The sequence below is a fragment of the Gopherus flavomarginatus genome, chromosome 18 (genome assembly GCF_025201925.1).
Source record: "Gopherus flavomarginatus isolate rGopFla2 chromosome 18, rGopFla2.mat.asm, whole genome shotgun sequence".
NCBI lineage: Eukaryota > Metazoa > Chordata > Testudines > Testudinidae > Gopherus > Gopherus flavomarginatus.
Genome location: NC_066634.1, coordinates 7,835,230 through 7,906,014, shown reverse-complemented (window position 1 = coordinate 7,906,014; position 70,785 = coordinate 7,835,230). Strand labels below are relative to the sequence as shown.

Here is a 70,785-nt window from a genome sequence, read left to right as displayed (position 1 = left end):
AATTTATGATTAATTCCTACCCTTTGTTCCCTGTCTTTTAACCAGTTCTCAATCCATTAAAGGACCTTCCCTTTTATCCCATGACAGCTTAATTTACATAAGAACCTGCGGTGAGGGACCTTGTCAATGGCTTTCTGGAAATCTAAGTACACTATATCTACTGGATTCCCCTTGTCCAAATGTTTGTTGACCTCTTCAAAGAACACTAATAGATTAGTAAGACACGATTTCCCTTTACAGAAACCATGTTGACTATTGCTCAACAGTTTATGTTTTAATATGTGTCTGACAATTTTATTCTTAACTATTGTTTCGACTAACTTGCCCAGTACCGACATTAGACTTACCAGTCTGTAATTGCTGGGATCACCTCTAGAGCCCTTTTTAAATAAGTAACCCACCCTTAAAGTAACCCACCCTTAGGCCTCCACCCAGACACCCAAGTCAAATATGATGAGGGCTATTGACAAATTTTATTAATCTTATAAAAAGTTCTACCAATCCCAAAGGATCGGATGCATTACCTCCCAGGTTAATGAATATTCCAGATCTTACCCAAATACATGCTTACAGCCCATTCTTATTAGCTAAACTAAAATTTAGTAAAAAAAGAAAAGAGAGAGAGAATTGGTTAAAATATCAGTCTTCATACAGACATGAGTACAGTTCTTGAGATTCAGATTCATAGCAGAGATGGTGAGCGCTGTAATTGCAAAGAGTTCGTTCAGAATTAGTTCATAGTCCAGTGTTCATATTCAGGGTGAATCCAGGTTAGGACTGAAGATTTCAGCTTTGTGGCTTAAGCTTCCCCTGCATGAAGCATCAAGAAAGTTTGAGATGACTGGATCAGAACCCTAGACATTCTTATACAATTCCAGACATTTCTTAACAGCTCAGAGTCCTTATGCAAACAATAGATAACCATGGATACTTTGAAATAGACCTATTTCCTAAGCATGACCAGTAATTAATTAGCTATATGGATTAACATAAGGCAATTGCCCCTTTCCCACCATTCTCAGGGGGTTTGCTATACATTTCCAAAAGAGATGAATACCGTGATATTACTATATTTAAAGTTCATTTAAATATTAATATTTCCTTTTGATCTCTGAATCAATAGCTATAGTGACAGATAGGAACTATCTGTTTACATGATTAACATCTGACAAGATATAAGCACCCACATACAATTAGCATCACCTCAAATTCTCTAACAATACAGGTTTGCACTTCAAAGTTCTAACCTATCTACCATGGATTGGCCTTAATTTCCATTCATATAGTTTTGTAACATGTCTCTACAGATTGATTCTGGGTCATTTAGCCTGCAGAATGCTTAACCGTTTCTGGCCATGCATCACACTTTGTATATGATTTGTTGCAATTATGTAGGGGACCCCGGAAGATATTGTTACGGTTTAGCTAGGGCTTGCGCTTTCTCAAGAAGAGGTTATTAGCGGACAGAAGTTGCTAGCAGCCGCTGCTTCTAACCGGTTAAAACTGCCTTGTGTGGGAAGCCCCGGTGTTTTGGGGAACTGCAGAAAGTCCCTGGCCTGAGGCCAGGGGAGGCGGCCATTGCTGCTGGAAAGTCCCCCATTGCATATGTAAAGGCTGTCAAGTATCAGAGGGTAGCCGTGTTAGTCTGGATCTGTAAAAGCAGCAAAGAATCCTGTGGCACCTTATAGACTAACAGAGGTTTTGGAGCATGAGCTTTCGTGGGTGAATCTGAGGAAGTGGGTATTCACCCACGAAAGCTCATGCTCCAAAACCTCTGTTAGTCTATAAAGTGCCACAGGATTCTTTGCTGCTTATGTAAAGGCTGCTTTGCATAATATTAGCATGATGCTATAATTGCTAAGGGCTGGAGCTTGCGCTTTGGACTTCGCACCTGACTGAGCTGTTCGGACTTTGGACTCCCCAAGCCAGTGGCAGCAACGCGTGGAGTCCCCATTGCGGGTGTGTCACTTAACCTTTATGAAAGCCAATTAACTCACCTGTGTGTGTGGGCCTCGTCCCTGCAGAGCATCCAGGCACGTAACAAATTATATAACAATGGTAGCAACAATGATTTGCATGGTTATACTCTAATCAGATGTCAGATTCCTCTAGCAGAAATATCCAATCACAGATATAGTCCACATTTGTATATTATCATTTCTTCTATAACAGGATTTCCAAGAGTACCAATTTTAGGTCAATGCATGGCATATAAAAAGCACTTTAAAAAGGCATTGTTAAATTTGTGTGTGAACCTGAAACTGACGAATTTTAATTTGATGATAAAAAATGTGGCATGGCAAAAATGGATAAAAAATGATAGCGAGAGAGAGACCCAGGACCCAGATCTCTAAGATGACAAACCCCATTCCGATCATTTACTGCACCAATCACCTTTCAAAGTGACTAACACAGGCTTGGTTCTCATATTTCGGTTCAACATAAGCTACACCCCTCTCCCAGAGCTCGAGTAAAAGCCACATTTCTTGATAAACCATATTCTACAGCTGACAAGCGAGCACTTGTGTAACCTGTTTGCCCCGTCCTCCAGGAGCTGGTCTAAAATGAAGCTTCATGTCGTTCAGATACCAAGGACCTGAGCTGTGTGTCTGACACTTATGGGTTCAAGTCATGTTGCTGATCTATGTCGGGGTGACTGTCTTCATGTTCTGGGTTTGTACAGCGCCTGACACAATGGGGTCCTAGTCTGTGACTAAAGTCCTAGGCGCTGCTACAATGCAAATAATAATAGTGGTCTGGCTTTGTGGGATTCACACAATGAGGAGCCCACTTCAGCACAAGCTTTGTAGTTAAAAATTATGATGATCTGTAATTATGATATAAATCACCAAAATACTGCACCTGAATTACTTTGCTGGCTGGATTTGTGTATGGGGCACATTCACAGACAGCCACTAAAAAGTGTTGCTGCTTCCTGAGAGAACGGCCCTCTCTACCAAGAAAGTAACCCTGAGAGGACGGGCAGAGGAGAGGGTGCCCCCTCTCCTACCTGGGAAAAGTGAAAGTATTTTTGGAGTCAGTGGCACCAACAGCAGGAGGAGAACTGCCTCCTTCCCCTCGTCCAGCAAGAGAAACCCTGGCATCAGCTGCTAGCAGGGAAGGAAAATGGCAGATGACAGCCGGGAAGAGGGAGACATGCAGCAGGGACCCCCCAGCATTGGGAAGACTCAGACTAAAATGCCCAGTTTTTATGCCTGAACCATTTCCAGGGGCTGAGGGTGATTGGGGCACCTGGATAGAGCTAAATCCAATTAAGTCCACTTAAATTCTGAGTAAGAGTAGCCACACAGGGGTTTAATGTGATTTAATTAATCCACTTTAAAAGTTCATTGGGATTACCTTTCCTGAGTGTCCCCATGTATAACAGCAGTAGGTTCATATTTTCTAGCTTATTTTTGTAGACCTAAGGGTGAGGAAATTGCTTTTATTTCAAAATGAAAGCTGAGATTCTCATTTAATCGATTCCATGACTCCAGGAGCTGGGGATTTAAGAAAAAAAACATAAAATATTGCAAATCTCATGATAAAATTCCACATATTGGCAACACTGTATAATCCTGATGCTGTGTGTTATAAACCTGCTGCTATGTGCTCCTACCTATTCAGGGTTATTGTGAATAAGGGTCTGGAACCATTATTGTTAGCTTTTGGGGCCCAGCTGGACAATTTGTACCTTTGGGGGTCTCAAAACTATAAAGGGAAGGGTAAGAACCCTCCTGTGTACAATACTATAAAATCCCTCCTGGCCAGAGGCACCAAAATCCTTTTACTCGTAAAGAGTTAAGAAGCTCAGGTAACCTGGCTGGCACCTGACCCAAAGGACCAATAAGGGGACAAGATACTTTCAAATCTTGGATGGAGGGGTAGGCTTTTGTTTGTGCTGTTTGTTTTGGTGGTGTTCACTCTTGGGACTAAGAGGGACCAGATATCAATCCAGGCTCTGCAAATCTTTCTGAACAAGTCTCTCATATTTCAAACTTGTAAGTAACAGCATGTTAGGTTTATCTTTGTTTTCTGAACTTGCGAATTTTTCCTTTGCTAGAGGGATGTTTATCCCTTTTTTGTTGTAACTTTGAACTAAGGCTAGAGGGGTTTCCTCTGGGCTCTTTTAATCGAATTACCCTGTAAAGTTATTTTCCATCCTGATTTTACAGAGATGATTTTACCTTTTCTTTTTAATAAACTCCTTCTTTTAAGAACCAGACTGATTTTTCCATTGTCCAAAGACCCAGGGATTTGGGTCTTTGATCACTTTGTAACCAATTGGTGAGGATATTATTCTCAAGCCTCCCCAGGAAAAGGGGTGTAAGAGCTTGGGGGGATACTTGGGAGAAAGAGGAACTCCAAGTGGTCCTTTCCCTGTTTCTTGTTAAATCACTTGGTGGTGGCAGTGTACCAGGTTTTAACCTAAGCTGGTAGAAATAAGCTTAGGGGGCTTCATGCGGGTCCCCACATCTGTACCCTAGAGTTCAGAGTGGGGAAGGAACCCTGACAGGGGTTTTATTTCCAATTTAGCATGTTTAATATGTTGTATCAGTGCCCAAAAGGGGAAAGGCCCCATGTCTCATTCCCAGCTCCATTGGGCCAGCCAGTTCCCCCAGCATGGGGTTGGATTGGAGCCTGAATCCCGTATAGGGAAAAAGCTCCATATCCCAGTGCCCTGAGCCTCCCAGCCCACACTGAAGTTTCATTTCTGGCTGATGCTGGAGGGTTGAAGCCCTGGCTCTCTGGTGTCTGTTTTTAGCTGATGCTGGTGTGAGATTCCCTGCTGGGTGACGGCTGTCAGGGTGCTGTTGGGACTTAGGGGAACAGAATCAGTGAGAGGAAGAGCGAAATGTTCCTCTTGAGAAACCAGCCATTTCCTAATGCTGAATTTCAGGAGAAGCTGTTGTGTGGGTGGCCACAGGGATGTTATGTAGGTGCTAATGGCAGGGGAGGTGTCTGCTCGACAGTGTCTGGTGCAATCAGCTCAGCTCAGCTCCATGGGATGGAGAAGTTCATGAAACCTTGGTGCAGAGTAAAAAAAAACAAACTTGCACAGTTGCAATTATAGCTTTGGTCAGTAGATGGCAGCATTAATGTGTATCCGGAAAAAATAGGCAGGGTGAGTGAGATAATATCTTTTATTGAACCAATTTCTGTGCAGAGAGAAGCTTATGAGTTTACATAGAATTTTTCAGGTCTGGGAAGGGAAATACATGGAAAAAATAGCGAAAGTGGAGTAAGAGAACATGCAGAGCCAAAATTTAGATTTTTGAGGATTTTCAGCAAAGATTTATATATGGTTAGTCTTTTACAACTAAGCTACAAAGAATGAATGGAATTAAGTTAATGTTTTAGGAATTAATTGTATAAATGTTTATAATTATAATAATAGCAGCTTAATTTTTACTAAATAGCAAGACTATAATTTACATAATATTTTAGCTACATATAAATATAAATCAAAATAACAGAAAAAAATAAACAGGTTCGTTTTCACAAACTGTGAGAAGTAATGTAGAGTTCTAAAAGCTTAGATTGCTTTTGCCTGTGTTTTAATTAGTCTTTGTTTATTAATTTTATATAGTTTGCTCAGTGAAAAGCGCTACAAAAATATTTTTTTCTCTTTTTTTACAGAGGTTTTTAGCTGGAATTCATGCAGACTTTTTGTCCTCTGCAGGACTGTGGAATTACTTAGTTACCTAATTCACTAATTCAGTAGTATTAAGTATATAAGTGAAAAAAACCCTCTAAGAACAGCAAAATATAGATTATTTTTCTTTAATATTACATTTGAATAAGATGAGAGTTGGTGAACCAGACTTGTTAAGAGAATTTGACTAAAATTAAGTTACATTTAAGGTATACAATTAAAATGAAAGAAGTTAGTTTTCTCTCCCTCCCCCTCTTTTTAATCAGGGCATTGGAGCTTTGCTCTGGCTCCGCTCCAGCTCCAGGCAAAAACCTGCAGCTCCACTGCTCCAGAGCTGCTCCGCACTTCAGATTCAGACTCTGCTCCAAAGCCCTGTGTTTAATAATTAACACTGCTTGTGTTTCTCTGTTGGAAAATCAACAATACCACTAATCTGCTGCAAAATAATTTAGAGCTAAATAACTTGCGTTTTGCTCCTGTGACTGAGCGTCTCCCAGCCCATGCAGGTCACATGGTTTTCTGTAAAGCAGCTGCCCTGGCTACTTGCTTAAATGGAGATTGTGTCCAGCTACTGCGAGTCTACTGAGCATGCCCCAAATTGCTACATCCAATTTCATAACTTGTGGGTGTGCAATGCTAACTGCACATCTGCCTAGCAATAATGCCTCAGACACAATTTATTCCTCTTCCCCCTTCTCTGTAAATCTTTTACAGAGATCTCTCTGTTAGGCACATGGGTTACACTCCCAGTCTGACATCTGAATCCCAAGGCTCCACTGAGAGAGAATACCCAGCTAGGGTACGGAATATCAAAGCAGAAACAGAGACCTCGTTCCTTGCTTCCTTGTCCCGCACTGGGCCACTGAGCCCTGACTGCATTTTGTCATTATTATTTATATAACAGGACCCTCCAGAGACCCCAGCCAAGGTCAGGGCCCCTTTGTGCTGGGTGCTGTGCAGACACTAAGGGTTGGTCTGCAGGGGGGAAAATGGCCAACAGAACTATACTGGTCTAACTAACCTACTACAGCTATCCCGGGATAACTCCCCATGGAGACACTCTTATTCCAGTGTATGAAGGGCTTTGTCCAGTTTAGCTTATTGTAACAGGGCCCCCAGGGTGCAACTTGGACTGTGGGACTGCTGAGCCTTCTAAACCCACCAACATGGGCTGTCCCTCACACTGTGATGCTCCTGTCAAGTTACAAGGGTCCGGCAGGCACTGCACTTACACAGCCATCCACAGGCAGTGACACACCCAGCTGAGTTACATGAATGATCTCCCAGCCACTCATGAACCATCAGTAGGGAGGCTTCAGCCAGCTCCCACCAGCTCCCAGCCCTACACCCCAGCAATATATCATCTTACATCGCTCAAGGTTCTGTTGGACAGTGTAAACTATTAACAAGTTGTCCACTTCTTTACCGGAAAGTGGACATACACCAACCTTTGTAATCTGAGCTGAGATTTCCCAAGCACTTCAACCAAAACCACACTGGTTTAGGGAAAATATAAAACAGATTTATTAACTCCAGAAAGATAGATTTTAAGTGATTCTAAGTAGTAGGCATAGAGATCAAAGTTGGTTACCTAAGACACAAAAATAAATTCACAGTCTAAATTCTGACTTAAATAGACTAAGCAGGATTTGAATCAAACGGACTCTCACCCTACCAGATGGTACAAGCAGATTACAGTTCATCAATAACACATTGGACCCCGCTCCAGCCCAGGACCAATCATCCCCAGTTCAAAGTCTTTGTCTCCCAGATGTTCTTCCAGGTATTGAGGTGGGGGTGAGACAGAAGACAAGTAATGATGTCACTCTCCCTCCTTTATACTTTCTTCCAGCTGCTAGAAAGATCCTTGCTGTGACCTGGGTTAGTTCGCCCCCTTGGTGTACGCGCCTTCTCCGAGAAGTCTCTGGGATAGTGGACTGAGTCTTGATGAGCCATTAATTCCTGTCTGGCCATTTGTGGCTGCTCCTTTGTTTCTACTGACAGGCTCCTGGCTTTGGGCATCTCCCAACCTCATAACATAGTTCAGTAGCACATAGAGCAATACCTCATCACTTCACATACAGCGATAGCATTTACAATCCAACAGGATATTAATGTTCAACAAATCAAGCCTTTTAAAATGATACCTCACAAGGCAGACTTTGTACAAAACATACAATAATTATATGACAGTGATGGATACGGGGGTTCTAGGGTGCCGCTTTGAGGTACAGAGTGTCACATTTATGTGACTTTGAAAGTGGTGTAAACTAACCCTGCCAAGGCTCTCTGATTCTGAAATAAGCATGTCCTTGTGGGGAATTATCCCAGGATGACTGTAGTGGTTTAATTACACCAGTATAGTCCTGCTGCAGACAAGCCCTTAGTGAGAGACAGTGGCCGCCCAGAAGAGATCCCAATCTAAGTGGGGGGGAGGGGGCTATCAGAAGTACCTGAGGGATTTAGGAGCACAAGGCAGTGGGCACAGAGCAAAGTCACACACTTGTGCTCCTAAATCTCTTAGAGGCTTTGAAAATTCTCCTCTTAGACAAGATAGAATTATTATCCCCATTTCACAGATGAGGAGCTGAGGTCTGGAAAAATTAAATGACAGACCCAAGGAATTGGTGACAGTGCTGGGACTTGAACCTTAGTCTCCCAAAAGTCCCAGCCTCATGGCTTAACCAGGAGCCCATCCATTACCCCTAAATTTGCAGATGTTTTGAAGATGAGATTATTTGTACAGAAGGAAGGTGCTGGGCTGGGCTGTCTGACTGGAACAGTTCATGGCAGGTCTAAGCTCTGACAGAGCTCAGTGTGGCCCTGGCCTGGCTGGGAGTGAGCAGAGGGCTGCAAGGCAGAGTGACTGACAGAGATCCTGACAGGGGAAGGGAAGAAGGGACTGAAGGAGGATGTAGAAGTTACCTGGGCAAAGACTGTAACCGCAGGAGACTATTGTGCAGCACTGACCTGTGGTGTCTCCCCAACACCCTTCTCAGAACTTGGCACTTGTCTTCCCTGCTCACAGCTGGTCAGTGGGGTTCCCAGCCCCTCTCTACTGCATGATGCTGCTGGTGTCCTTAGGAGTCCCCTCCAGCCCCGTGGGATTGGGCAGGCCCCATTTCTCTAGCATTAAGGTGATGATGGGTGCAGACACCAGCAGGAACAGTACCAGGGTGCAGCGGGTGGCCCAGATGATGAGGGACATGGCTGGCCCTGCAACATGGAAAGGTACGCGGTGACAGCCATCTGCAAAGCAGCATGTGGGACTGCAGTGCCAGCACTAGTCACAGAGCAGCTGCTTTGTAGCAGGAATTCCATGTGAACTTCCAGAGGCCTAGATCTAAGGTGGGATCATGCTGCAGAGGGAAACATTCCCCCCGATGGGAGACCTAAGTGATTGAGGTTCCTGTCTTTGCCCCAACACAGCCCTGAAGGGTCGGAGGAGCAGGTATCGGTCCAGGTTTACTCAGGCTGCACCAGGACTCTGTGCAAAGGCCTCACAAGAGCCAGCAACAGATGCAGCAGCCTAGACCCAGTTGCCCCTCTCCAGTGTGGCTGGCAGTTCGCCGTGGGGGTGACCCCACCCAGGGCAGAGGGCAGCACAAGGCCTTGGCACCAGTTGTGTGCTCAGGAGAGGGTGGACGTGGGACATAAATGATACCAGGAGCTGTGCTGCCCCTCTGCCCTGGAGGAATCGCACCAGCAGAGCTGGGGGTGACTGTGCTGCAGGCTGAGGAGTTACCTGCCCCAGGGTGAATTCGACCCAGACTTTGTGCCCTGAGGTCAGAGCTGGAGGTACAGAGCCGGGCTCTGATAATGAGGGTGTGACAGAGCAATAGCCCATTACCTGTGCGGGTCGGCTCCTCCTCTCCTTCTCTACTGCTCATGCTGCCTGTGGGACAAGAGCAAAGAGAATCGCACCGTGTGGGAGAGACGCCTGTAGCCTCCGCAGGGACGCACCTCCCAGCGACAGACAGAGCGGTTCTACCAGCCACTGGGGCCAGATCCCCAGTGGGTGTAAATCAGCATCACTCTACTGGAGTCACTGGGTCAGATCCCTAGCAGGTGTAAATTGGCATCCCTCCGTTGGGGTCTAGAGGGCTCTGCCAGGTTACACCAGCTGAAGAGCTGGTCCCTGGACTCTCTCTCTTGCTCTGAGTTTCACACTGAGTTTCCCCACTGCAGAGTCAGTGAAGACGTCACTGTCCTTTTAACAAACTAACATGTCATTGATCCCTGGCACCTGGCACTGAGATGGAAGCTCCATGGGGGTGAAAATGCCCCAGGAAGCCCTGAGCCAGAATTTCCCTGCCCCGCAATGAGATGCTCTTGTCTGTGGAGCACCCTTGAGGACCTGAATGTGCGGGAGACCTCTGCTCCCTTCATACAGCCCATGGCTCGCCTGGTGGGCAGAGTGGGTTGTGTGATAGGCTGTGTGCATGGGTGACATTCCCCAGCTGCCCTGTGCCTGGGGCAGCACCAGGCTTCGGCCCTGCTCACGCCCAGTGCTGAGGGTTCAGGGGAGTTAAGTGCTGCCTGGCCCTGGCCCTGGCCCCTCAGCACAGGCCGGGTTTCACTGCAGAGAGCTGGGTCTCACCTGGGGTAAGTGCTGCAGGCAGAGGAGTTACCCCAGGAGTGAGTTTGGCTCAAAGTCTCTATGCAGAGAGGAGAGAGCTGGGGGGACAGAGCCGGGCTTGGATCCCCCGGGGTCTGGCCCAAGAGTGTTTCTGTGAGCTGTGGGTCTGACTCCTCTCCACTGCTGCTCGCCTGGCCTGTGCAATGGGGACAAGGAGAATCTGAGCCTGTCAGTGCCTCCAGGTGACACTGAGTGTGAGAAACGCAGCTGCAATGGCTGAGCCCAGCCCCCTACACCAGTCAAATGAGACATGACTGTTCTTCGAATGGAAACCCCCCCAAAGGGGCTTATCTTGGCTCCATCAGACCTGCGAAGTGTCAGGCACATTATGGGTATTTGCAGCCCTGTCCCAGTGGCATCATAGTTGTATGTGGGCATGGACTCTCCACACGGCATTCTGAAGCCTGAGAGTGACTCTCAGCTACAAGCTGGGAGACCCTGTGATCTAGGCCCAGCTCTTCCACTGAGTGTTAGTACCTTCTCTGTGCTCTTCACAGCCCCAGGTACTAGCAAGAGCTCATGCCCCTAGGGTATAGGTGACACTGTCATTCACCCCTTGTATGGACAACAGAGGGTTGCGCAAGTTTACCTGAGACAGAGCCCCAGCTGAAGGCACAGTTGGGTCAGAGTGAAAGGTCACTAGGTGATTGGGGGCCTGGGATGTTGGATGATCCTGAACCTTTTGCCTCCACCCTGGTATCCAGTCCCTGATGAGAAGGACCCAGCTCCCCCAGGGGGTAATTCACCTTCTGGGCATAAAAGAGACATAATTGGGGTCTGGACCTTGTGTGGGATCTTCTGCAGAGAGGTGAATTCCTCCCCACCCCCAAAGGACACCTACCACAGGACTTCCCCCTCCTGCTTAGTCTCTTCCACCCTGTCCTCCACACCCAGCTTCAGCCACTTCTTCCCCGACTGCTCCCGCTCCCCATTCTGGGCTCCTGAGGGGTCTGCTGTCCCTGCTGAGAGGTCCACTGACGGATTGTGACGAACACAAGGCAGTTGGGAAAGAGCATCCAGAAATGACCTCTAAGCAGGTGGGGAGCTGGAATCAATGTGGCTAAGCAATGGGGGAATCAGGGCAAAAGGCCAAAGAAACGTGGGGCAGAAAGAAAGTCTTGTGAATAGATATTAACATATGTCTGCAAGCAGCTGAGGTCCACAAGGGAAATCTGTCAGGAGTACAAAGCAGAATAGTTTTGGAGATCAACTTTGCAGGGTATAATTGATGTAGAAGTGGATTGTCCTGGGATGGTGGCTGGGCACATTTCATCACTGGAATGGACTCAGCTTTGTAGACCAGCTAGACGGAGATATTTGGAGGAGCTCAGATGCTCCCCCTGTCTCCGCAGGTAACCGAACACCTGCCCTGGGTCCTGGCCAGATCATACCTCTGCCAGGTTAATGTGTTGGTTGCAGTGTTTGAATGCTCAGAAACTCGTCTCTTTCATCAACGACTTTGGTCCAATAAAAGATATTGCCTCGCCCTGGTTAATGTTTAACAGGTGCCCTGGTGCTTTCACTTTCCCCTGCTCAGAGTTCACACACAACTCCGGGATCCATTTCCCCCTCTGCCCCAACACGTCAGTTCAGTTCCATGGGCATTTTGTGTGGGGCTGGGACCCCTGGCTCACTGCATGGTATCACCTGGGACATGCTGAATCCTTAAGGTAGGTCCTTCCCGGTTATTACCCCCTTTCCTTCACTCTTAGGGCTGCTCATACTCCTGCCCCAGGGATCATGTCCCCTCTGCCATGGCCTGTTTCCACCTCCCAGCGCTAGACAAACCCCGATGGTGGGTGTGAGTCATCGCTCAGCCCATTATCCCCTCACTGCTTCGTGTGGTCATCTGGGGTTCCTTGTGGCCTTTCCCTGGAGGGTGTGATGAGGCGCAGGGGTGGTTTGGTGCCTCTTCAAAAGGGCCTGCTCAAAGTAGGGGCTGCCAACCCAGAACTGTGTGTGTGGAGGGGAGGGGGGCGGTCATTTGGCTCAGAGATCTAAATGGAAGGTGCCTCCCTGGTTATTGTTGCTATGTATAGTTCAGTAGTACCTAGAGGCCCCAGCTGAGATTGCTGCCCCATTGCGCTGAGTGCTGCGCAGATCACAAAATGAGGTCAGAGCCCCACTGCCCTGTCTGAGATAAGAGCCCCATTGTGTTGGTTGCTGCACATACAGACTGTGAGAGACCATTCCTGGCCCCAAATTGCTCTCAGTCTGGCAATCAGGTGTAGCTGAGTCTAGCTGGGTTCAGACCCTTTCAAGCCTTGTCTCCATGGGACATTACACTGTTAGAATGTGTTAACCCAGCACAGGATGCTGAATGCAGGGGCCTGGTCTGTGCTGGAGGGATGTGTGGTGTTAGATAACGTATTAACTATCAGACCTAGTAGTTCATCAAGCCATCAGCTCACATTCTGCCAATAATAAGAGCAGGGCCGGCACGTCCATTGAGGCGAACTAGGCAATCGCCTAGGGTGCCAGGATTTTCTGGGGGTGGCATTTTGCTGGGGGGGTCCAGAGGCGGCTCCGGTGGACCTGTCGCAGTTGTGCCTGTGGACGGTCCGCTGGTCCCGCGCGGCTCCGGTGGACCTCCCGCAGGCACGGCTGCGGCAGCTCCACCGGAGCCACGGACCAACGAACCCTCCACAGAAATGGCTGCTGCAGCTTCACCAGAGCTGCGGGAGCGGCGCGCGGGGTGGCGAAATGGCCATGCGCCTAGGGCGCAAAAACCTCTAGCGCCTGTCCTGAATAAGAGCCTTAAAGAGCCTGTCTCTGTCCCCTTGAGCACCTCTGCGCTTTCTCCCACACTGCCGGCCGCCATGCACAAGAACAGCCCCCCATCAGTGTTCACAAAGCCACCACCTTCCCCTTCTCAAAATCCCCCCTCAGAGCTACCTCTGCCATGGGGGCCTATTCAGCACTGCCCTCTGGCACTGGCTAGGCTAGCAGCCAGAGGCAGGGACTCCGCTTCCCTGCTACGCTTCCTCTTCTATCTCTAGGGTTCAAGGCTGGGGAGCTGGAGGGAATTGGCTGGTACCTCTCTCTCTGTGATTTGTGAGTGGCTCTGGGAGCATTCATGTAACCTAGCTCGGTGTGTGGGGCTCCACATGCTGTTGGGCTGGGTGCTAACAGCACCTGGTGCACTGTCTATACTGGCACATTACAGTGCTGAAACTTGCAGCACTTGGGGTGTTTTTTCACACCCCTGAGTGAGAAAGTTGCAGCGCTGTAAAGTGCCAGTGTAGACAAGCCCTTAGAGAGGCTCCCCCATAAGTGACAGTATTATGAATATAGGAATTTTGAGCCAGGCCCTGGAAGCAGACATGGAGATCATAGTGTAGCTGTGAACAGCAGTTCACCACTCATGCTCTCTAACTCATTTTATTAAAAGTTTTATCCCTTTCTTGTTCACTCACTGAGTTGTTCTGTGAACCCCAAGATCATTCCATGGTGCCAGAAGTGCCGAGTGACAGAGAGTCTGCAGCAGACATTTTGAGGTTAACTCCTGTGTTTGAAACTGAAAGCAGAGGAAAAGGGAGCAGGTGGAGCAGCAACCAGAGAACAAACAAGAGCTTTTGTATGTATTTTATGAGCATAGTATAGTTTAGCTAGCTGAAGAAGGGAAGAAAGCCAAATATGGATGGTGTTGCAAGCTCCATCCAGTCTGCGATTGTCAGGCAATGCTGCACAGAACTGGAAAAAGTTCTGACAGCTGTTTGAATTGTATTTAGCAGCTACAAGGACAAAGGAGAAAAAATGATAAAGTGAAATCATTAATGTTTTGGCATGTTTTGGGGGAGGAAGGATTGGATATTTATAATAACTTTAAGTTTGAAGAAGGTGAAACATGAAGCTAAGTATTCTGACAATCTGAGGAACATTGCATGTCAAAAACAAAATAAGACCTTTGAGAAACACAACTTTTTTACATGCATGTAAAAAACTTATGACATCACAGAACATTTGATTAAGAAGACTCAGTTAAACCTGTGACTTTGTTGAGCTGACAGAGTCTCTGGTCAGATATAGAAATAATTTGTGGCATTAAAGACAATATGTTGAGAGAGAGAGAGAGAGAGAGAGAGAGACTGTTCTGTGAAGATTTTGCTTCAGAAAAAGCTCTCCCGATCTGCAAGGCAGCATCAACTATGAAAGCACAAGGCAAAGACCTGAATTCACCAGAAGGGGTTTCCATGTACTAAAGTACAAAAGAATTTAGCCAGATAAGCTCAAATCAAAAAGTGGAACCTCTCGCTATGGAAACTTCTGATATTGAAGACACAGAATGCAGACATTTATGTGGAAGGTGTGGTTCACGACATGGGCCAAAAAGTGTTTTGACTTGGAAAACTCTGACAAAAATGTGGGAAAATAATCATTTTGAAAAACGCTGCAGATCCCAAATGCAGAAAAGTCAAGTGTCCTCAGTTGAAGACAACCTGGTTGAGGAGTTTTACACAGACATGCTGGGATCAAGCAAACCTGATGAGAGTGATTGGAGACTCCCTCTGAAAGTGAATGAAATAATTATTCCACTCAAATTGGACACAGGAGCTGAGGTTAATGTTCTGTCTGAACAAGATTATGAGACACGGAAAATAAGATCCAAACTGGAACCAACAAAAATAAAAGTAACTGTTTTTTTCTAGAAGAAATATACCAGTGAAGGAGAAGTGCATTGCTAGCACCAACTATAAAAACACCTGTGCAGGCTCCCATTCATTATGGTGCCAAAGGAGGTTACACCAATTTTTGGCCTGCTCACCTGTGAAAAACTCAACCTGGTAAAACAGTTATTTTCAGTCCAAGACCATACTGAACCTGGCTATGAAGCAATCATTTGGGAATATCATGAACTGTTTCAAGGGTTGGGTTGCTTACAGGGTGAACATACAATCCAGATAAACAAGCAGGTCCCTCCAGTTATCCATTCATATAGAAAGGTGCCATTTGCACTCCATGATAAACTGAAGGCTGAGCTCCATAAGAATGGAAGCAATGCAAGTAATACAAAAAATTGAAGAGCCAGTGGAATTGGTGAGTTCCCTAGTTGTTGTAGAGAAAAATAATGGCCAGTTACGCATATACTTAGATCCAGTGTCCTCAACAAGGCTGTATAAGGAAAACATTTTAAACTGCCAACCCAGGGCCGTCCAGAGGATTCAGGGGGCCTGAGGTCCTCGGCGGTAGGGGGGTGCCCCACTTTGGTGGCAATTTGGCAGTGAGGGGTCCTTCCGCTCTAGGACCCACTGCCGAAGTGCCCCGAAGACCCGCGGCAAGGGGCCCCCACCGCCGAATTGTCACCGAAGACCCAGCTCCCGGGGTGGAAGGACCCCCCACCAGGGGTCTTCAGGGCACTTCGGCAGTGGATCTCGGAGCGGAAGGCCCTCCTGCCACTGAATTGCCACCGAAGACCCAGAGCAGAACCTCCGGGGGCCTGGGCCCCATGAGAGTTTTCCGGGGCCCCCAGAGAGAGTGAAGGACCCCTCTCCAGGGCACCCGAAAAACTCTCGTGTGGGCCCCGTGGGGCCTGGAGCAAACTGCCCACTTACCCCCCCCCCGGATGGCCATGTGCCAACCAGAGATTATGACTCAATTTGTGAATGCACAATATTTCAGTATATTGGATGCATCTTCAGGTTTTTGATAGCTAAAAATCTTAGAATCACAGAATACTAGGGTTGGAAAGGACCTCAGGAGGTCATCTAGTCCAACCTCCTGCTCAAAGCAGGACTAATCCCCAACTTTTAAAAAAAATATTGAAGAAACCCCAAAACTGTCACATTTAATTCCCCATTTGGAAGATATAGATTTTTACACTCACCCTTCGGCATAGCTTCAGCACCAGAAGTGTACCACAAAACCATAATATGATCCATGAACATATTAACGGTGTCGACGCCTCAATGGATGACATCACCATCTGGAACCCAACTAAAGAGGAGCATGATTGTAGACTTTGGGAAGACTTGGTTGCAATTAGATCTGCAAATGTGAAGCTAAATAGGGAGAGATGTGTTTTAGGGTTTACAGAACTGACTTTTGGTGGAGATATTATTTTGAAGGAAGGTGTGAAACTTGATGAGAGGAAGGTTTCAGCCATTGAAATGATGCCACATCCCCAGTCAAAGAAAGAGTCTAAGAGTTCCTGGGAAAGGTTAATTATCTTGGAAAATTCATACCAAATCTATCTACAAAAGCAGAGGCTTTGAGGCAACTGCTAGAGAATAAAAATGAATGGTACTTGAGGAGAGAACAGGAGGAATCATGGGACAGTTGGAAACAACAACTGATACAAGAGTTAGTGTTGAAGTTCTGTGCACCAGGCAGACCTATTAAAATTTCAGCAGGTGTTTCACAGTCTGGATTAGGTGCAGTGATTGTACAGAAACATGAGGATTGTTGGCAACTAGTGGGGTACGCATCCCAGTCACTGACTGATGCAGTAACCAGATACGTGCAGATTGAGAAGGCACTTTTAGGAATATTGTTTGCATGTGAGAGATTCAATCAATATATTTATGGCCAGACAGTAATGTAATGAATGGCTGATGATGCCCTGAATCATGCCCTGGGTTTAATGGTCCCAGCAACTCCTGCCTGAGTCTGCAGAGAGCCAAGGGCCAGAGCTCTGAGAGGAGAACTGCCCCATGCAGCTCAGAGGGAGGTTTATTGCCACCCCACTGCTCTGGAGGCCCTCCAACCCCACCCACCAGGGACTGTGTGTTTGACAGGGGGGGAGAACTCTGAAATCAGAAATCAGAGGGGAAGATTAAACAACCCAAAAGACTCAGAGACTTGCTAACCTACCTGGAGAAGGGGTAATTGAGGAACATGAGTGGTAAAGACTCACTCCAGAGGGATGTGCTGGCAACCTCTCCTCTCTAGGTAATTGACATATTGGGTTTATGGAAATATACTAGATGGGTGGAGAATTTAAGGTATGTGTCATTAGATAGCTGTTAGGTGTTTATATATGGGTATATAAGAGATAATGTTTTTTTAGGAGGGAAGATGTAGAGATATGTTTGTGGAAGATTATAATTTAGAGACAGTCCCTCATAAGTGTCAGTATTATAAATATAGGAATTTTGAGCTGTGCCTGGAAGTAGGGTGCGCAGTGCACAGCATGTCACTAAAAGCTCCCTAGTTAGGAATAAAACTTTGTTAAAAACTTTCTCATTCACTGGTTTGTTGTTTAATGAACCCCAAGATCATTACAGCAGTGCTTAGTGGGGGGCTGGGTCCTCAGAGTTCTTCTCCCGGATCGAACACACAGTCCCTGGTGGGTGGGGTTGGCAGGGCCTCCAGAGCAGTGGGGTGGCAATAAACCTCCCTCTGAGCTGCATGGGGCAGTTCTCCTCTCAGAGCTCTGGCCCCTGGCTCTCTGCAGACTCAGGCAGGAGTTGCTGGGACCATTAAACCCAGGGCATAATTCTGAGCTTTTCTCCTCACACATGAAACCAGGAAACTTACATTTTCTTTTAAGCACAAGACATGAATCTGCTGGGCCCCTCTGATGCCTGGGCCTTAACCATTCCCTCCGACAGTTCATGATGTTCCCAAGTGACTTGGATGGGCTGAGAAGGGAGATGCACACAGAGGAGTTAGATATAAACACAGATTCTCTGACTGGAAGGCTGTAGCGTAACACGGCTTTTATTCTTAGAATCCAGAACGATAACACACAAGGACCCAAATGAGAGAGAGACAAAGCAGAGAGGCCCAGGTCACCCCGTTTTTCTCTAGGCTGCTGTTTACATCTGTCTGCTGCTGGACCCGGATCACACATTTCCCTACCATAGACCCCTGCCTGCCAACAGGACCAGGAAACCTCCCGTTTACAGAGATATCTTACTATTCCAATAGTTTTTCAAAGCCGGTGCTAGCGCACTGGGGGCCCTAAGCAGGAATACTGCCCCCCATACTAAAACAGGCAGGTTCTTATAATAAAAAGCAAATAGGGTGCTCCCTTGAGCTACTTGGGTCCCTAAGCAATTGTTTAGCTACTTGAGTCCCTAGCACTGGCTCTGCAGCTTTCAAATGCATGATGGATGGGCTTGGAGGGAGCTGGAAGTGAAACAGAAATAGAGTGACATGTTAAGGGCAGAAGAGCCCATTGCGTCCATCCAGTGTAACCCTGTGTACACAGGCTGATGAATTAGGGGAATAATATCTGAGGCTCTGAGCACAGCTGAGACAGCCCCTGCTGACCCCCACAGTGTATCTTCTTGTAATGTCTGCTGATGTGATGGTCTCCCGTTGATGTCAGGGGAGGGGGACCAGGTATCTGATAGCGCCCCTTGGTGTCTGTCACAGCCACTGGCAGCCCCGTCCCTGTCACTTGGCAGTGTCACTTACAGAGGTTGGTGGTTTCCGGGCAGGCTGATCTATAGAAAGGTGCCCAGGTGTCACCACTGACCCAGGTGTGAGACGAGCCTCTCTGGGGCTGGTCCACATAGCATGTGAGTCTGTCACAGCCCCAACTGCACAGCCTGGTTATTTAGCTCACGCTGTAGAACCCCATGCAGTGAGCTGTGGAGAGCCCCACGTCACGCATTGGCTGTGTTGTCCCAGCTGGAGGTAGGTACAGCCAAGCCCCTTCTGCAGGGGAGATAGTGATGTGGGTACCACTGGGGTTAGCTCAGAAGTGGCCCTGCTCTGCTGCAGGCTTCTTCTGCACTGGAATTGAGTGGACACCTGCACCAATGGATGGTCAGAGAACTGATCAGGGAAGAAATGGCGGTGAACACACGGCACTGCCAGGGGGTGGAAATTCCTAGTGCCAAGCCTAGCAGGCGGCCGGGCAGCATGGGTGGGGTGAAATCCTCTCCTGTCCCTGGGGAGATGCTCTGGCTGGGAACAGAGTAGGTCAGGTCAGATGATGGATGGGGCATGTTCCCTGCACTGCAGTCTGGGGAGGTGTTAACCATCCCTGCTCTCTCCTTACAGGTGCCTGCCTAGGGTGTCCCCATGGCGACGCGGTGGTGGCTCTGTGTGTGCAGCCTGGGGATCCTCCTCCTGATGCCGTGTTCTCTTTCTGGTAAAAACATTTGAATCCCAGTTATTTCCCTCCCTCTCCCCCATGTACGCTGCCCCCTGTTAGGCTGGGTTGGGGCATCAGAGTCCCAGTGACTCCTCCCTTGGTTCTTATTTTCCTTGCTTTTTGAGCCTTCAATCACATCTGGGTCACATTTTCAAGCTTTTCTCTGCAACCACTAGAGCTAGAAACTGACTTTTGTTTTACATGAAAGCTGAGATTCTCACAGAATCACATGCCTCCAGGAGCTGGGGTTTATGAAACACACATAGTAGCCCAAGAGCTGGCAACACTTAGGATGAAAACCTCCTTGGTACCTTTCAAAATGTCACCCTTTTCCCTTCCCCTGTAGCCACACAGTGAGTGTCAGGTGCTGCAGCTTGGCAGCAATTGCTCTACAATGGACCCATGATGGGACAGATGAGTGTGGAGACCCTTCAGACCAGTCATTCCGAAACTGTGGGGCATGGTCCCCTGGGGGGGTGTGGAGGAACATTCAGGGGGGCAGTGGGGCTCAGGCGGCCCCATGGGGGATGGGGAGGAAGCGCCACCCAGTCCTGCTCTGCCCACAGAAAACCTCTAACCTCAGCCACAGCTCAACATACCCTCTGCCCCAGCCCCAGCTACAGTTCCACTATGCTCCCTGCTCTGCTCCCAGCCCAGTTCTGATACCAGCTTCAGCTCCACTCCACCTCCAGCCCATCTCCGCCCCCAGCTGCACCTCTGGGCCCCAGCACTAAGCCAGCTCCAGGCCCAGCTGCAGCTCCACTCCATCCCCAGCCTGACTCCACCTCCAGACCAGCACCACCTCCAGCTGCAGCTCTGGGCCCCAGCCCTAGGCCAGCTCCAGGCCCAGCTGCAGATCCACTTTGTCCCCTGTTCTGGCCCCAACCCAGCTCTGCCATCATTCCCTCTCTACCCTCAGGCCAGCTTCACTTCTAGCCACAGCTCCATCCCCACCCCCAGTTCTGCCCCCAGCTGCCCCATCAGCCCAAGCTGAGAAAGTCTTGGCAGTGCAGTAATGGAGGGCAGTGTGAAGAGATTCCATTACTGGTAGGGGCAGCACAACAGGAGAATTTTGGACACCACTGCTTCAGACACAGCTATTGTATAGACATCACATAAATCACCTTCAGGTGCTTAATTTCCCCCAGACACCAATCTCCAGAAGGGTGACTCCCCATTTAAGCCAGTTTCTGTTTGGGGTATTGAATCCATGGAAGGGATGTGCGATGGTCCAAAGGGTCATCAAAGACCTGATACCCTCAAGCCAGTCAGAAGCCCTCTGAGGTGGCCTCTCAGCAGCCATTGTGGGGCTACGTGGATCTTAAACTGGTCCATCAAAGAAGTTGTTCACACTGGAAAGAGCTTGTAACTAGGTGCCATGGGGCTGTGCAGGGTGCTATGAACTGGCAGGTGGCTTCTAGATGGGGCCATCCCCTACCAATAGAGTGTAGGTAGATTGCAAGACAGGCACCTTTGGAGGAGTTTCCAGGGGATAGTAGGAAAGCATTGGAGGACTAATTTGTGCCAGTTGTGGTCTGGCTGCACTGCCTTGTGTCCACACTGAGAGAAACTCAATTGGTCTACACATGGCTCAACCTTGGGAACCTTCTGCTACAAGTTGTGCATGGCTGAGGGAATTCTGTTTAGCTTAGTGACGCCCTCTCCTCTGACTCAGTTTGTGTTTGTATGGCTGGGACCTGGCTCAGTGATGCCCTCTACTTATTCCTCTCACTCACTCTGCTCCTGGGGTTGTCTATTGCAGTGAAGTTCTCCCTGGCTGGCTCCCCAAGCCCCGTGGTGGAGGTAGTTGGCCGAGATGTGGTGTTACCCTGCCAGCTCTCACCCGCGTCCCGGCTGCCCAGCATGGAAGTGCTGTGGAGGAAAACTGGATCAGGATTTATCCCAGTTCACAAGTACTCGGATGAGGGTTCTCAGGACCTGCCGGGGAAGGGTTACCAGACCCGGACGGAGCTGTTCCTGCAGGAGTTCAGCCGTGGGAACATCTCCTTGAAGCTGAAACGGCTCCAAGTGTCAGATGATGGGACATATCAGTGTCTTGTGATGAACCCAGAATGGACCCAGGAAGCCACCATTGAGCTACGGGTTGCAGGTGAGATGCAGCGCTAGAGGATGCTCTGCCTGGGCAGGCAGAGCATCCTGTACCCCTGGGGCACCCCAACACTGAGCCCAACATGGCACCTATGGTCGTGTTCTGCAGGGAGCTGTGTGCAGGACTCAGTAGGGGGCACTTTCTCCTCGCACTCAACACTGACCCCACTGTGGTACCAGCAGGTCAATGCTGCATTAAATGACCTCATTTCAATGAGATGTAAAGCTACAGTCCTCAGCTCTCATGTTCATGGTGGTGCTGTTTGAGGGAGTGGGACCTTTACCCCCATGTTCTGCCCAAATCCCAGCTCAGGTGACAATTATATTCGGTCTCCCTAAAACTCTCCCTGCAGTGTCCAAGGACTGGGATATTGTTTGTTGTTCCCTGGAACTGACCCCGCGTTCAGTACTGCACAAGGGCAGTGGAAGGGACGGTCTCTGCCCATTGAGCTCACTAAGTAACGTAGCCCCAGACAATATAGTTCAGAAACATCAATCCCCAGGTGAGAGGTCCTCCTTTGATAATGCAGAATATTGAGGTTGTTTTAAATCATCTCTCATCTTTGGTGGCTCCTCGTCCAAAGGCTCCATGGGAGATGTTTACTTTTAGGGAGAAATTTAAAGGAGGGGAGAGTGGTTGTGTGCAGCATAGGGAGAGAGAAACCTAAGCAGGAGGGGTGGCTTGGCCTAGGGCACCATTAGCAGTGCAGGAGAAGGACACCAGAGGGGACAGTATTAGGAGGGTGGCACAGGAGGAGTCGTAGCAGTGATGTAGGCAGTGTCACCATCCCCTACTTCCTGCTCTGTACTGAAGTGAAGTGATTCTGACAGCTGCTGGGTTCCATCCCAGATGTAGCTGCATTTCAGCAGCTGGTGCAGTGATATCTGTGTAGCACTTTCACCCTGTACATTCCTCAGTGAGATTTCAGGGCTCAGTGCTCTATGGAAATGCAAGATGGCATTATTTAATTCCTCCAGTCATTAAGATGAGGGGTCCCAGGGAGGCTTTGCACATATGGGAATGGAGCTTTCCAGCCACACCACCCTCTACCCAGCAGTAGCTGGGGAATCACATGGTGCTACCAAAGACACAATTTCCTGATACACACACTCCCTGTCTCCCTGCAGCTGTGGCTCCCGTGTTCATTGATGTGCTGGGCCCCCGGGGTCAGGGGATCGGTCTGGCCTGTAGATCCACAGGCTGGTTCCCCAAACCCGAACTCCTGTGGGTTGGAGAGAACTGGCAGAACCTAGCAATGAAGATTGTGACCAACATGGTTCAGGACAGAGAGAACCTGTATAGTGTTGTGAGTCACGTCACTGTCACAAAAGGAGAAAAAAATGGAGACATCAGCTGCATAGTGCGGAATGGCCTGCTGCAGACTGAGCAGAGATCTGCCATTCACCTTTCAGGTGAGTTCCTTCCCAGCCCCCCATGCCGAATGGGTTGTTGTTGTTAGTACTGCTCAGTGTTGTGAAGGCTGCTAAGTTGTTATTGCTGCCAGTGTTGCTCTTGTTGAAGTTCCACAGATGCTCTTAAGTTGGAGCAGCATGTCAATTGCTCAGACATCAGTGTTATCCATCCAATAGAGCACAGGCTCCGTTCGGTGTTGAAGGTGCTCAGCCAGGTTTATGGTCAACAAAACATGGTACTATTGGCTCATAGGAGCTACAGTTACACTAACGTGTACTTGTGATGTGGTACCTGCTCAGTCAGTGCACCAGGATGCTGTCCCCGAGACTAGTACAAAGATGCCCCTTCTATGACTTCTCCTACAAACAAGTTACATATTTCACTCCAGATGTGGTTGGTGACCAACCCTTATTCATTATCCTGTCATCCCATCGTTATCCTACAAGGGGTCAGTGTTTTCCTGTACCATATCTAATGAAAGTGTTTATATAGTTACTTGAGAGATCTGTTATATCATTGCACCATCCTCTCCAGTCAGGAATGTGCTTACTTCATGTGCTCTTATTTTCTCAAGGCCCAGTCTACTCTGGTTCACAGCTTTTTAGTTATAGCTAGGGCTCCAGCAAGGCTTACTGGGGTCACCATGGGAATGTGGGGCCTGAGTCACTTGAGAATTGCACTTAGCTAGAGCCTATTTCTGGTACTGAGAGAGGAAATGTCCTTCTAACCTGATTTGTGGGGCTATTAGTGATGCAGATGTCTGTTATATGGACAAACTGCCTGTCAAGATCTGGACTGAGTCTCATAAAATGAACTCAACATCATTCTTGGAGAAGTTGGCACATTTGGTTGATAAAGGTAACTGTGCTGACATAGATTCAGGGAGTGTCTATACTAGAAAAGCTATAGCAGAAATATGGTAGGGTAAACACTCAATACAGTGGTAAAAGGGGTCCTTCTGTGGCTGTAAAAAATCCACCTCTGTGAGAGGCGGTAGCTTGCTTGACAGAAGAACTCTTCCATCGACCTTGTGTCTACACAGGAGCTTAGTTTGGCTTAAATACATTGCACAGGGAAAGAAATTTTTCACAGCCCTTAACGATGTAATTAATCCATCTAACTTTGTAGTGTAGACCAGGACTCAGACTCTGTAAGAGCATTGTCTTAGTTCTGCATGAAACTCTGATGACAAAAATTAGCACTGTACAAAATCAAGGTAGCCCATATTAAATGGATTAAAAAGTGGCTAACTGATAGATCTCAAAGTAAGTGTAATGGTGAATCATTCTCCAATGGGGATGTTTCTAGTGAGGTTCCACAGGGATCTTTTCTGGGCCAATGCTATTCAATAGCTTTATCAAAGAGTTGGAAGGAAATATAAAATCATTGCTGGTAAAATATGCAGATGACCCAAAAATGGGTGGAGTGGTACATAATGATAGGGACAGCTCAGTACTACAGACTGATGTGGATTGTTAGGAAAGGTGGGTTCACACCAACAACATGGTATCATGGATCCACAGGACCAGTGCAATGGCCTGAGTGAAAATTCCCATTTTGTCAAACAAGTATTTCAACATGGCCAAATACCAGGTCACACATTTATGAACAAATAATACAGGTGACACTTACAGGATGGGAGACTGTATCCTGGAAAGCAGTGACTCTGAAAAGGACTTGAACGTGAGCTCCCAGGTCAATGCTGGAGCTAAGATGGTGAATGCAATCCTTGTATGTATGAATGAGAATAGCTAGCAGGGGAAAGTAGGTGATATTAGCGCTATGCATGGTGTTAGCCAGAGCAGGACTGGATACTGTGTCTAGTTCTGGTGTCCTGTAGCGGGGCAGTCACCCTGCTCTGGCTTGAAAAGAGTTAAAAGCCAGGGTTGGAGCTGAAAGCAGCTGAGGGAGGCTGATTGGGTAGGCAACCGTAGATGTGGCCACACTCAATTAGGGTCCAGCTGGCCCTGATAAAAGGGCTGGGTGCTAGGTAGAGGGAGTCTCACTCTACTGGTGGAGTGAGAAGGACCTGGCTGCTGGCTAGAGGAGAGTATCCCAAACAGAGCAGTGCTGGAGAAGGACAGGTGGAACTGGGGAACGCTGGCCAGGTGAGTCCCCAGGCTGAGGCCAGGCTAAAAGGGCCTGTGGGGGTACTGAGGCTGCAGTGGTATAGCCAGGCCAGGAAAAGGCACCAGGTCCAACCCCCCTTGCCAATGATGTTCAGACTGCAGTTTGTCCCTGAGGGAAGGGGCTAGATGAAGACTGGCAGTGGGTCACTGAGACAAAGTGAGATTAGGGGATTGCGATTCCCCAGGGAGGGGAGGACCCTGAGTGTGTGGTACTGCCAGGGGCCAGTGCCTTGCAAAGGGGCACTGTGGGCTGTGAGGGACGTGGGACCTAAACTAAAGAGTAATGGAGATAAGGGGAGGCGCAGGCAGCAGCAAGGGAAACACTGGCCAGCAGGAGGCGCTCTGAAGATGGAAGACCAACAATACCAACCAGCAGGGAGGCGCCGCGGCAGTGAGTGCACGCCATGCTTCATGCCCACACTTTCATATGGGAAGCTGACAAATTGTAAATTGCTCAGAAAATAACTACAAGAACAATCAGAAGTCTGGAATCCTGCCTCATAATCAGAATTATAGGAGCTCAAGTTATAGAGCTTATTCAAGTGAAGGTTTAAAGGTGACTTGATCACAGTCTGTAAGTACCTACACAGGGAGGAGATTTCGGACAGTCAATACATCTGATGGCCGGAAGTTGAAGCTAGACAAATTCAGACTAGAAATAAGGTGCAGATTTTTAACAGTGAGGGGAATTAACCGTTGGCATAAAAGACCTAGAGATGTAATGGATTATCCCTTACTTGGAATCTTTAAACCCAAACTGGGCGTCTCTTTCTATAAGATCAGCTGTGGCTGGACCAGAAGTTCTGGAGTGGATGCCGGGATCACTGCAGGAGGGTGTCTGGCCTGGGATATACAGGAGGTCTGACTAGATGGTCATAATAGCCCCTTCTGGCCTTAACATCTATGAATCCATCAACTCATAACACACTGGGGCCAACTAGGAAAAAAATGTTCTCTGCTGAACTTATCAGGACTGGACGTGGTAACTGAGAACTGGGAGCTGTGTGACAGTGACTATCTGAGCAGCCAGTTGGTGCAGGCAGGGCTGGTCAGGCTGGGCACAGAGCCACTGGCTGTTGGCTTGTAGCAGTGGGAGGGATTTGGTCAGAGCAGAGTCCTAGTTCTTGGAACTGATGCCGCACTGGCCTCTCCAGTTTCAATGGCTCCATATGTGGCTGTGATCTGAGTGTGGAGGGGATGTTTCCTTTATGCCCATGGATTTCTGGGCTCCCTGAGCCAGGACTTAGCTGTCAAACCAAGTGGCAAACCCATTCTCCAGTTTCAGGATGGGACTGTGCTCCTCACACACTGTGCTCTCTGTTTGCCAGGTGACATCTTCCCCCGAGTTTCTCCCTGGCTGGCTGCATTCTGGGTATTGTTCACTCTGGTTTTCATTGCTGCTGGAGCTTGTGCATATTTTGGATACACAGGTAATGGGAATGTGTTATTTGCATATTTAGATCCTGGCCCTAGAGGGCACTGGGCTGGGGCATGGGAGTATCTTATTGTTCAGATATTGACCTTTGGTTAGTTTTAGGAAATAAACCACACTAAAAAACACACCGAGGTCCCCGGCCCCACCTGTATTGGTGTATTGCTCAGTGTTTCCTCTTCCTTCCCTGTCTCACTGCAATGTCTGATTCTCTGTCTTACAGCGAAGCGAAAGGCTTCTCAGAAGAAACGCTCTAAAGAGGAGGCTCTGTTACTTTTTGGTAGGTCTCCTGCTCTAGCCCTTGGTCTGTCTGAGATGTGTGAGCTCTGTGACTACTTGGTGTTTTCTGTGGCTCAGTGCAATGAAAGGGATGGAACCGGGAGGTTTCTGCCTAGTGCTTGCTCATCCCACCCCCACATTCTCATACACCCTGATGATAACAGGTTGACAAATGTGTATTTTGCTGCAGATACCCAAAGGTCCATGCTTATGAGATTCCCTGCATATGGGTGGGGGAGGGACACAGGCCTGCAGTAACAAATCTGGGTCAGATTATGTCCTACTAACTATGGACAATTGCTTGGTGGTTCTATTCTCCTTAAAGGAAGACACTGAAAGGTCAATGACGCTCTGTGAGATGATTCCATCCCTGTGGCTGTCGAATGCACAGGACACAGGGAGGGTGATTAACTCCTAGCACAAGCTCCCAAGAGCAGTGGGGAATTCTCCATCTTTTGATGGCATCAGATCCAGACTGGGCACCTTTCTGGAAGCTGCTGTAGCTAAACCTACGTAATTGGGCTCAATGAAGGACGGACTTTGTGAGATTCTCTGGCCTGTGCTCTGCAGATGATTAGAGTAGATGACCTAATGGTCCCTTCTGGCCTGAAACGCTATGAATCTATGACATTCACTCTCTTGTGCTGTGGTAAAAAACACAACAGCCCCTTTTTAAAAAAAGTCCACACGTCTAATTTATTCCACTGTGAACTTTTCTATATTTAATAATGATATTGGTTTGCACTGTGATGGTGCTGAGTGGTGCTGACCCATTCTGCTGGGCAGTGCACAAACACACAGGGAAATATACATGAAAGGTGCAGAGAACATGCCAGCATGGTGACTGGGGTTCTTAGGGCAATCACAGCCTGGAAGAGCCCTGAGGCTCCCCCTCTTTCACCTCCTTTGCCCTCTGCCATGCCCCCTTGTGACCACCATTCCTCCAGCTGGGTAGGGCTGGATGGGGCTCCCCCAGCAATCAGTGCTGTTCTGTAACCAGCTACAGGGGTCACTGTGGAGTAACTGACCCCATCCCAATGGTTCTACTAGTCCTGCTGCACCAGCCCCAGGCCTGCGCTACACACAGACCTGTCCCAGTTTAATTCAAGGTGTGTTTTGAAACCTAATTAGTTAAATTGATGCAAATGTGTGTGTAGACGAGGGCTAAGGAGTGAGAGACTCCCCCAGGTCTCCTGTGTGTTGGTACATATCACTAACCGCCAGCCCTGCTCCTGTCAAACCTGCTGGCTCCTGCATTGGGGCTGGGAGTGCGGGTGTGGGATATCTGTGACTAACCCCAGTCACTAGGGAGTGTACAGCACCACCCAGTATATATCTCTGGGTCTAACACTTTTCTCTTCCCCATTTCAGAGAGTGAGAAGAAAACCAAGGAAGCAGGTACTTGGCTAAACCCTAGTAAATGTGTGTTTGTGATTTCATACAATAATGAGATAGAAATATCACCACATACATAGATGCCGACTTCCCCTCTAGCCGTGGGGTGCTCAGCCACCCCCCGTCTGCCCCGGACCCCACCTCACTCCACCCCTTCCTCCAAGCCCCTGCCTCTTCCCACCCTTCATCCATCTGCCCCCCGCCCCCATTCCAACTTTTCCGCCATCTCCCTGCCCCGCTCTGCTCCCACCACACTCCTTCCCACAAGCCCCCACTCTGCCTCTTCCCTGCCTCCTCCCCCTTGTGCACCAAGTCCCCACTCCTCCCACTTCCTTCTGGTGCTTCCTGAATGTCACAAATCAACTGTTCGCAATGCTCTGGAAGTGCTGGGAGGGCAGGGAAGGAGTTGGTAAGCAGGGCCACCAGCAGGTGAGAGGTGCGGTGGGGAGGGATGAAGAAGTGGGATCTTGGCTGCTGGGGGGTGCTCTGCACCCACTAATTTTACCCAGTGGAGGCCTGGAGCACCCACAGAGTTGATGCCTATGACCACATACAATGTACACACTTCAGTCACCTTCATGATCATCTCCCCCTACCCTGGAAATAAACTAACACTGAAGATTTTGGAGATCACATTCTTAACAACAGAGAATGAATTTAATGTGTCTGGAATGGCAAGGCTCAGGCTATGTCTACACTACCCAAAGGTTCAGATTACAGCGGCATGAATAGCAACACACACCAAAGAGCTGCACTGTAACAACCCCATGTGGATGCTCCGGGTGTAAACTAAAAGGTTCCTAGTTCACATTAACAGAGTCATGTCTGAAGAAGACTATGTCAGTGCGAACTAAGTACCATTTAGTGTGCACCACCAGCATCCACATAGAGCTATTACAGCACAGCACTTTGGTGTGTGCTGCAAATTACAGTCACATAGGCCAAACTACGGGGCTGTGTAGTTAAGCCCTTAGTGAGGGGCTGGGCAAACTTCCTCCATGAAGGTCTGTGGCTACATCTCAATTCTGACCTGCAAAATTCCTGCTATCTCGATGCTGGGCTCCCTGCATGCACACAGCTCTGCCAGTGCCTTTCAGTGCCCAGCTGCAGCCTCCTGCTATTCCAGCCCTGAGCTCCGGGCCAAAATGCCGGTGTCTCTGAATCCCCACCCACAACTGCTATGCTATCCCAGCGCTGGGTACCTCAGTCCTGTCCTCTGCCCCTTTCCTTGCTAGTCTAGGCCTGGGCTGCGAATAAACAGACTCCAACCCCTACTATACCCTGTATGAGCTGTGTGAAGTGCACTCTGATGGGCCTCACCACCCACATTATTCTATTAGGAACCAAGACCAGACCTGATTCCACATCTCGAGGCGGACAGTAAATCCAGTGCCACACAGCCCCACAGAGCAGTTCCCCAGCTAAGCTCCTGCCAACCACTAACCTTAGAGTTACAAACTTGTGCAAATCGGCACCACGAAGGGATTGCCCGGCACAGAAATAGGAGGTCTGAGGCCGGGTGACAGGCTGCAGCAGTGCAGGCCTCTCTCTATGTGATACATGTTCTGGTGTGAAACTCCCTCCCCTCATTCCCTGCAGTGACATCACTGGGGGTGCTGCCCCCCCGTGGCAATTTGTGGGCTCTGTTTAGGGGCTGATCTAGGACCTTCTTTGTTGTTCTTTATCAACAGTTTTGTATGACGTGTCCTGTCAGTTCTGAGACCCTTGGCTTATTGGGTACTACACTGCAGTTAGGAGCGAGATTCCCAGCTTGGGTAGCCAGACACATGCTAGCTCTGCTTGAGCTAGTGCGCTAACAATAGCAGTGTGGCTAGGGTAGCAGGGGACGTGGCTCAGGGTAGTCAATTGAGTACATACCCAGGGGGTCTGAATGGGTTTGCATTTCAGCTGCTACCCCAAGTGGTTGCACATGCTCCTCCTGCCTACCCTGCTGCTTTTTCAAGCAGAGCTAGCACTCGTCTACCTGCCCAGACTGGGAACTCAGTCCCAGCTGCAGTGTAGATGCACCCAAAGACAACCCCAAGTCACTGTTCTTGGAACAACCCTTGCTGAATCCATGATAGTCTCCTTTTCTTCTCTCCCCAGAGTGCCAGGAGCTGCGTGAGACGATTGGTAAGTTCATCCACCTTCTCATTAGAACTCCTCACAGAGGCTCCCAGGCACACATGGTGCTGAGCAGATCCAGAAGTACCAAAAGTACCAACACCACAGAGCAGGGCTGAGTGAACAGTTCGGGCAAAATCAGAGTCACATTAGAGTTACCTCAGTCTCATTGCAGCCCTATGAGCTCTCTGCAGCAGACACAGGGTTACCTGCTCTCATGTCTGGATAGACAGACAAATGTCACCTGGTCTTTGTCAAGCTAATGCCAAGCATGTGTTCTGATACAGTAGGAGGGGCCCAGACACTTTGTATAGATGACTGCAGTAGTGCAGGTTGTTCTAGGCCATTTCTCAGAATGTTGAGATGAGCAAGAGACCAGACTTAGGCTCATGTTTTTATGTTATGTCTTCAAGTCCAGATCCTAGCTCTGAGCTCCAATCTTCTCCAGGTCCGGCTATCCCCTACGTCAGGGGTTCTCAAACTTCGTTGTGCCGTGATCTCCTTCTGACAATAAAATTTACACACGACCCTGGGGGGGCAGGGGATGGATTGAAGCCTGAGTCCTCCCGAGCCCCACCACCCTGGCTGGGGGGATCAAAACCAAATCCCAGGCCCCACTGTTCAGGGCAGAGGCGGGAGGGTCAAAGCTGAAGGCCAAGGCAAGGGACCTTTAACCATCAGCCACACCAAGGACTGAAGTTCTTGTGCTTAGGCTTGAACCCCAGCCCCTCAGCAAGTCCAACACCAGCTCTGGTGACTCCATGAAAATAGGGTCATGATCCACTTTGGGATCTTGACCCACAGTTTGAGAACCTCTGCCCTACTTATACCTGGAGTGTGTAGCTTTGGTGCTCCAAAGGGCTGTTAGTAACACAGAACAGGAATTCCCCTTAGACAGAAGGGCTGAGAATGTCAGAGCTGTATCGGGATCCAGACCCACGTCTTCCATCAAGGTGAGATGCTTTGCAAATCCCAGGGCTCCTGGGTGTTGGTGTGAATTATTAACTGCCAGCCCTACTCCTATCAAAGCTGTTGGTTCCTGCACTGGGGCTGGGAGTGTGGCTGTGGGGTATCTGTAACTAATCCCAGTCGTTATGGGTCACACAACATCACACAGCACGTCTCTCTGTCTAACCCTTTTCTCTTCTCCATTTCAGAAGCTTTGAGGAATGTCTTCGAATCAGGTACTTGGATAATCCCTAGTAAATGTGTGTTTGTGCTTTCACACCATGACAAGATAGAAAAAATCACTACCAGTATCATGGGCAGCAGGTATAATAGACCAGGGGAGGCTCTGCACATTGTGCGTTCCTTAGTAATCTCCCTGGACTCGGCTGAGGCTTGCCCGGGGCTCCTCCAGCTGATGGGAGGGGCAGGGGGGCTGGGGGCTCTGGCCACCGAGGGTGTACGGGGGTCTGGGAGCTCCAGCCACCGGGGGGAGGGCACAGGCAGAAGGGGCAGAGTCCCAGGGGCTAACCTCCTCAAAGAGAGACTCCACCCACTGGCCATGATCTATACACACGATGTATGTACTTCAATCATCTTCATGATCATCTCCCCCTGCCCTGGAAATAAACAAACACTGCAGAGGTTGCAGCTCAAATTTCAGTATTGTCCTTAGCAACAGACAGTGAATTTAGTGCATATGGAATGGTGAGACTTAGCCAGGGTCTGGGCAAACGTCATGCAATTCTATGGATACATTTCAGTTCTGACCTGCAAAATCCCTGCATGCACACAGCTCTGTCAGTTCTCCTCCATCACTACCTGCAGCCTGCTGCTATACAATCTTGGCCCCCCACACCTACAGCTCTGCTGGTGCCCCTCAGTCACACCACCAGCGGTCCCCTGCTATCTCAGCCGCGGACTGCCTCCCACATAACTTTGCCGGTGCCCTCAGTCCTGACCTGCAGCTAATGGTGGCATTAGGCACCTGCAAGCTGGACAAGTACAGGGGACCCCAAGGCTGCAATGGGCCCTCTGAAAGCTAGATCTGGCCCTCCAGGTGTCAACTGCTCCGTCTTGCTCAGTGCTGCCCAGGGCTCTGAATGGTGTCCTCCGCACAGCATGACTTCACACACACCACACATGCCAGATCACTGGTAGGGACCTGGAACTGAGCTGTGCAGGGGGTCCCCACGGCACAAACACTGACATTGCCTGCAGGCCCCTGCTATCCCAGCCCTGGGCTTCCTCCCTCAGCCCTGCTGTGTTGGCATCCCTCAGTCCCACCCACAACTTCTTGGCTATTCCAGCCCTTGGCTCCTCAGTCCAGTCCTGTTTCCCCCCTCGTAGTCTAGGCCTGGGCCTCGAATGAACAGAAACTCCAAACCCTGCTGTGCTCTATATGGGCTTTGTGAGATGCACACTGATGAGCCCCACCAACCACATTGTTCCACTAGGAGCCGAGACAGCACCTGACCCCATGTCTCCAGAGATGGACGCTAAATCCAGTGCCTTGCAGCCCCATGGACCCTTCCTCAGCTAAGCTCCTGCTGCCAACCACTGATCCTAGAGTTACACACTTTTGCAAATCTGCACCACAAAGGGATTGTACCACCTAAAAATAGGAGGTGTGAGGCTGGGTGACAGGCTGCAGCAGTGCAGGCCTCTGTCTATGTGATACATGTTCGGGTATGATGCTCCCTCCCCTCATTCCTGGCAGTGCCAGCAGCTTTGGGTGCTGCCCCAGGGCAATTTGTGGGATCTGTTTAGGGGCTAATCTTGGACCTCATCTGTTGTTCATTAACAACAGATTTGTGTGCCATGTCCTGTCAGTTCTGAGACCCTTGGCTCATTGAGTACATCTACGCTGCAGCCAGGGCCAGTCCGAGACCAAATGGTGCCCCAGGGAAGGAGTGTCTTCAGTGCCCCCATCCATTTGTTAAGCTTTTGAATACCTTATTTTTATTGCACTTGTAGCCCATTTCACAACTTTGATGCATGATCTGCATGCATGATTTATCCCTGTCATATAAGACAATACATTTGCATGGTAGGAATTATAAATCATGCAATATATAAACAAACAAAGAAATTGTTTCTTCTAAGCCTATAGAAACTTTTTAGTTTTAACAATAACTGAAATATACTAATGTCAAGAAATTGAACTGTGCGCCAACATATTAAATAGTGTTACTGCAGGAGGCAGCTTTAGAATGTTAACTCTAGTCCTTTAGTTCAAAAGGTCGCTTTTCTCATCTTTATCCTTGCAAACTGAAGCACAATGTCAGAGAGATCCAAAGACTTGCCAATGGCATTTTCAAGCAATAAAATAGCAAGAGATGTCAGTCTGTCGTTGGCCATTATGAATTGAAGATATGTTTTAATTAGCCTGAGCTTTGAAAAGCTGGGTTCACCGCTCGCAACTGTGACTGGCAATGTGAGCAGAATCCTCAAAGCTATCCACAAATTAGGAAAAGTATCCTTCAGCTCTGCATCATAAAAGAATTGGAGAGCTTGGAGTGATGAGTGCTTTCCATGTGGCAAAATGTAATGGATATTGTGCAATTCAACATAGAGGTCTTTATCATTGACGTTCAAACATTCCCCTTGTGTCAATGTCCGGTGAAAGTCTGAACAATTGTTCAAGAGTATTTTCCTGTCTGCCAGCAGCTTACTAAGGTCACATACAAAACCTCCCAGGTCTTTTTGTGGTGCTTCATTTGTTTGAATCTTTCTTCAATAAACACTCAAGCAGTGTCAACGAGCGATCAAAAAATCTGCCTCTGGATTTTTTCTTCCAGTCTTTCTATAACCTCATCTCTGCCCTCATAACCACACTGTCTCTTCTTCTGATGAATACGAATTTCCTTGGAGACAATCTCAACTCTCAAATTTTCCACCATTTCTTTGGCAGCAGTGATGGCATCTTCAAATCTGTTGTCTCTCTAGGTCACAATGAAATCAAGGCAGCTTCTCATCAAAGTAGTAGTGGTTTTCGGTGTCCATCAACTGAGTTTGTAATGCTTTGCTTGCAATGTTTACTTGGAACAGGATATCGTGTCAAACCACAATTGAGACCAGAAATGTGAAGTCAGTGATATGGTTTGACAGGTTTTGCATCTTGTGTCGAATTCTGACCTCAGTTTTACTCGACTGTGCCAGTTCCATGAGGTGTCATAAATCTCAGTTCCTTGGTACCTCACTGGCCTTATGCTGTCAATGCAGCTCTCCCAGTGAGTGTCACTTATCAGCTTCATGGTCAGATCTGTAACATTGTCCGTGAGGATCTTCCATCTGATATTGGATGTTGAAAAGAGGATTTACATCCTTTGCAGTAGTCGAAAGAGAGAGAGTGAATCTAAAGAAGATGACACTGCATCTTACACAACAAGGTTGAGGAAATAGCACCCAGAAGGCATGAAGACAGCTTTTGGATTTAGCAAGAATCCTTGCCTGGACACAGCTGTTTCTTCCCTTCATGTTTGCACCATCGTTGTAGCCTTGGCTATGGCAGTCCCAAAGCTTTATTTTATTCTCATTCAAAACAGTCATGAACAGTTCTGTTAGGCCTTTTCCAGTAGTGTCGTCCACAGACAAACAGTGTTCATTTATTTATATACAGCTATCCTTACTGTCAACAAATCTTACTGTAAATGACATCTTTTCACTGTGAGTAAAGTCGGAAGTGCAGTCTATTATTACAATGTAATACTTTGCATGTTATCAAGCACCTTCCTTGCCATAAGATCAATGAATTTGTTTTGGATGGTTTTGCTGCAGTAATGATCCATAGCTTCTTTACAAACTACTCGAAATAGGTGCTTACACATGACATCACTGTATTTCCCAAGGAGCTCTACCAAAGCAAGGTCATTTCTGTTAAGTTCAGTTTATTTATTCAGCTTGAGCCTGGACTTGACCTCCATCCATTTGGAGTAGGCTGTAAACTGATCAGGTGACTTTTCATGTTGCTTCAGAGCATCAACTACATTATGCCAGTAGTTGTACCCAGAATGTGCAAGCAACAATTTAACATTCTTGTCAAATATTTTGCAACAAAACCAGAACACTTTGTCAGTTGATTTTGAGTAAACTAGCCAACACCGATTCAGTTTCTCACCATTCTCGAGCACTCTTTTGCAGTGTGACTTTGAGATGTGTCACTTTTGCTCATTTACCGGATATGTCATATCCTTTATTTTGTCCGGCCCATTCAAATTGTATGATCCATATCTGCAGAGTTTAGGATTGCTGGCCATAAATTAGGATCAGATACATCAATTTGTGGTGTGCAGTTTTTTCTCACTGCTGTTTCTGTCACCATGCCAGGCTGATTCTTCTTCATGTAAGGAGGGTCTGAATGAGCTCTTCCCTGACAGCTAGCTGGGAGAGGGAGAGACTTCAGGAGCAAATTGTATTTACAAGAACACACCTGCTCTGCCTAGATAGCCACCAGATAGAGCTGTGTTACTCAAAGTGATCAATTATGGCTGATGATGGATTACAAATCACTTTAGTACTGAATGCAGAGGTAGTGAAATGCTGTTACCAATGTTGTTGTCATTATTGTATGAATAAAGGGGAGCAGAACTGTGCTTAACCTGTCCCAAATGAGGGGCTCACTCTCAGCTGAAAGGACCTTGTTAAGCTAGGGGGTTCAATGCCAGAGCCCTGTGAAAGTAGGAGGGTTAGAAGAGGTGTTTTAACCAGAAGGTGTTGACTCTTCTTATGGGTTTCTAGTCTGGTTTAACCTATTTCTCCCCACTATTCAAAGAAAGAGTTAAATAGGCTTCTTTAGGAGTCTCTTTTGTTATTTTAAATATTCAATCAGAGCTGAAATCAGTTGTGATGGTTTCTGCTCTGCTTGCTAAGAGCTAAAAATCACTAAACAACTGACCTGCAGCAGTCACAGCAGAGAGGTGACAGTAGAAGAAGACTGATAGGCAGCCACTGGGATTGGTGAACAGACAGCTGAAAGGGCAGCCAGCCAAAGCAAGTGCTTGGGGAGTGGAGAAAGTAAGGTGCCTTCTTCCCCAGGTAGGAGGTGAACTCACACAAGTGCACCTCAAAACTCTGGGTCCTCACTGACCAAGACAACCACTGAGAGTGGTGTATGGTAAATGAGCAGAGGGGGGCACAGAAGAGAAAGTTTTGGTTGTAGAACTCAAGAACATGAGGCAGAAGGCACTGCCCCACGTACTCTGGGATGGGTGTCCTGCTCACAGTTTTACGGTTATGAATCCTGTTTGTGGAATTTTCCTTAATTAATGTCAAGTGACTTCCCTCCTTTCATTAAAAGTTTATTTTCTAGACTCAAGACTGTTTCAGAGTGGGGAGGTATTGCCTCTCAGAAACACCCACGGTGGTGTGTAATTTTCCCAGGTTACTGGGTGGGGACTCGGCGGGTTCTGTGTTGTATTGTTGAAAAGGAACTCCGAAATACTGAACTTAGCCCTGGTTGCTGCTGGCTGCACCTAGCAGAAGGGTTACATTTATCATTTCTCTCCTTTTCATGTAAATCAGATTTTTCTTTGTCATTACTCTCTGGTGAGCAGCATTCTTCTTTATCATCACTCTCCTTTATGCTGCCAGGAAAACAGGCCAATTCTCCATCACTTTCCTCTCATTTCCATTCCTTGTCTTCAGATAAACCTGATAATTCCTTAGAAATACAATTTCTATCATTTACACTTCACACCTCAATTTCTTCTGCAGTGCCTAAAGCCTGGCCTATGTTGTTCTGTTTCAGATATTTTCCAATCAAATTTGTCCCTTGCTGCAAACTAGATTGCAACTGAGATTTTTGCTTCCTATAATAAGCTCCTGAAGGCTTCTTCAGGGGCATCTTTTATTTTCTATGGGGGAAAACAGACAGTATTAGGGAGAGTACAGAAGTCGGAAGGCGATTTTAAGAGACCTTTAAGTTGACAGAATGGGGTTGGTTGTGTGGATGCATCCATTTTAAAATCAACCTAACATGGCTAAATTCGACCTATCCCTGTAGTGTAGACCAGGGCTTAGAAAGTCTTTAAACATTATGTGTTAAGCATGGCAAAAGAAGTAACAGTATTTCTTTTATATTGTTGCGTACATAGAGGTTCAATAGATATCTCTGGTGTCTCCTTAAATATGTCCTTCGTTAGTCAATACTTACACTCTTCAAGACTTAAAACACAAGTACACTTCCACAATTACACAATAAAAAAAGGTTTACAATATCACAACTGGGCTCCCACTTCAGTTTAGTTCATTCTTATATCTCACTAACTGACTGGTGACAACCTCCTTATATGCCTGTGAGGGCATGGCTGATGGCATTCTAGAAGGTTCAAGGAAAATGTAGTTCTCAGAAAGTCTGGAAGGTTCCAGAAGATTCTACAAAGGTCTAGAACATTTTAGTGAGTTAGTGAAAAATGAATCCTCATATGGAATACCTGAAACATGTTACTTCAAATATTCTATTTTCCCTTTTGTTGCTAACAACAAAAACAACATGCTGGACTTGGTGCCCCCCCCCCCAAATCCCAGCACCTCAGATGATCGCCTGGGTCACTGCCCCCTAAATATGCCCTTAACGCAACTGGGAGCGACCTTCCCAGCTTGAGTAGCCAGACACACACTAGTTCTGCTTGTGGTAATGCTAACAGTAGCAGTGTGGTTGCGGATAGCAGGTGCAGTGGTTCAGTGTAATCATCCAAGTATATACCCAGAGGATCGGGGCAGATTTGTACTAACCCAAGGCACCACCTGGGCTACCTCCAGCTACCCGCTGCTTTTAGCTCATCAGCTTGAATTGAACTAGCATGTGTTTGCTGGCCCAAACTGGGAAACTCACTCTCAGCTGCAGTGTAGATGTACCCTTTGTTTGGAACAACCCCGCATGACTCTGTTTGGAATGACCCATGCTGAATCTGAGTCACATTAGTCACTCCAGTCCCACGACAGCACTGTGAGCTCTGCAGCAGACACAGCCCTTGTGCCTGGTTAGACTAGGGTGAACATACGTCCCGTTTTGGCTGCGACAATCCCTTTGTTAAGCCTTGTCCCAGCCAACCCGACTTTTTTGGCAAAATAGGGCATTTGTCCCATTTGCTCTTGAAAACTTGATCAGTTGGGAAGAGCAATGGGACAAATGCCCACTTTTGTCAGAAAAGTGGGTGCGGTGCAGAGGAATGTGTGTGGGGCGAACAGAGATGCCAGCCCTGAGCAGGGGAAGGCTGGGCTGGAGAGGAGAGGAAGGCTTCCAGTGCACAGGGGGCAGGTAAGGTTCCAGTGAACAGTGGCAGCCTCAAGCAGGGGCAGACAGGGTTTGAGCAACCAGTGACAGCCTTGGGGGGGATGGACGGCTTGGGCAAGCAGCTGAAGCCCGCCCTGTGGGGAGGGGGCCTTGGGACAGCCTCACACGGTGTACTATTTTCCCTTTGGGAAATATGGTCACTTGAGGTTAGACAGACAGGTGTCACCTTCCCTTTACCATCTAATGCCAATCACATTGTTATGATGTAGCAGGAGGGGGCAGCCGCTTTCTATAGACGACTGCTGCAGTGCAGGATCTTCTGGGCCATTTCCCACAATGTTGCTCACGTTTCCATGCTTTGTTGCCAAGTCCATATCCCAGCTCTAAGCTCAAATCGTCTGCATGCTCAGAGCCATAGAGGGCTCCAGACAAGCACCTTCCATCAAAGTGGGATGCTTTGCAAATCCAACCCAGGAATTTTATCCTGTCAGTCTGCCTTTAAAATCCCCAGTCTGCTGGGGGCCACCACAGCCAAACAACAGCTTCTTATAGGCCTGAGTTCTGCTCTGAGTGACACGAGTGTAAATCCAGATTCATTCCAGTAAAGCACACACAGTTATTTTGGATTTACAGCAGCATCACTGAGAACAACATTTGCTCCAGTCCCTGATACTAAGATACAATATAAAGACATCCCTGAGAGACGAGCATTGCAATTACCAGAAATCTCTGGTCCCTGGGGTGAACTGGGACATTTTTCCTTCGGCAGTGAGGGACCTTGAACAATGTATAAAGCGATCACATTGTCACAGAGCAGCACCCAGAATTGAGTCCTCTGCCTAAATGACAGGGAATAACACTGTCTATTTCCATTTCAGACAAAGCGGTCAAAGAGCTAGGTAAGAGAATGTGTTATCGTGTCACATTTCACATTGCACGTTTCCTTGATTTCTGCCAGTGACCCCCCCCCACAATAGCATCTCCCATGGGAGCGAGTTCCCTGTATTTGCTGTGCCCCTGACCATGTTTGTTCCTCTTCCCTTGCAGCTTTCAGGAGCGCTCGGAGCTACATGGGTGAGTGGGGCTGAGCAGATTCTGTGCTGGGCTTAGTATCACCGTGATATCGCTGAGCTGTCAGAGTTGTGCAGGGGGCAGGCAGGGCAGGGTGGGCGCTGGCTGCAGAGCCATGGGGCTGGATGCCATGTATGGGCCCTGAACACGCTGCTCTGAGCTGTAAGTCTCACCCCCGGGCAGTTCCCTCCTAATCTACCCTTAGTCCTGATCCCCAACCCCCCATCTCCATTGGCCTGTCAGTAATGATCTGTCCCATCAGTGATGATCCCTAACCTTTCAGCTCTCCTTACAGCCCCACTCAGCCCTCCTTCTGTAGCCTGCAGAGTCTTCAGCCCCCTGGACACAATCCATGGGCCCCCAGGAGCAATGTTCCCTCTAATGTTTTACTCCATGTGCAGAATCAATTTTGTTATGTGCACCGATATGGAGGTGATGTCTGGAGGAGGTGGGGTCCAGGGGTTTGGAGTGTGGGACGGGGCTCATTGCTGGGGCAGACGGTTGGGTTGTGGGGGGGGGAGTGAAGGCTCTGGCTGGGGGTGTGGGCTCTGGGTGGGGCGGGGGATGAGGGGTTTGAGGTGCAGGCTGCCCTGAGGCTGCAGCAGGGAGAGGGGACTCCCCCCAGACCTTTCTCGCCACAGCAGCTTCTGGCAGGGAGAGAAGCACCTCTCCTGAGCCATAGCAGCTCTGGGGTTGAGCTGGGGCTGAGAGAGAGGCACCTCTCCTGGCCTGCGGCAGCTCTGGGTCTGGGTTGGGCAAGGAGAGAGGTGCCTTTCCCCACCTGCGCAGCCCTTGATCGCCTGTTGCGCAGCCGCACAGCTTAGCAGGAACTTTGCCCAGGAGCCCTAACCCCTCTCAGGGACAGATCCTGTACAAGGGGAAATGAGAGTATACAGGAAGTCCAATCCCCCACTCCGGCTCTCCTCACCTCACCACCAGCTCAGGGGTCAGGCCCCGTCAGAGACCTGGAACTCCCTGGAACCCAAGGCTGGATCCAGGCTAGCTGTGCCAGTCCCACTAACCACCCCAACCCATAGCCTGTCCTTCACTCCAGCTGTGCTGGCTGGAATCTCTCTCCTGTCAGATCGTGGGGTCCCCGACTGACCCATGGCTAATGGGGATATTCTGGTTTCTCTCCCCAGTTCCTGTCACCCTGCATCCAGATTGCAAACACCCCGAGCTCACCATCTCTAAGGATGGCCGAGGAATCCAACACGACCCTGCCTCCCTAGGGCCAGCTAACCCTCCTGAGGCCCTGGTCGCTGTGGGGAGGGAGGAGTTTGTGTCTAGGAAGGATCATGATAGGGAGAGAGGAGTTTGCCGGGGGTACTGGGAAGTGGAGGTGGGGAACAGCCTGGACTGGGAGCTGGGAGTGCTGAGTGAGACTGTGAGGGACAGAGTGAGACAGGAGAGGTTGGAGAGACTCCCTGAGGGGGGGTTCTGGGCTCTGGGGAGATCTGAGGGGCTGTATTACCCCAGGGAGGCCAACACTATGATCCAGAACTTGGGTGTGAGGCCGACAGTGATTGGGGTGTATCTGGATCTAGAAAGGGAGAGTCTCTCATTTTATAGTGTCAATTCAATGGCCCTTATCCTGGAGATTCCTGTGGAAGGTTCTGAGAAATTGTTCCCATTCCTCAGCATTGGTCACGCTGCGGGGCAGGACCAGGGGAAACCCCTCAGTATCTGCCCCCTCAGTGACTGGGATTTCCCCCAGAAATTAAGAGTTAGTGGGTCTGTTAGTCAGGGAGATTCCAGAGTCCCTGCACAGACTCCTGCCCTGAATGAGGGGGAAGGGGAAAAAAACAACACAGGACCTGCCGTAGGAAAACCAGCCCCATCACCTGGACAGCACCCAGCCCCTGGAGACAAGGAAGTGGAAAAAAACAGGGCAAGGTCATCTGTGGGAGAATATTTCCAAAACCTCCTGTCCACGAAATGGAGGATGGGGGATAAAACAGAGCAGGAGCATCAACAACTGGAAACACCCCCCGGACAAAAAGGGAAAAAGAACAGCCAAAACCCCCATGTCTGAAACCCATCTGCCGAATTCCTCCCATGGGACAAAGGGAGTCATGAAAGGAAAACACCAAGAGGAGTCTCTGGAGCTGACTCTTCTCCCAAGCATACAAGGGACAGGAAATACGTTGCGTGAATCAGACCCAAATGCTGACACTTGGGAAAGAACCTCGCTCTAATGGGGAAGTGGGGAAATGGTGACATATCAAACTAAACCCCAAACTCAACCCCAACCCCAAACTCAAAAGAGAAAGAGCAATTCATGATAATGCTTTAAACCAATCCCCTGTTAAATCAGAATGTGCTAATTGGAGCGAACTGCGTTAACAAGACTGATAAATGTAGGAAATTCATTACACATCGGTTGGGGGATGCAGAGGGGAAGAGTCTTGCAGTGGCACTGACTCACTTCCATTGCACACACACACATAGGTGCCAACTTCTCCTGGCATCGGTGGGTGCTCGTGCCCCCTGGGTCCACCCTGACTCCACCCCTGCCTTGCCCCTGCCCCACCCGCCATTTCAACCCTTTCCCCAATGTCCTCACCCGAACTCCACCCCCTCCCTGTCCCTATTGGACTTCTTCCCGCCCTGTCCCCCCATCTTCCCCACCTCCTCCCCTGAGTGCCCCACGTTCCCACTCCTCCCATATCCCTCCCACAGCAGGCGATGGGAGGAGAAGTGGGGAAGGTGTGCTCAGGGAAGGAGGCGGAGGTGGAGGTGAGCTGGGGGGGCAGGGAGCTGACTGTGGGTGCAGAGCACCCACAAATTTTTCCTCATGGGTGCTCCAGCCCCAGAGTACCCATGGAGTCGGCACCTATGCACACACACACTGCTCCAGCTAGCCTCAGGCAGTGCAAGTGGGTAACAGATTCTGTGTATCAGACTGGATTGTGATAGCCTCACACTGAGCAGTACCCTGAGGGCTGAATGCCTCCCACAGACCCAGAGCCCTCCCCTGGGCTCTTGCAGGACTGGCTAGTCTCACTGGGAGCAGGGAGGATGGATGATGCTGCAGAAGCTTCTCATGGAACAAGGACATGGGGACGTTAAGACACAGTTGGAAATTGTAGTGGGTGGGATGTAGTGCAGGAGGGGAACAGGCTGCCAGCTGCAGCATTGCCAAGTCCCTGATAAAGCTCCAGCTCCTGGAGTCCTGGAATTGTGGGAGAATCTCAGCTTTGGTTTAAAATAGATGTAAGCAGAGTCAGGATAAGCTCTACACTGACATCTGGTGGAAAGAATTTCAGAGAGTGTATTTGCATAGGCACGCCTACCCTATCCCAGACTCCCAAGCTGTGGGACTGCTTGGTGACAAATTGCTCACCCTCAGTTGGGTGGTACTGGCTAGACATGGAACATGGGTTCCAAAACTCAGAGAATTGAGAGAGGCTGGGGACAGGTATTTGTGCCTGGTGGTGCAGTCTCCTTGTGGAGCCAGAAGCATCAGTTGCACCCCCTCCTCTCTCCACTGTGGAATGTCAGAGTTGATTTTTTTATTCCCTTAAGAATTTAAGTACAGGTTACTGAGCTGAAATCACTTTGGGCTAATGGTGCAGTAGCACTGGGGCTCCCCTACTATGAGCTGGAATCACTAAGAGCTGAAAATCACTAAAAAGCTAAAATCACTGAGCTGAGAGCCCTGAGTACGGTGCTAACTAGTGGGGAGCCCAAAGCTATACTGTGGAACAGAGCTGCTGGCGGAGTGGAGCAGTTTGTGGGGATGGCTGGAGCAGATCATGGGACAGCTGGTGGCAGCAGAGCGGCTGACAGAGCGGACTAGCTGTGGGACGGGTGGAGCGGCACACAGAGTGAGTGGAGTCGAGCAGTTTGCAGAGAGAACTGGAGCAGCTCATGGAGCAGAGCAGCTGGTGGAGCGGAGCAGTTTCTGAGGACGGCTGGAGGAGCAGCGTGGAGCAGCTGGTAAAGCGGAGCAGTTCGTGGAGAAGGCGGAAGCAAAACCCACGGAGAGGCAGGGCAGTTGGCCCCGGACCACGTAAGGTGCCCCCTTTCTACCCAGGCTGGGGGGAGGGACCTCTACAGATAAACTCTCGAACTCTGGGGTGGCACTGACCAGAGACTTTTGGGTTGTTGGACTTTGGGGTGATTGGACTTAAAACCCTAAGGGGAAAAAGGACAGTGCCAAACGTACTTGGAGGTGGGTTTTTGTTTATGGTTTGTGTTATAACCCTGTTTGTGGTGTTTCTCCAATGGGATGCCGCATTAATTCCTTCCTTTATTAAAAAGATTTTGCTACACTCAGACTCCGTGCTTGCGAGAGGGGAAGTATTGCCTCCTAGAGGCGCCCAGGGGGGTGTGGTATGTGAGTGTCCCAGGTCACTGGGTGGGGGCTCGAGCCGGTTATGCATTGTGTTACTGAAACGGAACCCCTGGATACTGAACCCGGCCCTTGTTGCTGCCAACTCAGAGGGGCAGAAGGGTTACATAAATAAAAGTAAGTTTCTAGCCTATGGCTGTGGTGAGAAGCTGTAAAGTGTGATTCCAGTGCCTCTGTGCACCATGTCTGGCTTTGCTGCTGAGTGTGCTGCATTTAAACCCTATGGCCTGGCTGTCAGTTTACTGCAGGTCATGATGGGACCTAGCAGTTAATGGAGGGGGCAGGAAGCCCTGGGCAGTGCTGCCCGCAGAAGCTAAATCTACACTGGGTTAAAGGTGTGTGTGTGATGAGCTGGCTGGGCCCAGACAGTGCTCTCGCTGTCAGATCCCAGTGGAGACTGGGCTGCCTTGGTGCCATAGGCATTTTGCCTCCCTGTAGCTGGTGGAGGTGAACTCCAGGGAGCTGTTACATGTGAAAACACCTTTCTCCTGGTGCAGGCAGTGCCCAAACCATCCATTTCCACCCCAGCAGCAGCCAGCAATTGGCTTCCCAAAACAGGACACTGGCTGCCGGGGTGGGCACAGAGGGGGGCAGGTGGATATTCGGGGAAGAAAGGACAATCATGAGGTGTTATGAGTTTGGAGCTGCCCTGTAATAATTTCGGAACTTTGTCTGCTCTGTTTGTCTGACTGTTCTGTGGAGGTCGCTGCATGACCATAGGGCATGGCCAGTGAGTGAAGCTTCCCCTGGGGGATGCTAGCTGCCTGTCCCGCCTCTTCTACCCGTGGTACCAGCCACACTCGCCCCTGCTTCACCTCAGGCCCCACCTCTCCCCTGCGAGAACCCGTCCCTGCTCAGCCCTCACTGCATCCCTCCTCCTCCACCCCTCCTCCCTTGCGAGGCCCTCACTGCTCCCTCTCTCCATGTCCCTCCTCTTCTCTACCCCCTTCCCCTGTAACGGCGGAGGTGGGAGGAGGGACACAGCCAGCAGGTCAGACTCAAGAGGTGGAGGAGAAGAGGGCTGCGGTGGGCAGCAGGGGGGATCTCCGGAGGGGTGGAGTGGAGGAGAGGAGGGACTTAGGCAGATAGTGGTGCTGTATGGAGAAGTGGGGGGTGGAGTGGAGGAGAGGAGGGACTCAGGCAGGTAGTGGTGCTGTATGGAGAAGTGGAGGTGGAGGGGAGGAGAGGACGGATGTGGCAGGTGGATGGGCTAAGTGAGGGAAGGGAGTGGAGGAGAGGAGGGACATAGCAGGCGGGGGACTGTCTGGAGAAGTGGAGGTGGAGTGGAGGAGAGGAGGGACTCAGCCAGGCAGTGGTGGGCAGTGGGGGCCTCAGGGAAGGGGCACAGCAGGGATGGGAAGAGGCAGAGTGCAGGAGGGACCACCACAGCCCAGGTGTCCAGCGGTAGGTGGACAGTGGTTGCACCAGGGAAGGCTTAGCCTCCCATGACCTATTACACCACTGCCCATGCCACAAAGGGTTAATTCAAGTGGGGGATTGGCTGTGCCCCTCCCCCAAACACTGCAAGGGATGAAAGACACTGCAGAGCTATCTGCTATGATGCGCCCTGCTGAAGCACTCAGCCATTAACCAGGCTCAGGGACACAGGAGGGAAAAGAGACCTTGGGCTGCAGTGACAGATGCCCCAAAGGATGAGGAGGCAGAGACTGTGGGGACCAGATGGCCTCAGCTCCAGAACTGAGGGTCTGGGGTAGGACAGGCTGCCTAGGGATGAGGTAGATGTGCAGGGAGCCCCTTTACTGTGTGAAACCCTGTTCTCTGGCTGTGCCTGGCTCCGGCTGTGGAGCTCAAACAAGACTTTGTGTAAGAAGGTGTTTGGGTCACTGCAGTCATGGCTGTTCAAAGTTCCTGGTGGTAGAACCACAGATATTGCATCCAGTCAGACTTGCTGGGACTCAGCATGGCCAGCAAACATGGGGAACTGTAACCCAGGACTTCTCTGAGAGAGGAGAAGGCCTGAAGTGTCACCCAGAGAGGATACAGAGGAGCAGCCAGTCCCATAAATGTAACACAAGCTTTGTGCAATAGCCTGGTTAGGGCTGCCAGGAAAAGGGGATTTTCCTGGGAGAATTTTCTCAGGAACAATTATCATGTGAGATGTTCCCATTGGACTCTTCATATTACTCCAGGGCGCGGGGGCATACAGACTTTCCCACACTTTGGTTACTGGTTTCTAGCTGTCTCAGGAAGAATCAGTGGCAGCGTTTTGTGTCCCTCTGCCATTCTCACACTCGGGAATTCTCATACAGGATCAATCCCAGCTGCCACTGGCATATCCTAATTTCAGAGAAACCTGATTTTCCGCTGGGACAATTGTCCACCAGGCTCTAATCTCAGCCACTAACTCTGGTATCTGAGCATCTTTCCACAGCTAAAGAGAGAGAATGTCTATGGCCCACTCCCCAATGGCACCCCTGGGGCAGCTGCTCATGCCCCAAGCTGCTGCTTGGCCCAGCCTCCATTTCTGATAAGCTGGGATTGGTTCCCTGCTGCCTCTTTCACTAGACCTGAGCAGGAGCTGAAACAGGGAGAGCAGTTATGGAGAAATGTCCCCAGCTGCTGCCTGTGTGTGGGGAGATGGCAGGACAGGAAATATGCCTCGTCTCCCTGTCCAGTCATACATGCTCTGCTCAGACTAGTCCCAGCCCTGCAGGCATTTCACCAGGCACTGGAGAGAGATCACCCAAGCTGGACTGTTCTGTGCTCCCAGGAACAGCAGCCCACACCCCAGTGTCTCCTAGTGCAACCAGAGGGATACAGTGAAACCACTAGGAGTTAGATGTATTTGGCAGGAGGTAGGAGGAGTTGCAGGACCATTTCCACTTTGCCCCCATCTCCCTCCAGCCCCTTCCAGGCTGGATCCACCCTCCAAGGAGGGCTCCTTCCAGGCCCCATCAGCATAGGCGTAGTTTGACTTCTATATTTGGGAAAGCAGCTCCAGCCAGGCCAACAGGGCCACACGTGGGGGCAAATTCCGTACCTGCCCGAGGCTTCCAGGGCTGGGCCTGCCATAGCCAATGTTCCCTCTAATTTTACAATTATAGGTGTGCTCCACCCTCAGTTGTAGCATAGCTGAGAGGCAGAGAGGAGTTTAAAGAACAAATCATGTCAAATCAATCTGATAGCTTTCTTTGATAAGATAACAAGTCTTGTGGATAAAGGAGAAGCGATGGATGTGGTATACCTAGACTTTAGTAAGGCATTTGATACGGTCTCGCATGATATTCTTATCGATAAACTTGGCAAATACAATTTAGATGGTGCTACTATAAGGTGGGTGCATAACTGGCTGGATAACCGTACTCAGAGAGTAGTTATTAATGGCTCCCAATCCTGCTGGAAAGGTATAACAAGTGGGGTTCCACAGGGGTGTGTTTTGGGACCGTCTCTGTTCAATATCTTCATCAACGACTTAGATGTTGGCATAGAAAGTATTCTTATTAAGTTTGCAGATGATACCAAACTGGGAGGGATTGCAACTGCTTTGGAGGACAGGGTCATAATTCAAAATGATCTGGACAAATTGGAGAAATGGTCTGAGGTAAACCGGATGAAGTTTAACAAAGACAAATGCAAAGTGCTCCACTTAGAAAGGTAAAATCAGTTTCACACATACAGAATGTGAAGAGACTGTCTAGGAAGGAGGACGGCAGAAAGGGATGTAGGGGTTATAGTGGACCACAAGCTAAATATGAGTCAACAGTGTGATGCTGTTGCAAAAAAAGCAAACATGATTCTGGGATGTATTAACAGGTGTGTTGTGAGCAAGACATGAGAAGTCATTTTTCTGCTTTACTCTAGGCTGGTTAGGCCTCAACTGAAGTATTGTGTCCAGTTCTGGGCACCACATTTCAAGAAAGATGTGGAGAAATTGGAGAGGGTTCATAGAAGAGCAACAAGAACGATTAAAGGTCTTGAGAACACGACCTATGAAGGAAGGTTGAAAGAATTGAGTTTGCTTTGTTTGGAAAAGAGAAAACTGAGAGGGGACATGATAGCAGTTTTCAAGTATCTAAAAGGGTGTCGCAAGGAGGAAGGAGAAAACTTGTTCACCTTAGCCTCTAAGGATAGAACAAGAAGCAATGGGCTTAAACTGCAGCAAGGGAGGTTTAAGTTAGACATTAGGAAAAAGTTCCTAACTATCAGGCTGGTTAAACATTGGAATAAATTGCCTAGGGAGGTTGTGGAATCTCCATCTCTGAAGATATTTAAGAGTAGGTTAGATAAATGTCTATCAGGGATGATCTAGACCAGAGGTCAGCAACCTATGACACGCAGCACGCTGGGGCCTGCTGGGACTCCAGTGTGCCATTAAAAATCCCGCCAGTGCGGCAAGCCACAGGGTCCATGCTCCGGGGCCAGAGCGTCCTGCCAAGTGCAGCAAGCCCTGGCCCCTCCTCATCTTCCCCCCCTTCCCCTGGAGCCCTGCCGCTGCGCACGCAGCGCTCTGGGGGCTAGGGCTGCGCGCTCCCACGGGGCAGCGTTTGGCTCCGCGGGAAGGGAAAGATGCTCCCCACTCATCTGGAGCCCTGCCTCCGCGTGCACAGCATTCTGAGGGGCGGGGATGCATGCACGGCGGCAGGGCTTCGGATGAGCGGGGAGCCTCATGGTAGGGGGTCTGTGGCCAGAGGGTGGGGGTTGGATAAAGGGTGGAGGCAGTCAGGGGACAGGGAGCAGGGTAGGTTGGATAGGGGGGTGGGATCCCAGGGGGGTGGTTACGGGCGGGGGTCTCTGGAGGGGGCAGTCAGGAAGCAGGGGGGGGGTGTATGGGGCATGGGAGTCCCAGGGTCTGTTAAAGGGTGGGGGGTGGATAGGAGTCAGGGCAGTCAGGGGACAGGGAGCAAGGAGGGTCCTGGGGGGGCGGTTAGGTTGGAGGGGTCTCTGGAGAGGGTGGCTTAGGGGACAAGGAGCTGGGGGGGTTGGATGAGTCGGGAGTTCTGGGAGGGGCTGTTAGGAGGCAGGGGTGTGGAGAGGGGTTGGGGCGGGCAGGGAGGATTGTATGGGTCGGGAGTTCTGGGGGTCCTGTCATGGGGCGGGGTGTGGATAATGGTCAGGGAAGTCAGGGGGCAGGTAGGGGGTAGGATCCTAGGGGAGCAGTCTGGGACAAGGAGCAGGGAGGCTTAGATAGGGGATAGGGTCCTGGGGGGTAGTTAGGGACAGGGGTCCCAGGAGCGGGTAGTCAGGGGACAAGGAGCAGGGGGGTTGGGGTTCTGAGGGGGCAGTCACCCAGCCCTCTGCCCTGAGCCTTGACCCCCCCCACTCCACAGCCCTCTGCTCTGAGCCCTGCACCCCTACACACACCCCAGGCCCCTGTCCTGAGCCCTGTACCTCCCAGCCCTCTGACTCCTTCAGCCCCCCATGACCCAAGCCCTGACTCTGGCACCCCCACCCTAAGCACCAAACAGGAGCTCCTGCACCTCCCCTCACATTCCCACCTGCACCCCTCACACCCAATGGGAGCTGCCCTGGTAAATGCCCCCACACCCAAACCTCCTGCCCCAACCCTGAGCCCCCTCCCTCATTCTAGCTCCTGGCCAGACCCTTCACCCCCAGCCCTGTGCTCAGTGCACTCCAACTCTCAGCTCAGTGCAGAGAGAGGAAGAGAATGGGCCAGAACCAGGGAGAAGGTAGGTATCCACTGTATGTGGGCAGGGCCGGGACCCCAGACCGGCAGCGGGGTGAGAGGTGCCAGCAGCCGGGATCCCGGCTGGCAGGAGCCAGTGGATGGAACCCCTGAGCGGCAGTGGGCTGAGCCACTCAGTCCACTGCCAGTCTGGGGTCCCGGCCTCTGGCCCCGGCACACCCCACTGCTGGTCTGGGGTCCCGGCCTCTGGCCCCGGCACACCCCACTGCCGGTCTGGGGTCCCATCTGCCACCCCCGCACAGCCTGCTGCCAGTCTGGGGCCCTGGCTGCCACCCCGCATACCCCACTGCTGGTCTGGGGTTCTGGCTGCCGCCCCCACACAGCCTGCTGCCGGTCTGGGGATCTGGCTGCCGGACCCTTCCCAGCTGGGGTCGCGGCCTCAGGCCTCGCTCAGCTCACTGCCAGGCTAGGTGAACAGAACCCCAGACCAGCAGTGGGCTGAGCGGGCCGGCAGCGTAAGATCAACATTTTAATTTAATTTTAAATGAAGCTTCTTAAACATTTTGAAAACCTTGTTTATTTTACAATACAACACTAGTTTAGTTATACAATACATAGACTTGTAGAGAGGGACCTTCTAAAAACATTAAAATGTATTACCAGCATGCAAAACCTTAAATTAGAGTGTATAAATGAAGACTCGGCACACAACTTCTGAAAGGTTGCCGACCCCGGTCTAGACAGTATTTGGTCCTGCCATGAGGGCAGATGACTGGACTCAATGACCTCTCGAGGTCCCTTTCAGTCCTAGAATCTATGAATCTATGAAAACAACTTGCTTTTTGTTCCTGTGGCTGCGTTTCTCTCAGCCCAGGCAGGTCACAGGTCTTTTTTGTAAAGTAGCTGCCCTGACTACTTGTTTTCAGTGGAGTTTATGAGTTGAGCTACAGGGAGCTTGAGCATATCCAAAACCGCTACACCCAGTTTCAATAACTGCTGGGTGTGCAATGTAAGGAGGAGATTTTCAAAAGCACTCGAGGGATTTAGGAGCACAAAGCACAGTCACAGACTTGTGCTCCTAAATCCTATAGGGGCTTTGGAAATTTTCCCCTTAGAGAAGGCAGAATTATTGTCCCTGTTTCACAGATGGGGAGCTGAGCCCCAAGGCGATGAAGTGACATGCTCAAGGATGCTGTAGCACAACTGAGACTTAAACCTCAATCTCCCAGAAGTCCCATCCTAGGGGCTTAACCATGAGCCCATCCTTTCCCCCTAATCAAACAGCTTTTCTCGAAGGAGGGATTCTTCTGCTTCTGAAGGATGCTGGAGGAGTTACCTGGGCAAAGACTGTTACTGCAGGAGCCTAGTGTGCAGCACTGACCAATGGTGTCTCCCCAACAACCTGCTCAGAGCTGAGCATTGGTATCTCCCCAGAACCTTCAGCCCCCTACTAACAGCTTGTTTACATGGTTACTCCACTCCCAGCCCCTTTACCCTCCATGATGCTGATGCTACCCCGATGAGTCTTCTCCAGCCCTGTGAGATGAGGCAGGCCCCGTCTCTCCAGCATGAAAGTGATGATAGGTGCAGAGAGCAAGAGGAGCAGGACCAGGACACAGCGAGCAGCCCAGATGACGAGAGACATGACTGGCTCTGCAACATGGAAAGAGACGTGGTGATAGCTGTCTGTAAAGCCGCATGTGGGACTGCAATGCCACCACTAGACACAGAACAGCTGTCTTAGCTCCCGGACTCCTAGCTCTAAGGGGGGATCATGCTGCAGGGGGGCACGTTCCCCCTACAGGAGGCCTAACCGATGGAAGCTGTTGAGAAGGCTTCTCCTTTTGCGCCAACACAGCCCTGAGGGGTTGGAGGAGCAGGGAATGGCCCAGGTTTGCTCAGGCTGCACTGGGACTCTGTGCAAAGGCCTCACAAGAGCCAGCGACAGATGCAGCAGTCCAGACTCTATTGCCCCTTCCAGTGTGGCTGGCAGTTTACTACGGGGGCACAGGGGCAGCATGAGGCCTTGGCATGAGCTGTGTCCTGAGGAGCAGGTGGAAATGGGACGTAAGCAATGCTGTGGAATGTGCTGCTCCTCTGTTCTGGGGGAATTGCACAGGCAGAGCCCAGTCCATCAGGGGTGACTGCGCTGCAGGACGAGGAGTTACCTGCCCTGGTATGAGTTTGGCTCAGACTTTATGCCCTGAGGTCAGAGCTGGGGGCACAGAGCTGGGCTGTGATAATCAGGGTGTGACAGAGCAATAGTCCGGTACCTGTACGGGTCGGCTCCTCCCCTCCTCTTCTATTGCTCACGCTGCCTGTGGGACAAGATCAAAGAGAATCGCACCGTGTGGGAGAGACGCCTGCAGCCTCCGCAGGGATGCGCCTCCCAGGGACAGACAGAGCAGTTCTACCAGCCACTGGGGTCAGATCCCTGGTGGGTGTAAATCAGCTTCACTCTACTGGAGTCACTGGGCCAGATCCCCAGTAAATTGGTGTCTCTTTTTTGGAGTCCATAGGGCTCTGCCAGGTTACACCAGCTGAGGAGCTGGTCCCTGGACTCTCTCTCTTGCTCTGAGTTTCACACTGAGTTTCCCCACTGCAGACTCAGTGAGGACGTCACTGTTCATTTAACAAACTATAATTTCATTGATCCCTGAGACCTTTCACTGAGGTTGAAGCTCCGTGGGGGTGAAAATGCCCCAGGAAGCCGTGAGCCAGGATGAGAGTTGCGAGGTGTCCAATTTCTGACCAAAACACCTGGTTGAAAAGGGACACTAGGGGCTCTGATCAGCAGTGCTGATGGAGCTGTTAAAAACCTGGTTGGCAGCACTGGGGGGGCTAAGGCAGGCTCCCTGCCTGCCGTGACTCTGGGTAGCTCCCAGAATCAGCAGCAGGCTCCTACATGAAGGGGCAGCCAGGGGGCTCCATGCACTGCCCCCACCCCAAGCACCTCCACATAGGAGCCAGAGGGGAGACATGTTGCTGCTTCCAGGAGCTGCCTGAGGTAGGCGTCACATGGAGCCTGCATCCCCTCCTGCTCTCCATGCCCCTGCCCCAGCCCTGATCCCCCTCCTGCCCCCTGAACCCATTGATCCCATCCCAGAGCACCCTCCTGCACCCCAAACCCCTCATCCACAGCCCCACCCCAGAGCTTCCCACCGGAGCCCTCACCCCCTCCCACACCCCAACCCCCTGAGCCAGCCCAGTGAAAATGAGCAAGTGAGTGAGGGTGGGGAGAGTGAGCAATGGCGGGAGGAGAGGATGATGTGAGAGGGGGCGGAGCCTCAGAGAAGGGGCGGGGCAGAGTGTGGGGCAAGGGTGTTCTGTTTTGTGCAAGTAGAAAGTTGGCAACCTTACCTAGGATTTCCCTGCCCCTCCAATCAAACATTCTTGTCTGTGGAGCACCCTCAGGGATCTGAATGTGCGGGAGACCCCTGCACCCTGCAGACAGCCTGGGGCTCGCCTGGTGGGCAGAGCGGGTTGTGTGATAGGCTGTGTGCACGGGAAACATTCACAGATGTCCCTGTGCCTGGGGCAGCACCACGCCTAGGCCCTGCTCACACCCAGTGCTGAGGGTTCAGGGGAGTTAAGTGCTGCCTGGCCCTGGGGCTGGCCCCTCTGCGCAGGCCGGGTTTCACTGCAGAGAGCTGGGTCTCCCCCTGGTGTAAGTGCGGCAGGCAGAGGAGTTACCCCAGGGGTGAGTTTGGCCCAAAGTCTCTAAGCAGAGAGGAGAGAACTGGGGGGACAGAGGCAGGCTCAGATCCCCGGGGTCTGGCCCAAGAGTGTCTCCGTGAGCTGTGGGGTCTGACTCCTCTCCACTGCTGCTCGCCTGGCCTGTGCACTGGGGACAAGGAGAATCTGGGTCTGTCAGGGCCTCCAGGTGACACTCAGTGTGTGAGAAACGCCACTGCGATGGCTGAGCCCAGCCCCCTACACCAGTCAAATGGGACGTGACTGTTCCCCAAATGGAAACCTCCCCAAAGGAGATCAGTGACTGGCTCTGCGATACTTCCCAAATGTTATGCACAATACGGCATTTGGCAGCCATCTCCCCATGTGTAGAAGTTGTGTGTGTGAGCATGGACACCCCACAGGGCATCTTGGAGTCTGTGGATGGCCCCAGACTATGAACCATGAGATCCTGTGCTCTAGGCCTACATCTTCCAATAAGTGTTATTAACTTCTCTGTGTTCGTCACAGACCCTAGTAAGAGCCAAGAGCTCATGCCTCTAAAGTAAACCCAACCTCATTCAGCTAAATCTTCTGCTCACCACCAGTCATTTAGCTATCTGCCTATGGATTCTCCTTCTTCCAAGGCATTGGATGATTTACTCACTTTGCCACTCACCTCTCTTACCAGTAATGCTGAGGTGCTGGGCAGGGCTGAGCTTGGATCTGGTCACCCGCTTGTTGCTCTCCTTGATCTCGTACCCGCAGGAGTAATTGCCAGAGCTGCCCATGGACACCGCATGGTCATAGCTGTAGGAGACATTCTTCTCCAACCCTGTCTGGGAGAAAACCTCCTCCCCATCCTTACAGAAGATGACGTGGGTGGCTGGGGCCTGCGAGACCACAGAACACTTGAGCTGCACGGAGTCGCCCTGTCGAGCAGACGTCTGGCTCAGATAGAGGATGGGGGCAGGGAGAACACCTGGGAAGTGGAATGGGTCAAGAGGTCAATGGGACCTTCCGTGGCCCCTGTTTCATGGGGATCCCAGGAGGCAGTTTGCCAAAGGAAGTTGGATGCCATGGAAGCAGTTGCTAAGGGTATGTCTATGCTGTAGTTAAAAACCCTCTGCTGGCCTATACCAGCTGAGTTGGGCTTGTAGGGCTCAGGCTCCAGGGCTGTTTACACGTCACAGGCCAGCCGCTGGCATCTAACTGCAGTGTGGACGTACTCTGCCTGCTCAGGAGCCGCGGGGTGTGTGCAGTGTCTCTGGAGCAAGCTCGTATTTCAGCACAGCTGGGTACTGGGGGGATAATGTCAGATCTGAGACTGTCAGCCTTTTGGAGCAGGAACCAGAGCTTCACATAGGGTTGCGCAGCACTTGGCACGATGAAGCCCTGATCCCTGAAAGGGGCATCATGGGGGCATGGTAATAATAGTAATAATAATAGCAGCAAAGAGTCCTTTGGCAACTTATAGACTAACAGAAGTTTTGGAGCATGAGCTTTCGTGGGTGAATACCACGAAATGCATGTCATCCGACGAAGTGGCTATTCACCCATGAAAGCTCATGCTCCAAAACTTCTGTTAGTCTATAAGGTGCAACAGGACTCTTTGGTGAGTTACAGATCCAGATTAACACGGCTACCCCTCTGATACCTGAGTAACAATAATAAGCTTCTGTAGTTGGAAGCCTTTTCTACTAGTACAAATCCCTCTGGCATGATAGATAGATAGATAGATGAGTGAGTGTGTCTGGAGACAGAAAGACAGATGGACTCACCGGGAGCTGAGCAGATCTCCTGGCTGCTGGGACTCAGCGCTGGGAACAGAAAGGAGATATGTGGTTAGTGCTGGAGGTAAAAACTCTCCCTATTCTAAGGTCTCTCTTCAGGGACAAAAACTGCCTCACTCACACAGACCTTGCTTGAGTCGGCCTGTGCAATGGCAATAAGGAGAATCTGGGACTGTCAGTGCCTCCAGGTGACACTCAGTGTGTGCAATGGCTGAGCCCATGCCCCTACACCAGATAAATGGGACATGACTGTTCCCCGAATGGAAACCTCCCCAAAGGTATTCCCTGAGTGGCTCAATCAGCCCAGCCAAATGCCATGCATTTCCCACACAAAGTCGTGGAGCCTGTAGGTGGCATTCAGCTACAAGCCAGGACATCCTGTGCTCGAGGTTGAGCTCTTCTGCTGAGTGTTAGTAACTCCTCGCACACTTCACAGCCGTTAGCTCATGCCGCTATGGTATAGGTGACAGGTGTCATTCACCCCTTGTATGGATAATGAAGAGTTGCACATGGTCACTTGAGGCTGTGCTGGGAATAGAAGGGAGGGTTTTCACACAGCAAGCCCTAGTCAAGTCTACTTGGTCTTGGTACCTGTAAGAGGGAATTTGCCAGATTTATGTGCTTGGTTGTGCTGCCTCTAACCACAGTCTGCTCCCAGAGCCAGGAAGAGAACCCAAGGGTCCTGGGAACTAACATCACTCTGCTGTCTCACTAACAGTTGTGTGACTCACCAACAACGTGGGTGCTGTGTCTTCAACTAAGGGGTGATGCAAATGGAGGATAACAACTCAATTATTCTGCTCCTCACCCCTATCACTCAGCTGTCTATCTGCCTCTGGATTCACTTTGTGCCAGGGCATTGGCTGATTCACTCACTTTGAGCTTCTGCTTGGTGTGGAGCTCGCAGCCCCGCCCCATGACCACTGGGCTCTGAGTGGGGCGGAGCTCAGGGGCCCCGCCGGAGTTAGGCTGCAGCGCTGTCTGGGGATGCTGCTTGATGTGCTGAGGCTCCAGGAGGGGGCCGGAGATGGGATCCTCAGCCGTTCTCTTTGGGGCCCTTGTGGAGCCCAGGGCCTGGGGCAAATTGCCCCACTTTCCCCCACCCCCCGGGCGACCCTGGAGAGTTGTAGCTGTTGCATGACTGTACCAGGAGGCACTATAGACAGCTGCAGTCCACAGGGCCCTGGGATGGAACCTGGAGTAGAGGGTGGGCCCGGGTTCCCCACCAAACCTCCCAGCTCCTGATCAGACACAGGAAGAATTGACCTGGACTGTGGCTTCTACCAGAGAAGAAGGTCTCAGGGCTGTTTTCTGATCCACAGGGTGAATTTGTGAGGCCAGCAAATCTGCCAATAAGCGCAGGACCCACCAAGGTAGAGGAGGAACTTTGTCACAGCAGCAAGGAGAGACCTGGTGGGACAGAGCTGGGCTACGACCCCAGATGTCTGGCCCAAAAGCCATCTTTGTGAGCTGTGGGGTCTGACTCCTCTCCACTGCTGCTCACCTGGCCTGTGCAATTGGGACAAGGAGAGTCCGGGCCTGTCAGTGCCTCCAGGTGACACTCAGTGTGTGAGAAACACGGCTGCGATGGCTGAGCCCAGCACCCTACACCAGTCAAATGGGACATGACCATTCCCCGAATGGAAACCTCCTCAAAGGAGCTTCCTAAGTGGCTCAATCAGCCCAGCCAAATGCCATGCATTCCCCACACAAAGTCCTGGAGCCTGTAGGTGGCACTCAGCTACAAGCCAGGACACATTGTGCTTGAGGTTGACCTCTTCCACTAAGTGTTGGTAACTCCTCGCACACTTCACAGCTGCTAGTTCATGCTGCTATGGTATAGGTGACAGGTGTCATTCACCCCTTGTATGGTGTGACAGACCCAGACCAGTGGGGTACAGGAGTCTGGTAGAGGGCAAATATACTGGTCACTGGATGAGTCGTTTTTTGTTCCCTGAGTGACCAGAGCAGGGGCTGCACTAGAGTAATCAGGAACCTGCTAGAACCAATTAAGGCAGACAGACTGATTAGAATACCTGCAGCCAATCAAGGCAGGCTAATCAGGGCACTTGGGTTTAAAAAGGAGCTCACTCCAGTTGGGGTGGGGGTGGGGAGAGGCATTGCATGTGTGACGAACTAGGAATGTTCTTAATGTTTTCTCTGAATACTGTGTTGGTGCCTCAGTGTCCCCATGGCAGTTCTTAAGTATCTGGCAGAGCAAAGGGCCAGTGCACTTAAATGCCTGACACTCTGTCTCCTAGCAACTGATGGCCTGGGCCCCTCCTCTGCAAAGGTGCCAGCTGAAGGTGTTGGAGACAAAGGGATCAGGTGACCTCCTGGCCCGGGAAAGGAGCTGAGCAGAGAGGAGGGGCTGGGAGGGGTTGTTAGTCTGGAGCTGGCTGGGGTCAAGGGTGGAGGGCAGACCTGGGGGTCTGGCTCACTGACCCCCAGAATGGACCCAGCCGAGGGGTCCAGTTCTCTGTACCTACAAGCTCTGTTTTAGACCCTGTTCCTGTCATCGAATAAACCTCTGTGTTACTGGCTGGCTGAGAGTCACGTCTGACTGCAAAGTGGGGGTGCAGAACCCGGTGGCTTCCCCAGGACCCCGCTGGGGTGGGCTCGCTGTGGGAAGCGCACGGAGGGGCAGAGGATGCTGAATGCTCCAAGGAGAGACCCAGGAGGTGAAGACCTGTGAGCTTCTTGCCGTGAACAAGTCTGCTCCAAGGGAGAGGAGGCTCCCCAAAGTCCTGCCTGCCGTGGTGGGGAGCAGTTCCAGAGCATCACCCAGTGACTCCGTGACAGCATGGCATGGCATGGCATGGATGTATGTATGTATGTATGTATGTGAGGAGCTGGGAGTGAGAGGCTGTGCTGCTGGAGGACTAAGGAGTACAAGTGTTATCAGACTCCAGGAGGAAGGCCCTGTGGTGAGGATAAAGAAGGTGTTTGGAGGAGGCCATGGGGAAGTAGCCCAGGGAGTTGTAGCTGTCATGCAACTGTTACAGGAGGCACTATAAACAGCTGCAATCCACAGGGCCCTGGGCTGGAACCCGGAGTAGAGGGTGGGCCCGGGTTCCTGCCAAACCTCCCAACTCCTGATCAGACACAGGAGAAGTTGACCCAAACTGTGAGGAAGATCACTGAGGAAAGCAAAATCTGCCAATAAGCGCAGGACCCACCAAGATAAAGGAGGAACTTTGTCACAACAGATAATGAAGAGTTGCACAAGGTCACTTGAGGCTGTGCTGGGAATAGAAGGGAGGGTTTTCACACAGCAAACCTCAGTCAAGTCTACTTTGTCTTGGTACCTTTAAGAGGGGATGTGCCAAATTTATATCCTTGGTTGTGCTGCCTCTAATACTAACCACAGTTTGCTCCCAGAGCCAGGAAGAGAACTTAGGGGTCCTGGAAACCAACATCCTTCTGCTGTCTCACTAACATTTGTGTGACCCACCAACAACGTGGGTGCTGTGTCTTCAACTAAGGAATAACAACCCAATTATTCTGCTCCTTACCCCTGTCACTCAGCTATCTACCTGCCTCTGGATTCACTTTCTGCCAGGGCATTGGCTGATTCACTCACTTTGCTGTTCACCACTCTTACCGGAAACACTGAGGTGCTTCGCAGGGCTGAGCTGGGATCTGTTCACTTGCTTGTCGCTCTCCTTGATCTCGTACCCGCAGGAGTAATTCCCAGAGCTGCCCATGGACACTGTGTGGTCATAGCTGTAGATGACCTTCTTCTTCAACCCTGCCTGGAAGAAAACCTCCTCCCCGTCCTTACAGTAGACAACACGGGTGGCTGGGGCCTGGGAGACCACAGAGCACTGGAGCAGCACAGAGTCTCCCTGTTGGGCGGACGTCTGGCTCAGATAGAGGATGGGGTCAGGGAGAGCACCTGGGAAGTGGAATGGGTCAAGAGGTCAATGGGGCCTTCCGTGGCCCTTGTTTCATGGGGATCCCAGGAGGCAGTTTGCCAAAGGAAGTTGGATGTCATGGAAGCAGTTGCTAAGGGTATGTCTATGCTGTAGTTAAAAACTCTCTGTGGCTCAGGCCAGCTGAGTCAGGCTTGTAGGGCTCAGGCTCCAGGGCTGTTTACACGTCACAGGCCAGCCGCTGGCATCTAACTGCAGTGTGGACATACTCTGCCTGCTCAGGAGCCGCGGGGTGTGTGCAGTGTCTCTGGAGCAAGCTCGTATTTCAGCACAGCTGGGTACTGGGGGGATAATGTCAGATCTGAGACTGTCAGCTCTTCGTGGGCAAGGTCCAGAGCTTCACATAGGGGGGTGCAGAACCTGGCACGACTGGACCCTGATCCCTGAGAGGGGCATCCTGGGGGCATGGTAATAATACTAATAATACTTCTGTAGCTGGAAGCCTTTTCTACTAGTACAAACCTCTCTGGCATGATAGATAGAGGAGTGAGTGTGTCTGAGCACACACAGGCAGACTGACCTGGATCTGAGCATATCTCCTGGCTTCTGGGACTCAGCACTGGGAACAGAAAGGAGATGTGTGGTTAGTGCTGGAGATAAAATCTCCCCCTATTCTAAGGTCCCTCTTCATGGACAAAAACTGCCTCACTCACATAGACCTTGCTTGGGGTCTCCCTCTGGTGTAAGTGCTGCTGGCAGAAGTTACCCTAGAGGTTGGGTTGGACCAAAGTCTCTATGCAGCGAGGGGAGAGCTGTGAGAACAGAGCCAGGCTCAGATCCCCAGGGCTCTGGCCTAAGGGTCATCTGAGCTCTGGGTTCTGACTCCTCTCCACTACTGCTCACCTGATCTGTACAATGAGAATGAGGAAAATCTGGCCCTGTCAGTGCCTCCAGGTGACACTCAGTGTGTGAGAAATGCAGCTGCGATGGCTGAGCCCAGCCCTCTGCATCAGTCAAATGAGACATGACCGTTCCCTGAATGGAAACCTCCGCAAAGGAGCTCCCTGAGTGGCTCAATCAGCCCAGCCAAATGCCATGCATTTCCCACACAAAGTCCTGGAGCCTGTAGGTGGCATTCAGCTACAAGCCAGGACACCCTGTGCTCGAGGTCGAGCTCTTCCGCTGAGTGTTAGTAACTCCTCGCACACTTCACAGCCGTTAGCTCATGCCGCTATGGTATAGGTGACAGGTGTCACTCACCCCTTGTATGGATAATGAAGAGTTGTACAAAGTCACCTGAGGCTGTGCTGGGAATAGAAGGGAGGGTTTTCACACAGCAAACCCCAGTCAAGTCTACTTTGCAAATGGAGGATTGTAACAGTAGAATTTTATGACAAAGCAACCTAATTCTTCTGATCATTACCACTGTCACTCAGCTATCTACCTGCATCTGAATTGGCTTTCTGCCAGCGTTTGGATGATTTACTCACTTTGCCCTTCACCCCTCTTACCAGTAACACTGAGGTGCTTGGCAGGGCTGAGCTGGGATCTTTTCACTTGCTTGTAGCTCTCCTTGATCTCGTACCCGCAGGAGTAATTCCCAGAGCTGCCCATGGACACTGTGTGGTCATAGCTGTAGGTGACCTTCTCCTTCAACCCTGCCTGGGAGAAAACCTCCTCCCCGTCCTTACAGTAGACGATGCGGGTGGCTGGGGCCTGGGAGACCACAGAGCACTGGAGCTGCACAGAGTCCCCCTGTTGAGCAGACCTCTGGCTCAGGTAGAGGATGGGGGCAAGGACAACACCTGGGAAGGCCAATGGGTGAGAACTGTCACTGGGGTCATTGGTGATGCCCATTTGGGGGCAGCCCAGGAGCATTTTACTAAAGGAAATCGATTGCCATGGAATCAGCTTGCAACTGCTCAGGATCTGTCTTATCTCTACACTGCAGTTAAAAAGTGGCTGCTGGGCTGTGCCAGCTGACTCGGGCTTCCAGGGCTTGGGCTATATGGCAGTTTACATGTGATAGGCCAGCCACAGGCGTCTAATTGCAGTGTACATTATTTCTGCCTACACAAGGGCTGCAGGGTATGCACAATGTGTCTGGAGCAGGATCTTATTTCAGCACGGCTGGGCATCAGGAGGATAATGTCAGATCTGAGATTGTCAGCTCTTCAGGGGCCACAGTAGTAGTAGTAATAATAATCATCATCTTCTGCAACTGGTAACCTTTTCTATTAGTACAAACCCCTTTGGAAAAAATAGATAGAAGGGTGACAGACGGACTTACCGGGAGCTGAGCAGATATTCTGGCTGCTTGGATTCATTACTGGGAAGAGAAAGGTGCTGCATGGTTAGTGCTGGAGATAAAATCTCCCCCTTTTCTAAGTCCCACTTCAGGAACAAAAAACTCTCTTTAATAGACTTGGAAAATAAATTATTGATTCCTGTTTTGCTGAAGAAGCAAACCAGACAGGATGTCACATCTGGGACAGAGCAGATTCCATGCGCACACACACCTTGTCTGAGCTGGGACTTCTTTTCCCTTCATCTCTCTAGAGCAGTGGCTCTCAACCTTTCCAGACTACAGTTGCCCTTTCAGGAGTCTGATTTGTCTTGCATACCCCAAGTTTCACCTCACTTAAAAACGATTTGCTTACAAAATCAGACACAAAAATACATATGTGTCACAGCCACACAATTACTGTAGAGCAAAATAAACAAGTCATTGTCGGTATGAAAGTTTAGTTTGTACTGACTTCATTCATGATTTTTATGTAGTCTATCATAAAACTTGGCAAATATCTAGATTAGTTGATGTACCCCCAGAAGACCTTTCTGTGTCCCTACAAGTATGCATACCCTGGCTGCGAACCACTGCTGTAGAGGGCCAGATCCTCAGCTGATGTAAACAGGTATTGAGTCCAATGAAGCTACACTGATTTACACCAGCTGTGGATGTGCCCCAATTGACTCCAGTGGACCAATACCCATACGCCAGCTGGGGATATTGTCCAGTAACTCTCATTCTCAGTATTTCTACTGGTTACCATGTCTCTCCTACTAAAGATGATTTGCCAACTGTCTGGGCCAGGGGCTGCTCTTGGTTCTGTTTCCTCCCCAACTTGCTACAAATTAGCACAGGATTCCCACATACTCACCAGGAAGCAAAAGGCACAGAGACAGGATCATCGGGGCAGTGGGGGGAACCAAGTGGGATGGAAACAGCCCAGAGATTTTAGCTCCTGAAGGGGGCAATCCACTGTCACTCCTTGCTCTCACCTGCGCCCTGTGCCCTGTCTGATTTCAGCAGAAGGGAAGTTCCAGGTCTCTCACTCTGTCTTCCAATCTGCTGCTGTCTGATCCTCAGGGTTGGATGCTCCAGTCAGCCCTGCTTCCTGCTCCCAGGCCTTCTGGGCTTTGTAGGGCTCAGAGAGCAGAAATGCTGCAGCCTGTCTCTGACTTGCTCTGTCCCCTACTCAGGTCTGATATTCATCACCACTCCCTGTTTCCTGCCCCATGCCGCCCCAGTTTCGCTGCTCCAGCCACAGCATCTCTATTTAGGGCTGGAGGATTGAGAACTGGTTTGCATGTTTGAGTATAAACATATCACTGAAGAAACCCCTCCCATCCCGTCTCACTGCCTGGGGATCGAAACAGCCCCCTGGCTAAAGGCAGAGCTGGGCCCGGGTGAAAGGTCACTGTGTGACTGAGGGACCTGAGATGTTGGGTGAGCCTGAACCTTTTGCCTCCACCCTGGTCTCCAGTCCCTGATGAGAAGGACCCAGCTCCCCCAGGAGGTAATTCACCCTCTGGGCTTATGTGGGATATAAATGGGGTCTGGGCCTCATGTAAGACCCTCTGCATGGGGGTGAATTTCCTCCCCCCACAGAGGACACCTACCACCGGACTGCACTGACTTCCCCAAGTCCTTAGTTTCCCCCTACCACATCCACCATTCCCAGCTCCAGCCACTTCTGCCCATCCTGCCCTGACTACCTCCTCTCCCATTCTGGGCTCCCGAGGAGTCTGCTGTTCCTGCTGAGAGACGGGCACCAGGGCACTGCCAGATGGGGAAGAACACAAGGCAGTTGGGAAAGAGCATCCAGAAGTGAACTCTGAGCAGCAGGGTAGCTGAAATCACTGTGACTAAGCAATTGGGGAACCAGGGAAAAAGGCCAAAGAAACATATGGGAAAGAAATAAAAGTCTTGTGAATAGACATTAACACCTTTACAGGAAGCCAAACAGCTGAGAGCCTCAAGGGAAATGTGTCAGGAGTACAAGGCAGAGCTGTTGTGCATAGTATTTTTGCAGAGTGATGCATAAGTGGATTGTGCTGGGATGGAATCAGCTCTGCAGAGCAGCTGGACAGGGGATGTCTGGGCGAGGGTCAGAGGAGCACATTTTGAGAGTCCCTGCTGTAAGCAGTTCCCAGAAGATGACAGAGTGAAAAAGGATAAATATTTGTTGCAATTTAAAAAAAATAATAATTGTTTCAAAACCTTTTGTGCAAAATATTTGTTTTGCTAATTTCCCCCCTTCTTTTGGGAAAATGGAAAAAAGGGAGGGAGGGGAAATCTGAAATCTCTCAAAAAGTAGGTTTTTAAAAATGAAAGTGTTCATTTTTTTTATTTTCCAATTTTGTTTTTAGAAAACTTCAAAAACACTTTTATTTTTTCCTTTGGAAAAATGGAAACTGGAAAAAATGAACGTTTGACAAAAACTCTCACTTAAAAAAAAAAGTTATTTTTAGATCATAACATTTTGGTAGCTCTAGCCCAGAGTGACCCTCGGGACTGTGGTTCAGGCTGAGCTGCTGGCACCCTTGGATGGCAGCCGGGCCCTGCTTGTAGCTCTGACAATTCTGCCCAGAAAGGACCTGATCCAAAATCCCTTGGTGTCAATGGAAAGATTCCACTGACTTCCCTGGCCTTGGGATCAGGCCACCGTGTAAGAGAGTCAGTTCTCTTGTGACAGAGAAATTGCTCTGGAACTTTAACTTGAATGACCCCAACCCGGACTTACCACAGGAACAGGGAACCTCTTCACTATGGGAGAGTGAAGGGGAGGCTGATGATGGGATCATGAACAGTGCATAGCGGCATGTGAAGGAGAACTCACCACATCCCCCAGCCAGAGCTGCAAAGGCAGATACGTGAAGCAAGACCAGCTGCAGAGTGAGTTCCTCCTTCTTCACAGATCCTGCAGCTGCCTCACTCACACAGATCCTGAAAGAAGCAGAGAAACTGCTCCACACCTCAAAGAAATGTCTCTGTGCTAGTGCTTTAACAGAGACTTGAAGGAGTCGAGTGCACAGAGCCTGCACTAAAGAGAGAGATTGTTAGATAGATCAGTGGATAGAGAGATGGCTATGAATGGGCATAGAGAGATAGACAGAGGATGTATATAGGGATAGATAGATACAATATTATTTTTAAATACTGGGCTTGGTTTGTCACATGGTTAAGCACAGATACCAAACTTTCTGGTTTATCTTACCTTGTTTTGGAAGCAATATACACTATACAGTGCACTTTTTTTTTTTAACGGTGAGGATAATTAACCATGGGAAAAACTTATCAAGGGCTGTGATGGATTCTCCATTACTGGCAATTTTTAAACCAAACATGGATGTTTTTTTTTTCTCAAAGACATGCTGTAGTTCAAATAGGAATTATTTGGGGGCAGTTCTCTGGCCTGTGTTATACAGGAGATCAGACTATGTGATTACAGTGGTACCTTCTGGCCTTAGAATCTTGGAATAAACCCAGCAAAGTCTCTGATTCCACAACAAGAGTGTCCCCATGGGACTTATACCAGCAAAGCAAGAGCAGCATAATTTTACTGGTAAATTTCCCTGTGTATAGAGAGATCCTGAGATAAATAGTTCTTCTCATCAATGCTCTCCCTCTACATCCCCTGTCATTGGAGTATCTGAGCCGCTCACAATCATTAATTGGTTTTACCCTTACACACACCTGAGTAGTAGGGAAGTAGTTCATCCTCATTTCACACGTGGGGAAACAGAGGCACAGCAAAATCATAATTGCTCCCCACCGTCCCCAGCCCTCCCAAAAGCCTGGGTGACAATGACCAGTGTTGTACAAATGGTATTTCAGCCAAAGAGGGGAAAAGCCTGGATAAGGCAGGATTGGGATATAGGGAAAGTGTCAGAGACAGAAGCTGGAAAATCTCTCATATAGGATTTAATTGATCCCACAAAGCGGCCCACTCCCTCTTGCCTCTGGGCTAGATCCTGCCTCATTTCCCTCCATCCCAAACTCCAGGCAGCCAAGGCAGAATTACACTCGTCTCCCCCACTCTGCAGGGGATATTGATGGAGCCAGACACTGCGGGACTAAAGAGTGACCAGCTGCTGCTCAGAAAAGGGAAGGGAGAGGAGAATTGATGCCATGAGCAGTCCAGCTGCTCTGTGCAGCCATGTGGGGAGGGAACCGCAAGACAAACGGACAGTACCCTGAGCATCTTCAGAATCTCCTGTGCAGACACCTCGTCCCTCGCTCAGCAGTGAGCTCTACTCAGCCAGACCTCAAGCTAGCAGCCAAGCACGGCGGGGGTGTATCACAGGCTGTGATGTAGAATTGAATAGCACGCTCATACAATGTTATTTTTGTCCTCACATGTTAACCTACCTCATTCTCTCTCTCTCTCCATTTAGTCTGTTCTCTGAGGTTTTCAGAGCAGTTTATTTCCATAGTTGTGCATTTAAAGGCCAGAAGGGACCAATGGGACCATCTAGTCAGAGCGTCTGCACAGCCCAGGCCAGAGAGCCTCCCCCAGGGATCCCTGCATTGAGCTGCTCACTTCTGGCTGAGCTAGAGCCTGTCTGGTGGAAAGAGACGTCCCTTCTCAGTTTAAAGACTCCAAGCCCGCTCCCATTTCCAAACACTAAGATGGTTGTGGCTGATCAGTGAAAGAGGGGACCAGGAGGAAGGGAGAGGCTGGACTGAGACAGAGCAATTGGACATGGGCTTCGTGTGAACTGGTCTTTCATGCATCTGACATGCATCCGACAAAGTGGGTATTCACCCATGAAAGCTCATGCTCCAATATGTCTCTTAGTGTATAAGGTGCCACAGGACTCTTTGCTCCTTTCAGGGAGGTTAGCCCCCAGCCTTGCCCCTTCCATCCCTCCTCCCACTGGACTCCTGACCCCACATCACAACCACGCCAGGCCCACCAGAGGGGCAGGCAGTCAGTGCCTCCCAGTATCCCCAGCCCAGAGCTCTGGTCAGTACAAGCACTGAGCCTCAGCCTTTCCGAGTCCCAGGCTGCAGGCCAGCTCACCCTAGCCTCAGTCTGGGCCCAGGGGAGAGTGGGAAGAAGGAGGGGGCCTCGGGGCAGTGGGTGGTCAGGGCAATGCCTTCCCTGGCCTGTGATACTCACTGTCCATGCAACTGGAGATGGGCCACAAGGTTTAGCTCCATCTGAGGGTCCTAATCTGACCTTCCCCAGAGTTTGGGGGTGTGGAGTTGGGGTTCTGGTTTGGGCCTATTATAGAGACAGCCCCAGGCCACACAGTTAGGATCTAAACTACCCCAAGATCTGGGTGTGGGGACTCTCCCGCTGAGACCAAGTGTGCAACAGGTACCAGAGATGATGATTCAGAGCCTGACCAAGGAGAGGGAGAAGATGCTCGACTTGGGGTGGCTAGGCCACCTAACAATGAAGGAGCAAGAGGGATGATATGGACGTATTTGTTTGGCAGAGATTTCAGGAAGCTCCGTGGAGCAATCACATCTGATGCATACTCAAGACCTGACACTGACAGACTGACTGAGCAGGTAGGCCAGGCCACAGACATACCCAGCATAGACTTTAGCAAAGGATGTTGTGAAGTTTAACACTCTAGTCAAGAGTATAACCCACAGCAGGTTGTCAGGGCAGGGACCTTGCTGGATAATACCTGACTTTACACCATCATGCACACCAGCAGCACTGACGACTGCACCAGGGCCAGCTGGAAATTTTACATGAAGACTTTTTTTGATAAAAAACTAGATTTTTTTAGTATTTTTTTATTTTATTTAATTGTGGATGTCTCTGCATTCTTTAAACATTTTTGATTTTTCATTGGAAAACCAACAGCCCCAAATTATTTCAGTTTTTGAAAGCTTTCAGCTGATTGTTTTCAGTTTTCAGGTCTCAAAACCTGATATTCCCCTAACCACCTATTTTCATGATTTCAGTTTGTTGATGAAAAATTTAAATTTTATTGCTGAAAATTTCAATGGAAAATATTCTAGATTTTCCACAGAGAAAAAAAATCCATTTTCTATGCGGCTCCAGAATGTGCCATGTTTAAGCCTTCACTGGTTACAGGTGGAATCTGCCAATGCTCTGTTCTGCCCCATGACTCCCCTATGATCTTCTAGAGGTTAATGCATGTTAGCTTGAAGGACTATGTGAGAAATGTGGGAATGTTGATAATCATATCCCATCAAATCCAGCCCCCTGTACTGAGGCAGGACCGAGTAAACCTAGACCGTCCCTGGTGGGGGTATGTCCAGCCTCTTCTTAACAACCTCCGAGGATTTGGATTCCAGAACCTCCCTTGGGAGCCTATTCCAGCGCTTACCTACCCTTATCATTAGAAAGTTTTTCCTACTATCGAACCTAAACCTTCCTTGTTGCAGATTAAGCCCCTTACTTCTTGGCCTACCTTCAGAGGGCATTGAGAACAATTGATCCCCATCCTCCCTATAACAGTCCTTAACAGGTTTGAAGATGGCTATCAGGTTCCCCCGCAGTCTTCTTTTCTCAAAATTAAACATGCCCAATTTTTTTTAACCTTTCCTCAAAGGTCAGATTTTCTAATAGTAACCCTTCTGCCAAGTGGAGTCAGCAGCAACAAGGGCTTGCTTCAATACCTAGAATATTCCCTTTTAACAGAACAACAGAGAACTGGCTTGAGCTCCCACCCACTAACCTGGGACAATTAAACATCATGCCTGAGTGCCTCAAAGAGGCAATGCTTCCCCACTCATAAGCACTGAGTCTGTGTATAGCAGAGAAAACTTTTAATAAAAAGGGGAAAGATACCCAGCATTAACTTGGGAAAACACCACAAGCATGATTCAGAAACATACAACCATGACCAAAACACCCACTTCAGAGTACATTGGGCACTTTGCCTCAGGTTCTCAGAAAAGTCCTGTAGTAACTGAAAGCCTGGAGCACTGGGCCTGGTACAAGATCTGAGGTCTGAACCAGAGGCAGTGAACCAAAGTCAGACCATGGATCAGAGCAGATGCTTACAAGTTCACTGTCCAGTACATTAACTTGGCAAAGTTGTTGCTAGTCTACTAGGCACTAGATACTTAGGTAAATATATTCCACCTGCTACAGATACATCCCAATCTAATAAAGATAAGATGGTTTTACATAATAATGAATAGAGATATTTTGTACAAGATATCAGGAGCAAGGGGAGGTAACAAACAGATGTCATGAAATACATAAGGTGGGGTGCAAGTTGTGTATTTCAGTTGTTTGTCTCAACTTACAGATGTCAGGAAACTTCATTGTAATCCTTTGTATGGCCTAGAGGACAGAAGAGAGTCCCGCTGCTGACTGAACTGCTCCTTGTCACTCAGCACTCATTTGTTACTATACCTACAACCATGGACTCAGGGCACTGGGACTGTGCCTCAAGGGCAATAATCCTGTTTGAGTGCCTTTGTCACTGAACCACGCCTGTGGTCTTTCTTTATGAGTAACATCAAGGTCTGCTGAATTAGCAGGCTGCCGTATCTGCTGCTAATAATAACAACATTGGAGATCTAAGCACAGATGAGCAGGGCAGCCGGAACAACATTACTGACACAACCACAGTCCCGTCTTCAGCACTTAACAACACTGGATAGTACTATCTAGTTCTGCTGGACGAGTTCTCTGTTCAGAGCTGGACAGCACACAGAAAGAACACAGATACAAGGCAATCGACAGCAAGTCCAACAAATAAAATTTCCTTCAACATGCTACTCCCCTCTCCCCCACACCCACTCCATTCACAGTTGTTGTCCTTGGTCAGCAAAGACCCAGAGTTCAGAGATGCATTTTCATGTGTTCACCTCACAGTTGGGGGAGGAAGGCATCTCAGCACACTCCACTGTCGATCGCTCTGCTGCCACTCACTCGCCCACGCTGCCTCCACCAGTTGGTCACTCACTTTCTTTGTCGGCGGCCTGCTCCATCAGTTGATAGCTTGCTTGCTCCACCACCACTGCCATCTCTACTGCTGGGATGTCTTGAAGTCCCACCCTTTAACACAGCTCCCAGTGATTCAGCTGTTACATTGCTAGGGCAAGCTGGGCAGTCTCTTTCACTAGAGACACAGTCCCATAGCACGTCTAATACTTAGACCTGGATGATCAGTGATTCCAGTTCTTGTGATCCTTAACAAAAGTCTCTCAACTGAGCTGTCATTACACAGTGGAGAAGGGAGGATCAAATTGTGTCCAGGACTCTTAGACAAGGCCCATATCGCCCCAAAGAAACACCTATTTCCCCCCTCCCCCACCCAACTCCACTCCACTGGTAGTTGGCACCCATGCCCCTTGCTTAGCATGCTCAGTTAAGCTGAGGGTGAACCCCTCAATCAGGGCATGCTCAGCAGAGTTCTGCACCCCTTGAGTCACACAACAATAACAATTTATTACCTCTGCACTCAATAACAAAGTGAATTGCAATCCAAGACCAGCCAAAAGTGATAAATTTGTCAAAGCTTCTCCATCATGTTACACACTTAAAACAAGTTGGTGTGGTTATGCAAACAAGGTTGGGTTCTGATATCTTCTCCTCCAGCTCATCACTAGATGTCAAAGGAGATCTCATTCAGACTCTGCTTACCTCAGCCTTTGATCATTTCTATTGCTGTTCTCTATGATCTCTCCAACTTGTCCACATCTTTCCTAAAGTGTGATACTCAAAATTGGACACAGTACTCCAGCTCAGACTACACCACTTACCATCTGTGTCTTACATATGACACTACTGTTAATGCATCATAGAGGGTCATTATCCCTTTCCACAACTGTTTCTCTTGGTACTATTTGACCCCAGGCACACAGAGCACGATGCATTAGCAATACAGCACCTTAACCACTCAGTAAGTGTGTCAGCCAAAACGGCCCTTTTGCCACCAGCTGTCACTTGGTCAGGCAAGGCCGGGCACTCAACTCAGGGTAGAAAAGACATAGCAGGGGAGACCTGCAAGCAGACCAGTGGTATAGAGGCTTCATGCATCAGTCACATTCTTGTAAGATGGGTTTGAGTTCTAGCTGGTGTAGGAAGTGCTGTGGCACTCAGTTTATGGAGAACTTTTCTTCTTTTGGAATCTGGGAAGAAGAGACATGGAAGAACTAGCCAGTGGGCACCTCCATGAAAAAAGGGAAGATGGCCAACAACCAAAGGAAGATTCAAACTCATAGGTGCAGTACACAATGAATTAGTAGTTCTTAACCAGTCAGACATCTTGCATGATATAGCTTTGGATTTGGCATCCTGAAGACCGGATCTGTGTTTTCCTCTGTAAATTTGCTTGGGTGCCTAGACTCATCTGACTAAATGACAGCTCATGAGAAAGCTGTCCTATTGCCAAAGAGATAGCCAAAGAGTTAAGGCTGATCCCTTGTATTCTGCTTGGATAGGTTTGAATCCCACCTTTCTTGCTAGCCAGTCTTTCCTTTGGCAGGGTGGCCACTGACTCTTTCCTCTTCAGGTCCTCACTACCCCAGCATGCCTTACCATAAAACCGTTGTTTGCAGTATGGTTGTAGCCATGTAGGTCCAAGGACAGCAGAGCCGTGTAGCTGGAAAGCATCTCTCTCACCAGCAGAAGTTGGTGCAATAGAAGGTTTGACCTCACCCACCTTGTCTGGCTAATAAAAACCAGACACACCCAACAAACCAGGGGCCCCACAGTCCCTGGGGCAGCTGGACACCAGGCCGGCTCACAAAGGTGGGAATTTTGCCTGATGCCTC

General features: G+C 49.8%; 2 protein-coding genes and 1 pseudogene across 2 annotated transcripts; 1 reads left to right on the top strand and 2 right to left on the bottom strand.

The window, feature by feature from the left end:
• Positions 1-11,844: 11,844 nt before the first annotated feature.
• Positions 11,845-41,505, top strand: LOC127036609 (butyrophilin subfamily 3 member A2-like; annotated as a pseudogene).
• An 8,416-nt stretch (positions 41,506-49,921) lies between these two features.
• On the bottom strand, positions 49,922-63,920 carry LOC127036608 (uncharacterized). Its single transcript, XM_050927665.1, has 7 exons — positions 63,902-63,920; positions 60,453-60,533; positions 58,508-58,670; positions 54,892-54,930; positions 53,799-54,092; positions 51,712-51,756; positions 49,922-51,091 (listed from the first exon to the last, which is right to left on the bottom strand). The coding sequence occupies exons 3-7, from the start codon at positions 58,608-58,610 to the stop codon at positions 50,901-50,903; spliced, it is 672 nt and encodes a 223-aa protein (XP_050783622.1). The 5' UTR covers positions 58,611-58,670; positions 60,453-60,533; positions 63,902-63,920; the 3' UTR covers positions 49,922-50,900.
• LOC127036597 (uncharacterized) lies at positions 58,611-62,291 on the bottom strand. The gene is made up of 3 exons (XM_050927648.1): positions 61,940-62,291; positions 60,290-61,107; positions 58,611-59,397 (listed from the first exon to the last, which is right to left on the bottom strand). The coding sequence occupies exons 2-3, from the start codon at positions 60,654-60,656 to the stop codon at positions 59,057-59,059; spliced, it is 708 nt and encodes a 235-aa protein (XP_050783605.1). The 5' UTR covers positions 60,657-61,107; positions 61,940-62,291; the 3' UTR covers positions 58,611-59,056.
• Positions 63,921-70,785: the final 6,865 nt, after the last annotated feature.

Bases quoted from the DNA above. Each gene is read 5' to 3' on its own strand.
- LOC127036597 (XM_050927648.1), bottom strand. From the start codon at position 60,656: ATGCTCCTGGGCTGCCCCCAAATGGGCATCACCAATGACCCCAGTGAC. The intron at 59,398-60,289 runs GTAAGAGGGGTG...TTCTGTTCCCAG, and splicing joins CAAGCACCTCAGTGTTACTG to TGCTGAGTCCCAGAAGCCAG.
- LOC127036608 (XM_050927665.1), bottom strand. From the start codon at position 58,610: ATGGGCAGCTCTGGGAATTACTCCTGCGGGTACGAGATCAAGGAGAGC. The intron at 51,757-53,798 runs GTAAGAGAGGTG...CTTGTCCCACAG, and splicing joins CCAGCACCTCAGCATTACTG to GCAGCGTGAGCAATAGAAGA. The intron at 51,092-51,711 runs GTACCGGACTAT...TCCATGTTGCAG, and splicing joins GGAGGAGCCGACCCGTACAG to AGCCAGTCATGTCTCTCGTC.